Genomic DNA, 72,089 nt, shown 5'->3' with positions numbered 1-72,089 from the left:
GCTGATAAACATGAAAGTCACCAGGCGGAAATCAGCAAACTGCCGCATTTGATTCCCAAAGAGCTATACGCTGAAAATGTGATATGTCTTAGCATGGTGTGCCGTGTATCCTTTAAAAAAAGAAAAAAAGAAAACATAGGGTCCTCGGGCTGTACAAAGTGTACAACCCGAGGACAAAAACAAGTTTCGAAGACCAAAGACTCCATCTCCAGATTAACCGGACATGAAAGTCTTGTTATTAAGAAAGACAAAGTAATATAGCAAAAAACAGACATAGGAAATGTGAAACGCACCCAGCACATCAATTGATCCCTTTATTGTTCACTTTAGGCTCATAAAACTACAATAAATGTTAAAACTTACCAAATATGCATCTGCACAGCGCTGTCTCTTTAAATGCCCTTTTTGCTTTGTCTGGTCCTTGGTTTTTCCCCTGCCCAGTTGAGTACAGAGGCCAGCTCCTTTGTAATGGCATAAACCATTACACGGCGGACTCGCACCTCCAGTGTGGTCCAGCAGCACCAATCAACGCATAAGCGTCTCACCTATAGACACATTTTATGAGATGGAATTAGTGTGTCTCATGTCTTAAATGTGTATGCAAGTGCTTGTGTGTTTACTTCATGTAATTGATGATAGAAACATGTCATTTAGTTTTCCCTAAAGCCTGATTTTCAAGTCATACAAAGAATAAACCAAAGTATTGGCAGTACAATGTATTTCTATTCCTTTTGTTGGATATTCATTTGTTAGTTCTTGTAACTGCTAAAAGTGTTTACTAGTTTTTGCCTGTCACATATATTTGTTATACCATGTAAACTGTGAAATTCCAAGATTTTCAAACTTGCCTTGTAATAGTGGCCTCACAGAGTCTCTGGAATCTACAGAAAAAGAAAATCACAACAAGATGACATTCAGGAGTATAAATTGGGTTTTTTTTAGATAAGAGTACAATGACATTGTGATGCAGCTTTAAAAGCTTTTTAAAAGCATACCATCTATAGGGAAGACATCAGACTCTGCATGCTGGCGAGATCGCAAAGCTGTGTCGGTTTGTGCCGGAGTGGCGAAAGGTGCTGGAAGCTGGGTGGGGCATTATGATGGTTGCTATCAGTGGGCTGGGGGGCAGACTGTGGAGTGATGAGGGCTGTTTAGAAAAAGATAATTTTTTAAGTATTTAAGAATACAGAAAACTTGTCAAAAAAGTTTCCTCGTGTCAGACACAGATATGTACACAGACACTAGACAGTATTTTATTACCTGGTATTTTCACTCGAGGGTCCTGGGGAAACCGTTTTTTTGTAGGCTGCTCATCCTCTGAGTCCGTATATGTGTACAGGGGATTTGGTCTAAAGAAAAGAAATTAAAAACGGTCTTAAGTAATTGTAAATATGCTTTTGGCATATTGTTTCCTAAAGTTAGTTTGATTTCTAACAACACACACAGGAAACAGAGACGTGCAAGAAGGTGCAGTATACAATGAATTTTTGAAGTGCACAAGTGTACACTGCTTTGCATTTTTAAAAAGTTTACAAACTTCCACTTTTTGGACTATATTATGTGGTTATATTGCAGTATGCAAGCACCACAGATATGTACAAAAGACAAGATCATAAATTCTTAACAATCAAAGATATGTTTGTGAATAAAAGGGTTTTACTTGTGCTTTCTTTTAAGACTGGTCCGGGTTTCTTCTTCGGACTGAAGGTCAGGCGTATCACAGCGTTCACGTGGATATCTCTGAAGACTGCGTTCTGCTTCGTGAAATGTGCCTGAAATACAAACACAATGTACGCCAGCCATACATTACGTGTGGACAAAAGGTGCAAACGCATAGAAAAATCAGCGGTTTTAAAATACGCTGGTGCGTGTGGACGTAGCCTTATTCATTATTCAAGGCACAAACGGAAAGTCATGTACGCGTGCAACGTACAGTCACGTGGGCATGCTGCGTGAGCATTCAAACTGAGTCTAAAGTTTTCGTAATGCGAATTGAAGCGAGTGCTCTCCAATCATCAAAAGTAACAAAGTCATTGAACACGTTTATACAGTTAACTTTACGTTTATCAATCATATATCACAGATTTAGAATTTTTGTAGTACTAAGCAACTACAGAGCGAAAGTCTGGGTCAAGCCCCGAGGTGACGGCAAGAACAAAGGAAACCTCGAGCGTTAAAGCTAGCTTTGTAAGGGAATATAACGAAGAAATTATGAAACAAAAATGTTTTCTTTGTTGATATACTTTGTTAGCAGTGCAATTTATTTGTTGCGGATTGTAAGAAGTAGACACAATTTCGGGCTCCCACATTTTGTGGGAGTTAACGTAAATAACAGTAAAAACTTGTTAATGTACAACATTAACGAGTTTTTTACTGTTATTCAAATGCAAACATGGAAATAACGAGTAGGAAAAAAAATCATTCATTCTTACCTTATACTAATCGTGGTGCAGGCCAGTGCAGTGCATGACCTGATGCCTTCTCCGGTCAATTCCGCTGAGAGTAAATCAAATGTCCCGCTCTACTGTAGAAGAAAATGAATACCTGGGGATGTACCAATGTGAGAGGGTGCTGCGGAATAGTCCAAGTGATCGCTGCTTTAATTTCGGTCAACTATACATAAATTGCACGTGACACGATTTTTTTTAAAGCTGGTGAACTAGACCAAGTCATTGATAACAAATGAACAATAAATCTACTTTCTCTGGTACTTTATACCCGATCAGTTGCAATGCAATTTAATGCTCAACTACAAATCGATGGTTTTGATGGTGACCGGGCGAATGATCGTCAACTATAAATAGACGTTTTCTCGACGTTGTTGTTGTCACCTGGTCGACTATAAATAGATCAAATATCAATGACAAAAAAACAACGGTGAATCAACATCGTTACAACGTCTCTATAGTAAGACCGTCGGTTTACCACAGTATTTCAATGTTGTTACAACATTGGCATTTCAACCCCGACCATATACGACGGTTCGGATGAAAAATCAACATAGATTCAATGTCGTCTTGCTATCTGGGTTGTGAGTTCTCAGAATCGGCTCCTTGAACACAAGAATGACAACATCACAGAACATAGAGGCATGCTTTCTAGTACCAGTCATAAGGCGAACCGCAGCACTTTGGACAAGCTGAAGTCTATAAAGGAGAGCAGAGTGAAGACCAAAGTAGAAAGAATTACAGTAATCTAATGTAGAGGTCAAAAAAGCATGAATGAGCTTTTCAAAATCTTTATGAGGAACATAGTGCTTAGCCTTAAGGTGCAGTTGGTAAAAGCTAGATTTAATTACAGATTTAATTAAATTTAAATTGTTAAATTTAAAAGAGCTATGCAGCAAGTTACTAACCGTGTCAGAGAGAGAAGTGGCAAAGGAACCAAGGGTATCAGGTAATAGGCCCCGGGGGATATGGTTGCCAAACACCACAATTTCTGTTTTCTTATCATTCAGGACAAAGGAGTTGCCCAAAATCCATTCTTTGACTTCTCTCATGCACTCCAGGAAGCAAGTGCGATGATAGAGCAATGTCGTCATCATTTAATTGAAAATATATTTGTATGTCGTCGGCATAGAGGTGATAAGAAATGTTATATTTTTCAAAGATTAAGCCTAGAGGGAGCATGTATAATGAGAATAACATTGGGCCAAGCACAGAGCCTTGGGGCACACCACAGCATAAGGATGCAATTGAGGAAGAATAAGTACCCAAAGTAACAGAGTACGACCTGTTAAAGAAGTACGATTTGAACCAATTAAGGGCTTCACCACAAATGCCCACAGTGCACTCTAATCTTGTTAATAAAATATTATGGTCGACCATATCAAAGGCTGAGGACAAATACAAAAAGACTAATACAGCAGAATGCCCTGAATCAGTAATTAAGAGACGATCATCAAGGACTCTCAGCAAAACTGTTTCGGAGCTGTGGTGTGGTTTAAAACCAGATTGAAATTTATCACAGATGTCATGCGTATCCAGGTAAGCCTGGAGTTGCGAGAGAACTATCTTCTCTAAGATTTTGGAGAGGAATGGAAGTTTGGAGATCGGCCTTTAATTAAACAGGTCGTTATGGTCAAGACACCTTTTTTAAGAACAGGTTGCACTACAGCATGTTTAAAAACAGAGTGAACATAGCCAGAAGACAATGATGAATTAAATGGTAAATGGCCTGCATTTGTATAGCACTTTACTCAGTCCCTACCCAGATAGCAAGGAAACATTGTTTATTCAATATCAGGCGATGTCATTGAATCAACGTTGAGGTGTGACGTTGACCTAACGTCACTCTTGCACCCTTTATTGTTATTGAAACAATGTCAGGTTTTGATATTGAATCAATGTTGAAAGCTGACATTGATTCGACGTTATATTTTCTAACACTGTTGACATTGAAACAATGTCAGATTCTGATATTGAAACACTGTTGAACTATGATGTTGATTTTCCACCTCTTTCGCAGTTGCTTTTGTTGAAACAAAAGTTAAATCATGACTGAAATCTACCGTTCTTTATAGGTATTTTAACCAATGCTAAACTACTGCATGTTTCCATCAATACTTAAACCTATTTCTCTAATTCCTAATACCTAATTCTCTCCAGCAGGGAGAAGGTATGTAAACTCCTAGGCTGATAAACATGAAAGTCACCAGGGGAAAATCAGCAAACTGCCGCATTTGATTCCCAAAGAGCTATGAGGTGAAAATGTGATATGTCTTAGCATGGTGTGTCGTGTATCCTTTAAAAAAAAGACAACATAGGGTCCTCGGGCTGTACAAAGTGTACAACCCGAGGACAAAACAAGCCAAAGACCAAAGACTCCATCTCCAGATTAATCGGACATGAAAGTCTTGTTATTAAGAAAGACAAAGTAATATAGCAAAAACCGGACATAGGAAATGTGAAACGCACCCAGCACTTTAATTGATCCCTTTATTGTTCACTTTAGGCTCATAAAACTACAATAAACGGTAAAACTTACCAAATATGCATCTGCACAGTGCTGTCTCTTTAAATGCCCTGTCTGGTCCTTGGCTTTTTTCCCTGCCCAGTTGAGTACCGAGGCCAGCTCGTTTGGCATTGCGGTGGACTCGCACCTCCAGTGTGTTCCCTCCAATCAAGGCAAAGCGTCTCACCTATAGACACATTTAAAGAGATGGAATTAGCGTGTCTCATGTCTTAAATGTGTATGCAAGTGCTTGTTTGTTTGATCAACAGGCCGTTATGTATTTAAATCACATCTGACAGCTATTACACTACAATAGTTACAAAGTGTACATAACCTTTATATACTTACCATTGCCTTATTTGCCTCTTGTGATTGAAGAGCTGCCTCTGCATTGTTTAGCTCCTCAATGTTGTGCAAGGGCAAATCCAGAGGCAGTACCCCAGCATCTACAGATTCATTGCAGCAATTCAATTTAATTCAATTTTATTTATATAGCGCCAAATCACAACAAAAGTAGCCTCAAGGCGCTTTATATTGTACAATAGATCAAACAATAATAAATACAGAGAAAACCCCAACAATCATATCATATGACCCCCTATGAGCAAGCACTTTGGCGACAGTGGGAAGGAAAAACTCCCCTTTAACAGGAAGAAACCTCCGGCAGAACCAGGCTCAGGGAGGGGCGGGGCCATCTGCTGCGACCGGTTGGGGTGAAGAAGGAAAACAGGATGAAAGACATGCTGTGGACGAGAGACAGAGATTAATAACAGATATGATTCGATGCAGAGAGGTCTATTAACACATAGTGAGTGGCTGGAAAGGAAAAACTCAATGCATCATGGGAATCCCTAGCAGCCTACGTCTATTGCAGCATAACTAAGGGAGGATTCAGGGTCACCTGGTCCAGCCCTAACTATATGCTTTAGCAAAAAGGAAAGTTTGAAGCCTAATCTTGAAAGTAGAGATAGTGTCTGTCTCCCGAATCCAAACTGGAAGCTGGTTCCACAGAAGAGGGGCCTGAAAACTGAAGGCTCTGCCTCCCATTCTACTTTTAAATACTCTAGGAACAACAAGTAGGCCTGCAGTGTGAGAGCGAAGTGCTCTAATAGGGTGATATGGTACTACAAGGTCATTAAGATAAGATGGGGCCTGATTATTTAAGACCTTGTATGTGAGGAGCAGGATTTTGAATTCTGGATTTAACAGGAAGCCAATGAAGGGAAGCCAAAACAGGAGAAATCTGCTCTCTCTTTCTAGTCCCTGTCAGGACTCTTGCTGCAGCATTTTGGATTAGCTGAAGACTTTTCAGGGAGTTTTTAGGACATCCTGATAATAATGAATTACAGTAGTCCAGCCTGGAAGTAATGAATGCATGAACTAGTTTTTCAGCGTCCCTCTGAGACAGGATATTTCTAATTTTAGAGATGTTGCACAAATGGAAGAAAGCAGTCTTACATATTTGTTTAATATGTGCATTGAAGGACATGTCCTGGTCAGAAATGACTCCAAGGTTCCTCACAGCGTTACTGGAGGCCAAGGTAATGCCATCCAGAGTAAGAATCTGGTTAGATACCATATTTCTAAGATTTTCAGGGCCGAGTACAATAACCTCAGTTTGATCTGAATTAAGAAGCAGAAAGTTAGCGGCCATCCAGGTCTTTATGTCTTTAAGACATTCCTGCAGTTTAACTAATTGGTGTGTGTTACCTGGCTTCATGGATAGATAGAGCTGCGTATCATCTGCATAGCAGTGAAAATTTATGCTATGTCTTCTAATGATGCTGCCTAAGGAAGCATGTATAATGTAAACAGAATTGGTCCTAGCACTGAACCCTGTGGAACACCATAATTGACCTTAGTGGGTGAAGAGGACTCTCCATTTACTTGAACAAATTGGAGTCTATTAGATAGATATGATACAAACCACTGCAGTGCAGTACCTGTAATACCTACAGCATGTTCTAATCGCTCTAATAGGATATTATGATCAACAGTATCGAACGCAGCACTGAGGTCTAGCAGGACAAGCACACAGATGAGTCCACTGTCAGAGGCCATAAGAAGATCATTTGTAACCTTCACTAAAGCTGTTTCTGTGCTGTGATGAGCTCTGAAACCTGACTGAAACTCTTCAAATAAGCCATTCCTCTGCAGATGATCTGTTAGCTGTTTGACAACTACTCTTTCAAGGATGTTTGATATGAAAGGAAGGTTGGAGATTGGCCTATAATTAGCTAAGACAGCTGGGTCTAGAGATGCTTTTTAAGTAAAGGTTTAACTACAGCCAGCTTGAAGGCCTGTGGTACATAGCCGATTATTAGAGATAGGTTGATCATATTTAAGATTGAAGAATTAATTAATGGCAGGACTTCTTTGAGCAGTTTTGTAGGAATGGGGTCTAAAAGACACGTTGATGGTTTGGAGGAAGTAATTATTGAAGTTAACTCAGAAAGATCAATTGGAGAAAAGAGTCTAACTTAACATCGATGGTACTAAAAGTAGCTGTAGATAATATTACATCTGTGGGATGATTATTGGTAATTTTTCTCTAATGATAAAAATTTTATTTGTGAAGAAGTTCATGAAGTCATTACTAGTTAACGTTAAAGGGATTGTTGGCTCAGTAGAGCTCTGACTGTTTGTCAGCCTGGCTACAGTGCTGAAGAGAAACCTGGGGTTGTTCTTATTTTCTTCAATCAGTGACGAATAGTAAGATGTTCTGGCTTTATGGAGGGCTTTCTTATAAAGCAGCAAACTATTTCTCCAGGCTAAATGATGATCCTCTAAATTTGTGACACGCCATTTCCTCTCCAGCTTACGAGTTATCTGCTTTAGGCTACGTGTTTGAGAATTATACCACGGAGTCAGGTACTTCTGATTTGAGGCCTTAGTTTTCACAGGAGCTACAGTATCCAGAGTCGTGCGTAGTGAGGAGGTAAAATTATTAACAAGATAATCGACCTCTGTTGGAGTAGCGTTCAGATAGCTGCTCTGCTCTATGTTGGTACAGGGCATTGAAGATGATAACAGTGGGTGGATTATATTCTTCTACTCTCCACTGCTGTGTAATCAATTATTGTAAATGTAAATGTTATCAGGAAATGATCAGACAGCAGAGGGTTTTCAGGAAACACTGTTAAATGTTCAGTTTTTATGCCATATGTTAAAACAAGATCTAGAGTGTGATTAAAGTGGTGGGTGGGTTCTTTTACATTTTGAGAGAAGCCAATTGAGTCTAATAACAGATTAAATGCCATGTTGAGGCTGTCATTTTAGCATCTACATGGATGTTAAAATCACCCACAATAATTATTTTATCTGAGCTGAGCACTAAATCAGATAAAAGTCTGAGAAATCAGAGAGAAACTCTGTGTAAGGCCCAAGTGGACGATAGATGATAACAAGTAAGACTGGTTTCTGAGTTTTACAGCTGGGGTGGACGAGGCTAAGCATCAGGCTTTCAAATGAATTAAAAGTCTGTCTGGGTCTTTGGTTAATTAATAGGCTGGTGTGAAAAATTGCTGCCACACCGCCCCCTCGGCCTGTGCTTCGAGATTTCTGGTAGTTAGAATGACTCGGGGGTGTTGATTCATTTAAACTAACATACTCATCCTGCTGCAACCAGGTTTCTGTAAGGCAGAGTAAATCGATTTGTTGATCAATTATTAAGTCATGTACTAACAGAGACTTGGAGGAGAGAGACCTAATATTTAATAATCCACATTTCACTGTTTTACTCTTTGGTTCAGATGTGGATACTGTATTGTTCTTTCTTTGTGATGTTTTATGTTTAAGTTGTTTATTGCTGGTTTTTGTTTTGTTTTTGTCTGTTTGGGAGCTGACACAGTCTCAATGGAGATGGGTTTTGGGGGTAGCAGGAGGAGAGAAGCTGCAGAGAGGCGTGTAAGACTGCAACTCTGCTTCCAGCAGGGACGATGGTTGGCTCTGACCTCCTCACGGAGTTCGTTAACTGCTCTGGTCCGGTCTGACAGCAATCGTTAACATCTTTTGTGAGGTTGCATCTGTTTCAAAGGACAATTCCAGAAAGATTAATGGCTTAAGCAGTGAGGGGCGAAAAAACTAATATATCCATAAGTGATGGTGTAACATTCTGCATTCAAGTATAAGTTGTTGTAACTGCTAAAAGTGTTTACTAGTTTTTCCTGTCACATATATTTGATATTTGTATATGTAGCTTGCCATCACCAGTGTGTGAATGTGTGTGTAAATGGGTGGATGACTGAATGTGTAAAGCGCTTTGGGGTCCTTAGAGACCAGTAAAAGTGCTATACAAATATAGGCCATTTACCATTTATACCATGTAAACTGTGAAATTCCAAGATTTTCAAATTTGCCTTGTAATAGTGGCCTCACAGAGTCTCTGGAATCTACAGAAAAAAATCACAACAAGATGACATTCAGGAGTATAAACTGGTGTTTTGAAGATAAGTGCACAATGACATTGTGTGATGGCCAAACCATTACCACACTCTAAAGTCAGTAACTCTTGTATTTTCATTTGAACATAGTAACACACTTTAGTTTCCAATAACTTTATTGATTGGTTTGGATACATTTGTTCTATTTGTAAGCGCGCACATTTAGTTTACTTATGTATTCACACCACTTCATTTTTGACTAACCTTTGTCTTTTTTATTTCTTACCTGCTATCATCCCTGGGAGTTGCTGGACAAAAGATGGTAGCCAGGGTTTGAAACCATTAAGTACAAAGAGGGCTAATTGGACCACACCACCACTTCCTACTGAAGGGGAGAATGTGTGTTTTCTTTACTTCAGAAACAAAGTATTTGTATTTAATTAAATATTTGGGTTTAGGGTTTAATGGTTTTGATTTTCTTCTTTAGTGTTTAGTTAATTAACAAACTAGAATATACTGCATTGTTCTGTGATTTATGATTGTGTTTGTTTGTTACCCCTCATGTGTCACAATGGTCTGATCAGCCATTATATATACCCCTGTGTGTCATTTCATGTTTAGGTCAGTTATCTTTGTTTGGACAGTCATTTGGTTTGTTAAGTTTGCAGTCTTTGCCTGAGTTTGATTTTGTTTCTTTGACCTCTTTTATGAGCTCAACATTTATTGCTTTTGTAAATATAGTTTTGGGGTTAAATAAATGGCAACCCTGTTTTTCAAATAATTCCTGTGACTCCTCCTGTTTTTCAACTCGGTCCATCACACATTGTGATTCAGCTTTAAAACAATTTTAAAAGTATACCATCTATAGGGAAGGCCTCGACATCAGACTCTGCATACTGGGGAGATCGCAAAGCTGTGTCGGTTTGTGTGTTGTGCCGGAGTGGTGAAAGGTGCCGTAAGCTGGGCGGGGCATTATGATGCCTGCTGTCAGTGGGCTGGGGGGCAGACTGCGGAGTGGTGAGGGCTGTTTAGAAAAAGATAAGTATTTAAGAATACAGACAACTTGTCAAAAAAGTTTCCTTGTGTCAGACACAGATATGTACCTGTTAAAAAGTCCTCCGTCCAGGGCATGCGTTACCTGCATGGGAGGAGCATGATTCCCCAGGGCCAGCAGCCAATCAGAGTGCTCACCGTTCTCTCCTTGCTGTGGCAATTAAAAGTGTAGTCGGAGAGTAACGCTGCTGCAGGCAAGTTGTGGACTTGAGTTGAATCGGACTAAGGCGGGCAAGAGTGTGTTCATAGAACCAGTAAGTCACGTTGGGAATGTATGTTATTTCTGTTACTGTTAATGTACCAATGTAGACATCTGTTACTATTGCTGTAGGAATAAGTAAGTAGTAGCCTGGCTCCACAGGATATTCCTCGTTTCTAAGTTGTTTCAGTTATTGTGGGGAGTTAATGTTCCCAAAGATTTTACCTGATGGAGTTACTAAGTTAGCATACTGAATCAGTTCTTGTTTATAAAGCCGCATACACATGGCGGCCTTTGACTGAGTGATTGTGTCCACTAGAGGGTGGTGTTGACCCACAAATGAAAGAATTGGCCTAAATTGATTATGATTCTGTGTTTATGCCAGCCTGTTATGTTATTACTCTAAGCTCTGTTTCTGGTATCGGGATCTGCCCTTTTGTAATCTGGTATGTTGTTCTCTGTAATACGGAGGTATGAGAAATGATAGACAAGCAAGAGAGATGTTTATGTTATTTCTTATTTGTATTAATTACAGAACCACATCCTTACTTGCCAGCGAGAGTGTGTGTTCGATGTGGGCTCGTGGCAAATAAAGTTCTTCCACTCTGACATCATTTCTGTCTCTGACCGGACGTTATTACCAGGGAACAGTACCGAATCACGTCTCGGAGATAGTGGTCCAGGGCGTCCGCTATAACAAGTGGTCCTTCGAGCCGGATCTGATCCCTGTAATAAAAGCATGGAAGAACAGCGCCCCAGGAGACATCAGGCTCGTCCTGCCCATCTTCGAGAATATGACTTAAGTGACTATCTCCCCCGGAGTAGATCATCACTTCCCAGATCAGCTCACACTCCCCCGCCACGTCTGAGAGACGAGGAGGAGCCCGGCGGGGCTCATGGATCTCCTCGATCTGAATCTCCTGTCACTCAGGATAGTTTCCAGTCTGGTTGGGACATCAGAGATCGATGGGAAGAGGACACCGAGATGTTGCAGCAGGAGAATAAAAGATTGAGAAGCGAGCAGGAAGCTTTGCTGGAGGCGTTGGACCAGTTGCGACTGCAGAATGCAGAGCTGGCCAAAAAAAGTGACCAGAGAATGGGCCAGCTCCCCCCCCAGGCTACAACTGAGACAGAGCAGTTACGTGAGCAACTCAACCATCTCAGCAGTGTTATTACTCAGTTGCAGAGTGCATATGACCCACGACCTCCTCAACAGTTAGAGCAGGAGGACCAGTCTGATAAGCTGGATCGGCCAGGCATTCCAGGCCATCACAGTGGATCGGAGTCTGATGGTGGCAAGAAACTGCATGCAGCTTCAACCCGAGGAGTTAAGGGACACATCCTCCCAGGACTTAATATGACAATGCCATACGAGGGGGCTCTGCGGGAACCTGTTAGGCAGCCAGATTCAGGTTGGCAGCACCCTTTAGAACATACAGTAACACGCCGGCATTCTCCTGAAAGGTACGCTGTTCACTCCAGACACCTTACCCGTCCTTCGGAGAGGATGGCAGCAGCAGTATCGGACACCCAGCACTCTCGACAAAGAAGTTGTGATTACTCACCTGAGGGTTTCACCTTGTCAGAGAGAAAACAGCATGTAGCATCGTTGGGTCACCCTCGCAGTTTGGACAGGGATTATTACTGTTGCCCAGAGCAGCCAGCGGGAGGTGGGGATGGCCCCCATCATGATTACGGGTCGCATTACCAGCCCCCTCCAAGACCCGCGCATTCAGAGTACTATTCATACCCTAGATCCCGGCAGCCGAGCCCGGTGGGGGGTCAGGAGAGCTACTATAGGGGGCCAGCACCTACAATCCCAGATTTCGTACACCCAAACCCACGAGAGTTTGCAAGGCTGAGGATCGCATTGGAAAATATCCTCCCAGCAGACGCAACAGAACGGTTCAAGTTCCAGATACTGGTAGATCATCTTAAGCTAGAGGAGGCCCTGCTTATTGCTGACTCCTATAGCCATTCCAGGCACCCTTACACCAGCACAATGGATGCCCTAAACAAGGAATATGGACAGCCGCATCAACTGGCACTCCAGCGTATCGCAGAGTTAATGGACGGGGCACCTGTTATGTCAGGAGATACCAAGACCTTCAGGACGTTTTCACTAAAGGTACGCTCCCTGGTCAGCATGCTTGCACAATTAGGAAGGAAAGGAATTGTCGAGCTGGAATGTGGGTCCCACGTGTCAAGGTTGCTTGAAAAACTGCCGCATGATTTGAGGTCCAGCTTCCGTCGGTATATTCATCCTCAAGACATTCCCATTCCTACACTGACTGACTTCTCAGATTGGCTTGAATATGAGCTGCAGGTGCAAGTCGACACGGCACGGTTCAGCTCGAAGAGAGCAGCGTTTCCAAGAGGAGAGGAAAGGAGGAAGTTCACCGGTAAGACAACCACCATACTGTTGAACACGGAGCCCCAAGAATCTGGTGCCCCTCCAGCAGCAGCAACAGCCAAACATAAGGGGAAGAAGTATTGTCCTTATTGCAACAGTGCTGATCACTCTTTAAACAACTGCTCCAATTTCAGACAGCTACACAAAGCACAGAGACAGCACTGGATCAAGAGTAACAACCGGTGCTGGCGCTGTGGGAGGACCCACCATGCTGCAGAATGCGATCTAAAGATGCGCTGTAAGACATGCAACCAACGACATCTCCTTGTCCTCCACGACCTCAATGACAGGTCCGCCAACAATGTGCGAGCCTTACAGGCCTCTTCTGCAACAACAGACTCAGGTGCTACACGAGTGGGAGAGGAAGTGTTGTACATTGACAAACCACTAGGAGGATGTAAAGTCCTACTGAAAATCAGCAAGGTTTTACTGAGGAATGGCGATCGAGTCCTAGAAACTTATGCTGTCTTGGACGACGGGTCTGAGCGGACCATCCTTCTCAGCACCGCTGCGCAGCAGTTAGGGTTAAAGGGGCAGCCCGAAGAATTGCCGCTGAGAACCGTGAGACAAGATCTCCATGTCCTCCAAGGGGAGGCTGTCTCCTTCAGCATTTCTCCTGCTTCCCAGCCGAGACAGACTTTCAAAATCAACCACGCTTTCACAGCCAAGACACTTCCCAGATAGCAAGACGACATTGAATCTATGTTGATTTTTCATCCGAACCGTCGTATATGGTCGGGGTTGAAATGCCAATGTTGTAACAACATTGAAATACTGTGGTAAACCGACGGTCTTACTATAGAGACGTTGTAACGATGTTGATTCACCGTTGTTTTTTTGTCATTGATATTTGATCTATTTATAGTCGACCAGGTGACAACAACAACGTCGAGAAAACGTTCTATTTATAGTTGACGATCATTCGGCTCCGGTCACCATCAAAACCATCGATTTGTAGTTGAGCATTAAATTGCATTGCAACTGATCAGGTATAAAGTACCAGAGAAAGTAGATTTATTGTTCATTTGTTATCAATGACTTGGTCTAGTTCACCAGCTTTAAAAATCATGTCTACGTGCAATTTATGTATAGTTGACCGGAAATTAAAGCAGCGATCACTTGGACTATTCCGCAGCACCCTCTCACATTGGTACATCCCCAGGTATTCATTGTCTTCTACAGTAGAGCGGGACATTTGATTTACTCTCAGCGGAATTGACCGGAGAAGGCATCAGTTCATGCACTGCACATTAGTATAAGGTAAGAATGAATGATTTTTTTTTCCTACTCGTTATTTCCATGTTTGCATTTGAATAACAGTAAAAAAACGGTTTTTTTTTTTACTGTTATTTACGTTGCTCCCACAAAATGTGGGAGCCCGAAATTGTGTCTACTTCTTGCAATCCGGCAACAAATAAATTGCACTGCGAACAAAGTATATCAACAAAGAACACATTTTTGTTTCATAATTTCTTCGTTATATTCCCTTACAAAGCTAGCTTTAACGCTTCGAGGTTTCCTTTGTTCTTGCCGTCGCCTCGGGGCTTGACCCAGACTTTCGCTCTGTAGTTGCTTAGTACTACAAAAAATTCTAAATCTGTGATATATGATTGATAAACGTAAAGTTAACTGTATAAACGTGTTCAATGACTTTGTTACTTTTGATGATTGGAGAGCACTCGCTTCAATTCGCACACGAAAACTTTAGACTCAGTCTGAATGCTCACGCAGCATGCCCACGTGACTGTGCGTTGCACGCGCATACGACTTTCCGTTTGTGCCTTGAATAATGAATAAGGCTACGTCCACACGTACCAGCGTATTTTTGAAACCGCTGATTTTTCTATGCGTTTGCACCTTTTTATTCACAAACATATCTTTGATTGTTAAGAATTTATGATCTTGTCTTTTATACATATCTGTGGTGCTTGCATACTGCAATATCACCACATAATAGTCCAAAAAGTGGAAGTTTGTAAACTTTTTAAAAATGCAAAGCCGTGTACACTTGTGCACTTCAAAAATTCATTGTATACTGTATCTTCTTGCACGTCTCTGTTTCCTGTGTGTGTTGTTAGAAATCAAACTAACTTTAGGAAACAATATGCCAAAAGCATATTTACAATTACTTAAGACCGTTTTTAATTTCTTTTCTTTAGACCAAATGCCCTGTACACATATACGGAGTCAGAGGATGAGCAGCCTACAAAAAAAAGCGGTTTCCCCAGGCCCCTCGGTGAAAATACCAGGTAATAAAATACTGTCTAGTGTCTGTGTACATATCTGTGTCTGACACGAGGAAACTTTTTGACAAGTTGTCTGTATTCTTAAATACTTAAAAATTATCTTTTCTAAACAGCCCTCATCACTCCGCAGTCTGCCCCCAGCCCACTGATAGCAACTATCATAATGCCCCACCCAGCTTCCGGCACCTTTCGCCACTCCGGCACAAACCGACACAGCTTTGCGATCTCGCCAGCATGCAGTCTGATGTCTTCCCTATAGATGGTATGCTTTTAAAAAGCATCACAATGTCATTGTACTCTTATCTATCTAAAAAAACCCCAATTTATACTCCTGAATGTCATCTTGTTGTGATTTTTTTTTTTTTTCTGTAGATTCCAGAGACTCTGTGAGGCCACTATTACAAGGCAAGTTTGAAAATCTTGGAATTTCACAGTTTACATGGTATAACAAATATATGTGACAGGCAAAAACTAGTAAACACTTTTAGCAGTTACAAGAACTAACAAATGAATATCCAACAAAAGGGAATAGAAATACATTGTACTGCCAATACTTTGGTTTATTCTTTGTATGACTTGAAAATCAGGCTTTAGGAAAACTAAATGACATGTTTCTATCATCAATTACATGAAGTAAACACACAAGCACTTGCATACACATTTAAGACATGAGACACGCTAATTCCATCTCATAAAATGTGTCTATAGGTGAGACGCTTTGTGTTGATTGGTGCTGCTGGACCACACTGGAGGTGCGAGTCCGCCGTGTAATGGTTTATGCCATTACAAAGGAGCTGGCCTCTGTACTCAACTGGGCAGGGAAAAAAAAAACCAAGGACCAGACAAAGCAAAAAGGGCATTTAAAGAGACAGCGCTGTGCAGATGCATATTTGGTAAGTTTTAACATTTATTGTAGTTTTATGAGCCTAAAGTGAACAATAAAGGGATCAATTGATGTGCTGGGTGCGTTTCACATTTCCTATGTCTGTTTTTGCTATATTACTTTGTCTTTCTTAATAACAAGACTTTCATGTCCGGTTAATCTGGAGATGGAGTCTTTGGTCTTCGACTTGTTTTGTCCTCGGGTTGTACACTTTGTACAGCCCGAGGACCCCATGTTTTCTTTTTCTTTTTTTAAAGGATACACGGCACACCATGCTAAGACATATCACATTTTCAGCTTATAGCTCTTTGGGAATCAAATGCGGCAGTTTGCTGATTTCCGCCTGGTGACTTTCATGTTTATCAGCCTAGGAGTTTACATACTTTCTCCCTGCTGAAGACAATTAACAAGAGCTTATTCATGTGCTCTAATTCCCTTTTTTTTGTCTTTGTTTTTTGTGTGTGTGTCTATTTTTGTCCCTAGATGGCCTGGCGCAGCAGGTAGAAGGGCGAACTCTATGTCTGAGTTGGTCTTTGCTCAAGCAGTCCAGAAATGGCTCAGATATGCTCCATATCGTGCGGGTGGCGCGCAGGGCGCACATCATCCATCCCCATCCCGGAGTAAATAATAAAAGTGACGTGAAACATAGAAATGTAAATAGGAAACTTTGTCTTTTAATAAAGTATTTTGCAAATGATACATGTCTATTGACCTTTTGGTTTTTTGTTTTTTTCAATAAAAAGCAACTGTGCGAAAGAGGTGGAAAATCAATACCATAGCTCAACAGTGTTTCAATATCAGAATCTGACATTGTTTCAATGTCAACAGTGTTAGAAAATATAACGTCGAATCAATGTCAGGTTTCAACATTGATTCAACATCAAAACCTGACGTTGTTTCAACGTTAAAATTGGGTGCAAGAGTGACGTTGGGTCAACGTCACACTTCAACGTTGCTTCAATGACGTCGCCTGATATTGACTCAACATTGTTTTAATGTTTCCTTGCTATCTGGGTTGGGCTAGCAGAGCACACTCACCCAGTGGATGCCCTTAAGCGGAAATATCATCATCTCAGAGGTCTGGCGCTGCAAGAAATTGACAACGCCAAACCAGTGTTGCTAATAGGATCAGACCACCCGCATCTGGTCACCCCAGTGGAGCCAGTCCGACTCGGCCCCCCAGGTGGGCCTGCAGCTGTCAGGACACGCTTGGGCTGGACTTTACAAGGGCCAACTCAAGGTGTAGTGCAGCAATTGAGAGAGCAACAGTGCTATTTCACCACCTGTCAGTCCCCAGGTGTGGATTTGCTTCGAGATGTTGAAAGACTATGGCAAATGGATGTGCTACCCTGGCGCAGTGCCAAAGTCGCCATTAGGTCACGACAAGACCAAGACGCCATCAAACTTCTCGAGACTAAAACGGAGAGAGTAGAGATCGGGGGAGTTCAACGGTATGCAACACCACTCCTACGATCTCCTGATATGCCTACCCTGTCTGCGCCCAAGGAGGCAGTGCTCCCTCTGCTCCGCAGCACAGAGCGAAGGTTGTTAAAGTCACCAGAGAAGGTCCTTTGCTACACAACTGAGATTCAGAGACTGCAGCGGGAAGGTTTCGTTGTCAAGCTTGAGCCTGGAGCTGACAACACTCCTGCTAGCTGGTATATTCCACATCACATGGTGCAGCATAATGGCAAGAATCGAGTTGTGTTCAATTGCTCATTCCAGTTCCAGGGGCAGAGCCTCAATGACCACCTTCTCCCTGGACCTACTTTGGGGCCAACCCTCCTGGCAGTGCTTTTGAGGTTTCGACAACATCCCATCGCCTTCAGCAGCGACATCCGTGGGATGTTCCATCAAGTCCTACTATTAAAAGAAGACCAGCCACTCCTCCGATTCCTCTGGCGAGACTGCAAACGTGACGACCCCCCTTCTGTCTACGAGTGGAGAGTACTCCCGTTCGGCACCACATGTAGCCCATGCTGCGCCATCTTTGCCCTACAAAAGCACGTGCTGGATCACAGCAACCCCGAGGAAGACGTCCGTGAGACTGTGATGCAGTCATTCTATGTCGACAACTGCCTCCGGAGCTCGGCGACAGAGGTAGAAGCTAAAGTGCTTGTGGACAAACTACAGAAGCTTCTGGCTGATGGAGGTTTTGAGTTAAGACAATGGGCCAGTAACCAGCCCTCAATCATCAGCCACCTCCCGCCAGAGCTTCGATCAGACAGCGCTGAGCTCTGGATCACACATGGCAAACCTGATCAGAAAGAAGCTGCACTGGGGCTCCATTGGCACTGCTCATCAGACAGGCTGTACTACAAGCTCCGCACTGTTGACCATCCTCAAGTGACCCTGCGCACAGTCTACAAGGTGTTAGCGAGTCAGTACGACCCACTGGGCTACATTGTGCCATACACCACAAGAGCTAAGATTATCGTTCAGCAGATGTGGGCTTCACGGACTGACTGGGATGACCCCAACCTTCCTAAGGACCTTCTCCAGGCCTGGGATGAGTGGGAGCAGGAACTGCCCCAGCTGCAAACCATCTCTCTAGCTCGTTGCTACACCAGCTCCAGCATTGATTCGAGCACCTGCCAACGTGATATCCACATATTCTGTGATGCCTCTGAACAGGCCTATGGATCAGTGGGTTACTTGAGGAGTGTGGATGCAAGTGGCACTGTGGAAGTTGCCTTCCTGACAGCACGTTCCAGAGTAGCACCCCGGAAGCAACAGACCATACCCCGCTTTGAATTATGTGCAGCATTAACAGGGGCACAGCTGGCACAGGTGCTCACTACTGAACTAACGGTCTCGCTTCGCCATGTCACCCTATGGACCGACTCTACCACAGTACTAACATGGCTACAGTCAGACACGTGTCGATTCAAAGTTTTCGTCGGGACACGCGTAGCAGAGATACAGGAGCTGACAGACCGGGCAGCCTGGAGATATGTTGACTCAGCCAACAACCCCGCTGATGACATTACACGGGGAAGGCATCTGTCAGACTTAAGTGAGTTGAGCCGATGGTGCCGAGGTCCTCCATTCCTCCATGAGCCTCCAGATCGGTGGCCCGAGAAACCACGCCTCCTACCTGTGAATGATGAGGAACTACGGAGGCCATTCACCTGTCTACACATCATCACACCATGCAGCCCACCCTTACCCGAAGCCGATCAATTTCAGACATTTAAGGACCTCCTTAAGGCTACAGCGCAAGTTCTCCGTGGGCCAGCAGATGCCCCTCCGACCGCGGAGGACTATCACAGAGCAGAAACCATGCTGCTGCAACAAGTGCAGCGAGAGTGTTTCCCCTCTGAGTTGGTCCACTTACAAGAGGGCAAGCAACTCCCAAGATCCAGCCGTCTGCTCACTCTGGCTCCTGAGTTGGATTCAAATAAAGGACTCATTTGTGTAGGGGGACGTCTTCGCCACAGTCCTTACCACCCCCAGGGTGTCTACCCTGAATCGGAGATATTGAGTAAACGGAGATGGCGCCACAGCCAAGTCTTAGCCGAACACTTCTGGAAGCATTTCATTAAATATTATCTTCCAAGCCTGCAGACCAGCCAGAAGTGGCAGTTCGAGAGTCCAGACATTCTTGTGGGTGAAGCCGTTATGATTGCAGATCCCCAGCTTCCTCGCTCACTGTGGCCTACAGGACGGATCACAGAGACCTACCCAGGACCAGATGGTCGGGTCAGAACTGTGAAGGTGGAAGTGAGAGGGCGTGCATACACCCGCCCTCTCACACGGCTTGTTCGTCTTCCTGCGATACCAGACTAATGAATGATCATTGCCCGATGGCCACCGGAGCTCAACAGATTTCCACAGGAAATCTGGGGGCGGCTGTTAAAAAGTCCTCCGTCCAGGGCATGCGTTACCTGCATGGGAGGAGCATGATTCCCCCAGGGGCCAGCAGCCAATCAGAGTGCTCACCCGTTCTCTCCTTGCTGTGGCAATTAAAAGTGTAGTCGGAGAGTAACGCTGCTGCAGGCAAGTTGTGGACTTGAGTTGAATCGGACTAAATGGCAAGAGTGTGTTCATAGAACCAGTAAGTCACGTTGGGAATGTATGTTATTTCTGTTACTGTTAATGTACCAATGTAGACATCTGTTACTATTGCTGTAGGAATAAGTAAGTAGTAGCCTGGCTCCACAGGATATTCCTCGTTTCTAAGTTGTTTCAGTTATTGTGGGGAGTTAATGTTCCCAAAGATTTTACCTGATGGAGTTACTAAGTTAGCATACGAATCAGTTCTTGTTTATAAAGCCGCATACACATGGCGGCCTTTGACTGAGTGATTGTGTCCACTAGAGGGTGGTGTTGACCCACAAATGAAAGAATTGGCCTAAATTGATTATGATTCTGTGTTTATGCCAGCCTGTTATGTTATTACTCTAAGCTCTGTTTCTGGTATCGGGATCTGCCCTTTTGTAATCTGGTATGTTGTTCTCTGTAATACGGAGGTATGAGAAATGATAGACAAGCAAGAGAGATGTTTATGTTATTTCTTATTTGTATTAATTACAGAACCACATCCTTACTTGCCAGCGAGAGTGTGTGTTCGATGTGGGCTCGTGGCAAATAAAGTTCTTCCACTCTGACATCATTTCTGTCTCTGACCGGACGTTATTACCAGGGAACAGTACCGAATCACGTCTCGGAGATAGTGGTCCAGGGCGTCCGCTATAACAGTACCCTTTTTGCCTCCTACCTCAAAGCACACTGTGCGCTGTCGATCTTACGTGCTGCACAATAATGTTTAATATTTAGTATTTACTGTTATATTCCCATATATCATCGTCATGTTGTTTATTCTATTGCTCTCTTTTTCTTCTGCTTGTTTTCTTTTTTCTTTCTCAACAGGTGATCCAGGTGATTGATATATGTACTTTTTGTCTGCTTATTTTGTTGTTTTTGTTTTTTGCCCTTCATCCCCGTCGCTCTTCTCCGCTGTTTTTTCCCCTCTTTCTTTCTCCCTTTTCTTTTCCTCATTCAAGTCTGTCCCGTATCTAGCAAGTGAAAATAAAAAAAAATAAAATAAACAATAAAAGGTGAATCAAATACACCAATATGGCAAGGCAGGGATGGTCCATTTGGTAAAGTAAATCCGTTTAGACAATAATTCTGATGGCAAAAGAGCCAAACGGGACAGGCAAAAAAAAGAAAAAGGCCAAAAAAAAAAAAAAAGACACAGATATGTACACAGACACTAGACGTTATTTTATTACCTGGTATTTTCACTCGAGGGGCCTGGGGAAACCAATTTTTAGTAGGCTGCTCATCCTCTGAGTCAGTATAGGGCTTTGGAGTCAAAGGAGTTTATGAAGAAAAGCGTCTGGACTTCTTTAAGTTGCATCCGAGCTTCTTCAGTTCTAAGGTCAAATGGCGGAGAGTCCCACATTTAAACCCCTTTGGAGTTCTTCACAGCACTGAAACTGCACTTTGAAAAGTTCTTAATGATCTTTTATCAGCCACTGATCAGGAGACTCAGCTGTGCTTTTGGACCTGACCGCTGCCTTTGACACTGTTGACCACAGCATCTTGATCTCACCATTGGAGCATGGCGGCATCAAGGGCGTTCTATTAGGCTGGTTCAGGTCTTTTATTAAATCGCATTATTACATTTGGGGCTTATATTTGACGGCAATGTGACCTTTGAAAAACAGCTGAGCTCAGTTGTTCAGCGGTCTTTCTTCAAACTGAGGCTTTTATCTAAGGTGAGATCATTTATATCTTTTAAAAACCTTGAACGGGCGATCCACGTTTTCATGACATCCCAGCTGGATTATTGTAACTCCTTATATGTTGGAGTTGGTGGGACCTGCCTGGCAAGACTGCAGCTGGTCCAGAAAGCTGCAGGTCGTCTTCTGACACAAGCTCAAAGACATTTATCGTCCCAACAACCATGTATATGCTGGTCCCTCGCTGTAACACAGTTCACCTTTGGCGGCCTCGCTGTTTCGTTGATCTTTTTGTGCAATTTTGCATGTTTTGTTTTTTACAGCGTTGTGTTCTGCGTCCTGATTGGCTGTAGACCATTGTCAGCCAATCTGGTGCCGTGTCTCCTGTACAGTACAGAATGTGTTCAGATTTACAGCAGTGTGACTCTGCAGTGCTGCACTGTATGTTTGTACGTTTTGTACCCAACACAAAACAATGTCAATGAGAAGTTTTGCAGCTGTGGTAGCAGCCAAAGGCAGAGGAAGATGCTGACCATCATAGTTTCAACAAGGAGGCAAAAAGGTTGTAACTGTCCACAACAAGAAGATCGTAAGGATGGAGTCAGCTTTGCTTTGTGGATCAGTGACTGCAGGAAAAAGAACATCGTGCTGGACACCAACATTATCTGCATAAAAACTAAAAAGCTTTATGAAACTTTACCTGACAGCGAGGAGCCCAGGTCATGGACGAGTGCTCCTCACACAGAACCAGCTCATTTAATGCCAGCAAAGGCTGATTTGGCACATTTCAGAAACACTTTGCTTTCATTCTTTAATGATGAACTTATTTTTCTACCAAGGTTTGAACTTTATTTAAACAAGAGAGAAAAGTGTGAAAATGTTCATGCCTGTCTGAGAAAAGTGTATAAAGTGTGCAGTGAGGGTTTAACTGCCTTAAAACTTCTATAATAATTGTAAAACATAAAGCTGCTACTTCATTCTGAGAGTTATTTTTAGAACGTAACTCAATAAACGAGCGACCGCAGTAATGTATTGTGTATATTTTGAAAACTCTCAACAGGATCTTCAGATTTATTTTGAAAGGTTTATCTGGAAAACACACAAACACATAAGCAGGAAACAAAGAGCGTGATATGAAACGATTTAGTTTTCATCTGGTCATCATATTTACATCGTTTCTATGAACAGCCCAGCTCCTGCTGTCAGTCTCTGTAAATCTGCTCTTAAAACACATTTGTATTCACTGGCTTTTAATACAGTATGAGACTTATTTGATATGTGATGTGTGCTATTAATATTATCAGTTATTATAATAGTTATTTTGGATTCTTGTACAGCACTGTGGTCAACGCTGCTGTTGTAATTAATGTGCTATAAACACAAACAATCTGCAGTTAAAGATCCAAAACTAAAGATGTGATCGCTGCCTTTAGAAAAGTGCTGATACACAAGATATCAGCTCATTAAGGTGGAATGTGTCCGTGTTAGAAATATGTTGGAAGAAGTTTGAAGCTGAAACTGTGAAGTTGAGAGTGAAAGAGCTCCAGCGTCTGTCACAAGAAACTTTCTTATTTCCACACTGATGAAAGCATCAAGCTTTGATTTCCTGCTGCTTTTATTGAGTCACACTGTGAAACTGAGCCACAGCTGAACCACCATCCCTGTACAGCAGGCACTTGCAGCGCTTTTATCTCTAGTGTAGAGCCTTCACCACAGTCCCACTGTCGGCCTCCTGGACTGGGAGTTTTTTGTTTTGCTTTTTCAGATTTTTTCATTTCACGCAGTAAACCTTTAAAATCTTTCATGTTCAGAATAGGAAACTGAAACTGTGCAGAGGGTTCAATGGAAGCATAAACAAAAAAGCTGAAGTTTGAAGCAGAAACTGTCAAGCTGTGAGTGAAAGAGCTCCAGCATCTGTCACATTACAGGAAACTTTGGGCGTTTATCAATATGCATACTTGTGCGTACTTGCGTTCTCGTGTACTCGTGATACGTCATCAGTCGGAGACCAAGTACTGTTCCAATTCGAAGTACGCATCACGCCGAGAACGCGAAAAAGTCCCGGATGTGTTCTCGATCCGCCCGTTTTATCGAGCATGCATCGGTGTAGACTTGGTACAGCTAAATATCCCAGAATGCATTTCGTCCAAAACTCAACAGCGGACTCCCGGCACATCGTTTTCACCCCCCCCCGCTCGCGGTCTTCTCACTACTCAGGTTAAAGAAACCCCAGCAGCTGTCTATAGTATTGAGTGTCCAGTAGAATAGAAATAAAAGCGTTCTAACATCTCACCTGCTTGTTTTTATTAAGGTATGTACACGTATGTACATGTACACTATTTTTATTAATAGAGGTTTCACTACTGAGGTTAAAACTGATATATAAGTCACTTAGATCACTTCTAAATGTTAATGTTTGGTTTATTTCAGTGTTTTATTTGTTCCTGAGTAAACCGGTTTGGCTGTGATTAAAGTTAAGCTTCATAACATGTTACTCACAGTTAAATTAGGAGGGGACGGCGGTAAAAACTCCGGACCTGTGACATCATCACATACGCTGGTGTTCCAATTGTACAAATCGCGAGTCCGTGCGTTCTCGGCGGGTACGTACTCACCAAGTACGCGAGTACGTACTCGCGTACTTGGGCATAGATAAATGGCCAGTGTCATTTCCACACTGACGAGAGCATCATGCTTTTAATTCATGCTGCTTTTATTGAGTCACACTGTGAAACTCTACTGAGCCACAGCTGAACCAGCATCCCTCTACAGCAGACACTTACAGCGCTTGGCTGCTTCCATTGAACCCTCTGCACAGAGCTTCAGTTTCCTCTTCTGGTCCCAAAGTGCAGAACAACAAGGTTTGGAACAGCTTCGTCCCAGCAGCATCAGCCACAGAAATGCAGAGAGAATCCTTTGCTTGTGTTGTATGTTTGCATATCTGCTGTCTGTGTTGCTTTGTGAGGATGGATCATCTACTGCAGCTCCAGATAAACAAGCTGGACCTGAACCTGGTAGCTTCACTTAGAAGACAATTGTGACGGGAACGTGTGAGAAGTTTTGTGCAGACAAGTGTTGATTTACAGTCTGGGACGAGCTCTCCACAGTCTTTGTGGAGATCCACATTCTGCATACTGCCTGTGAGAAGCTGCAGTTTCTCCTCCAAATCCACTGAGCTGCTGCTCGTGGTGGTATTAGCTTCATGTGTGTCTGTAAGCATGAAGCCTCGGTGACACTCTGCCGTGGACACGGTCATGGACAGCTGGACGCCTGATGGACAAGTCGTCCTTCCTGTTAAACTTCTCTGAGCATGAGAATACCATGAGAAGCTCAGTGGACATTGTTCAGTGTTTAAACTCTCGCTTTCACTTCAGCTTCACCAACAACAGCACAAGCAGAGCAGCCCACTGCCTGCATGGCTGGGACAGCGCCCCCTGGTGACTGTAAACCAGTACAGCATGTATACGGCTGCCTGTATGCTGAATGTAGCACCACCGCAGAGACGTGCTGCAGCTCTGTTTAGTTACCCAGCTGACAGCAGAGGCTGTAGTTTACTGTTACCAACATGGGAAACTGAAGCTTCATCAGCTGCAGCTACAGAGCTGGAGAACAAAGGAGACTGAGAGGCCAGAATGATGTGGGAAGAAACATCAAGAGCCTGTTTGAAAGGAGACACGTGTGGATGCTGTGCCAGTCTGTGGTCTGTCAGCTGAGTCACACTGCAAGAAGCTGCAGAATCTCAGAGGAGGAGATTTGGAAGTGTTTGTGGGACAAACTGGACTCAAAGAAAGAAGATGTTTGTGAAGTCTTTGGTGGAGGTGAGCAGTGGGAAGCAGAACACATGCAGATGAATCAGGAGGTCAGCATCAGTGTCTCCTTGTGGTGGACGGTAAAAGAATCAGAGCCAACGCTCCCGTCCACCCTCAGCATGAAGCAGTGCTGTTTCTGAAACAGGAGGACAAGTCCAGAGAAGACAGAGGAAGTAAAGATGAGGGTGGGACAGGACAGCAGGACTTCCTTCAGACCTGCAGCTCCATCACACTGCTGTAGGTCCTCTTCATCACACATGTACCTGCAGCCTGTCTTCAAGTCCAGGAGTCACCTCCACAGTGTAGAAGCCTCCTGTGCAGACCATGGAGTCCAGCCTCTGTCAGGAAGTCTGCACTAAAGACTGAAAGACTTCAATCTGTCTCTGCTCCACCCGAGAAAGACCAGCACCGTACTTGCTGTGCATTCAAGGAGGGAACATCAGCACTGCATCGTGGGAACAACATCGCAGGAACAAAGACAGCATGGCCGATGAAGGACGTGGACAAAGGAAAGGTGAGTGAGAAGACCCTGGTGGTGTGGACGGACCTGCAGGGGCTCCAAGACTGAGGAACAGAGACGTCCATGTACCAGCTGAGGATGCTGCAGTGATCCAGGGAGCTCGGTCCAATCTGAGGCCGTGGGAACTACGTGGCCCACAGTTTCTTCACAGACTTCAGCCACGTGAACATCTGGAGATCCAACAGTGCACGAGCTGTGAGCCATCAGCTGTTTCTCTCATCAGCTGCTGTAATGAGAGCTGCTGGAATCATCTCGAGCAGCAGGAAATCACGGCTGTTGTTTCTAACCAAAGATATGGGACTGAGCTCTGCTGAGCTCCTTCTACTTTCATCCAGATATAAACTGCTAGAGTCAGCTAATTATTGCTTTGCCTCCATCACACGAGCTCTTTATCCTGTTCCTCACTCTCATTGGTTCTTTGTCTGCTTGTTTTTACAACAGTAGTCATTCTGATTGGTGAAAGAAGACAATCAGCTGTCACTAAATGTAGCTTCCCCCACTAACGCTACGTCCAGATGAACAGATTCAACTTTTGGAGACTTGTTCTTTGTATTTTTGCTTTGCTCCTGTCAAACTGCTTTAATAAAATTTGCTGCAGTCTAAAATGTGGACGTTCCCTTTTTAACCCTTTGTGAAACAATAAAGGTTTAAATCTGAGTATTGTGAGATTATTACATTATATTATGCCACATTATACCCCTAATTAATGATTGTGAAATTATTTTGCAGTTTTAGTTTGCATTATTTTCCTGAATTAGAAGAAGGTGATAACTATTACATTTGTTAAACTGAGTTGTATTACATTAGACTGCTGATTCAGTGTGAATGAATGATATTGTTTATGATGCACTATACTGCTGAGTTATAAGAAATACTGTTTTCGGAGAGTCAGGACCTTACTTTTTCTGATAGTAGAGGAGACGGAGCACATTCCACAGGAGGTTCACCCCACCACCTTGTTGGGAGCAGAAAAACAAGGAGCCGAGGTCATAACTTAGGCGCCGTATGAGAGAAAGAATGTGAATGTTTAGGCTTTTACGACTAGGTGGGGGCCACTAGAGGCTATAAGAGCTTGAGTGACCCTCCACCAGTTTGAGATTTGCTGTGACCCTCGGCAGGCAGGTCTCCCCATCCGGATGGTTTATGCTCATAAAGTGTTGAATTGTATGGAAATAAAGTATTGTTGATTGAGCATTTATACACCGAGTATTGTCCTTCCTTCAGCCCAAAGATCGAAAGAATTGGGAGAATTTAACAATTTGGTGCCGTGACCCGGATCTTTGGTGTGCTGAGGAGGGGCAGATTTGGCCTGTGGTGAGAGCGTGAGGCGAGGCGAGCAGAGGACCGGTCCAAATATAAAAAGGTAAGCACAGCCTGTTGTATTATAAATACCAAATGTGCATATTGGGCTTTCCAAATTAATCTATTCGCTAAGTTACACGCATTTTCACATTAAATTGTCGGTGTCTGGTTTTCAGCACGAGATACTAACATCATAAGTTGAGGCTGAATTCCAGTGTGACATAGGAACTGGCTCTAGCAAGAAACTAAAAACATTCTACATTGAGACTAGAGTTGCAGCCCACATTAAATTTCACATTTAATTTTGTGTTTGACTGGCTTCTGTTGCAAGAAACTGGGAAAATTTCTAAGACACGGCCAAAGTTCTGTTAGGGTCCCTGGGTCGTCGACCCAGTGTTTTATGTTTTTGGTTCTTTGATTTTGTTATTTCATTATATTCTAGCTTTGCTTTATGGGTTTTAGGATTATTCTTAGTTTAGGTTCTCTCGGTGGGGTTTTGTTAGAGTTTTAGTGTTCTGGTTTATGTCTCTGTGTATCCTTAGTTGCTGTCTCCCCTGTCTGCTGTATCCCCACGTCCAGTCAGTGTCTGTGTCTGCCCTGGTCCCACGTCTCTGTTCCCTTTGTTATAGTGCCTGCCTGTGAGTCTGTGTTATGTTTCCTGTTTTATTTTGAAGGTCCATGTCTGATGTTAATGTATCTGGTTTTGCTTCCCCTTGTCTCGTTAGTCCTGATTTGCCCCAGCTGTGGTTCCCTCCTGTTACCTATTCCCTGATTGCTCCCTCTGTGTATTTAAGCCCTGTGTTTCTCTGTGTCCGTGTCGCGATCTACCCATCCAGCAATAAAGCTGAGTTTTGGAAGTACACTTTTGTACTTATGGAGGTGGGAAGTGTCCGGAGCATCGCAACAAAAGGTGAAACAAAAACACACACAAGCAGAGAAATGTGAGAGAAAGGCTCCTTTTAAGGTAACGCCTTGTTTGAGAAAAAAAGTTATAATTAACCCGCCTACAAATGCACACACACGCAATGAAAAAGCAGCTTACATTCATGAATATTTGAAGATTTTTCAGCAAGGTTGAAACAGGGAAACTTGACATACACCTGTTGCTAAATGGTGAAGTTTATCCATTACTAATAAATACACTCTCTGGGTTGCAGGACAACAACTTAACTTCAAAGAAAAAGAAAATTAAGAGACTGGTATGACCAACCAGTGAGGAAACAACAAATTTAGAGGTTAAGAGTCAAATTGTGAGATGCTTTCTGCTGATTGAACAACACAAGTGATTACTGACGGAAAGAAAATTTGCATTTGTGAGTTTAAATATGATCTTAAGAAATTCAACATGTACCTGTGTTGTCCTGTAGGCTGTGAGTTGATTATATCGTGAGAAAAAAAAAAAAGGGGGAGAGGGCTGTCACAGGGCCTGGCCAGGTGTTTCTCCCTCGCTGAATAACACAGCCGAAACAACATCATTTTCCTGTTCGCCTGTTTTTGTTTTGTTTTGTTTTTCTCTTTATGCTTAATTACAGGCTGCTTTGCCGGCCCTGGAAGCCAAGGCTGACCTGGACTCCTGCTCTCCCCTCTACCATCTTTGACGTGACCCTGACCAAATGCTGCAGCAGCTAGACCCAAAACAACCACCTGAAAATGTCAACGATGCTGCAGGAAAGGGATCTTATGCAGCAGAGACGGAGAGCGCTAAACCTAAGGCCTGTTTCACTACATGGGGGAAAATTACCCACCAGCTTCAGCTGACAGAGTTGTGACGAGACGCCCATTAAGCCCGAATGAAAAGTGAGGCCGAGCAACATAATGCTGACCTTGATAACTCTGCATTAACACTGTGCATGAAAGTGACGGACCAACACGCATGATCGGGCAGCAGAGAAAAGGGCGTGACCGAGACAGAAGGAGCAACTGAGGTCAATAGGCACCTCAGAACGGACAAAACACAGAAGAAGATGCAGGTTTCACCTGCATGGACACTGGAGAAAAGGATTGCCCCAACTGGGGCCAGAACCAGGACGGACTGAACTTTGAACAGCAGCAATGGTCACAAACAGACTGAAAAGGAGGAGGGCAGGACCCCAGGGCACGCTTCAGGCCGTGGTTTACCCAGGACACCAGAACAGGAAAGTGATGAACGAACACACACACACACACACACACACACACACACACACACACACAAATATACACACACTGACTCGGAATTAAGTGAAATACACACCTGAACACCTGTGCAATCGTTGATTGAGTGAGAAATGACACACACACCTAAATCGAAATGCTGATTCACTGAGAAGTGATCCACACACATATACATGCACATGCTTGTGCAATGAAGAGTGATACACACACACACTGATGCAATGAAGAATGCTTTGCTAACAAATGCTTCTGCTGATACGCAACATGCTGCACACAAACATCCAAATACATAATTTTTATAAGAAGCCCATTGATTACTACCACTGCTCCTCATCAGGCTGTGTGAAGCACAGCAAACAATTCGGTCGAGGCCTTGAGCCATAAACAGACACCGCTCACAGACATTGTTTTCAAAACCAGATTGTTTTAGACCTTGTTCCTTAAATCTACATAAATGCCCTCTGGGTAACATAAAACACATTCTAAGTGAAAATGATGAACTAACGGTCTAAGTTCTATGTCGGAGAACTTACACCTAAAATTCTATGTCCGCATTTTCTGTGATTGGGATTTAATTCTAGGAGGAACAAAAGGTGTTACGGCACCTGAGGTTCTCATTCCCACACAATATTGTCCCCTCCCTCCCCTATCCCCCTCCGCGTTCATGTGTGCGCGTGAACGGACTTGTGAGTTCAGAGGTCATATGTGTTTACATGTGTTTAATAGCGTTTTGTTTAATGAAACCATTATGTGTTCTAATTAAACTCTTTTTTAAAGGATTGTATAGGTCTCAGAGTTCTGTTATTTAGACATAGATTATTTAATTTAACTATTTAAGGGTATTTTGCTTTTTCTTTAGTGCTCTGAAACACACAGAGGCTAATAGTTTTAAACAGAATACCATAAACAGCAGGTATTCCTTTAGAAATAAACTCTGATACTTCAGATTCTTAACTCTGCAACTGTTAGACAGAGGGGGGGGGGGGGTTACAGTTATGACACCTCCTAGTGGTCTGGTCTAACCTTTATACATATAAAGACTCTTTCATCATTTGGAACATCAACAGAGTGATCTAAGGAACACAGACACCTCTAAGGAGTGCAGGATGACGTCGGCATCAACCATGACGAACAGTCAGAACATCGTCCAAGCCACAGAAGCTCTAGGTACGTGTACAGGTGTACGTACCCGATGCCCTCATCGTAAAAAGCAACGCTGTAAAAACGTTGTAGATGGGTCTAAATTTAAGTTAGAATAGCAAGGCAGTAATAGGTATGTGTATACCGTTAAATATAACAGCGGAGCAGTTATACTCGTGTAGATTGTGGTGAGGGAGTGTTTGGGGGGAGTCACAAGTCATGTTTGCGCTGTCTTGGAGAATGTAGACATCCCAGAGATGCTGTATGTTTCTCAGTGGAACAGTCCAACAAGCCCTGAGCTTTACAGAGTGAGGCTGATCGTTTTAACCGTAGCCCCGATGACTTTATTTTTCTCAGGGTATGTGATGACAGGGAAAGTCTTGTTGGTGCCAGAGGGGTTGAAAACTGGAGGTTAAATCCTTACCCTCTGAGCATAGAAGAGCCGCACTACATGGTTTAAGGATATGGTTTTTATACAGTGGCATAAATATATGTGTGTGTGTGTGTGTGTGTGTGTGTGTGTGTGTGTGTGTGTGTGTATCTATGCAACAAAATATAAAATCTTTTTATTGTGTTAGGTAATAAATGTATCATCTTAAATGTTTATTTTGCTGATTATATTGTTTTAGGTATAAAAGAAGGCCAGCTTTGAGACAAGGTCACAGGCTGACAGGAAAATACAGGTTTTCAGTCTGTTGCCTTGGCAACAGACCTTAGAAAGGGGAAGTTATTGCAAGCTGCACAGGAAGTTTTAGTGCACAGCCATATTAAGAAACCAGACACAGAAAACAGGAACTGAGTACAAGTAGTTTGTTTGTAATGAAACTGTGGGTGACGTGTGTAACGTCAAGATGGAATATATAAATATAACTAGGCTTCCTGTTTGGTTTTTAGACCTGGGGTTCTGTGTGTGTTCAGGTCTCCATATCCGGATATGTAAAATAAAGATCATTTTTAAAGTTATAAGACCACTTTGAGCCCTGTGTCTTTTTCGCCGTAAAGAATCTAAAGAACCGGATTTAATACTTGGTGCCGTGACCCAGATTCTTGTGCGGCTGAGGGGACTAATTTGGACCTTAAGGTACGATCTGATATGAGGTGGACAACAGACCGGTCTAAAAGAGGATAGGTAAGCGCAAGCCTGTTGAAAATTGTGCACATTGGATGAATTCTAAATTAGTTGTCCACTGAATTGATGATTGATACCATTAAAGTGGCTCAGTAGTGGAAATTAAATTTAATTCCCATTTTCAGAGTGAGACATGCAAGCGTGGGACCTCTCAGACTCGCCAGACTCCCCACCGCCTGCACTGCTAATCCAGACCCCATCAACTCCACCCCCTTCTCCACAGATGCTGCAGGATCCTACAGGATCAGGTCTGTGTGAGGAAACCATTATCGACATCAAGCTTGCAACCCATCACCTGGTGATGTTGGCATTAAACGCTTTTCTACAGGAAACATGCTACGGATGTCGAACAGCTCATCCCAGTCAGGTGCAACACAGCTGTTTGCTCGAACTGCCCGAGTATTACTCTGACACCTACTACGACGATGTGATGCTGAGGCTCAAGACAGACCGATTCATCCCTGCCATATACGCTTGTACGCCGCATACACAAACGATGGGACTAAAACTCAATTCAGCAGGATTGCAGAACACACCATGACTGAACTGAGATCATCACAACATATAGTATGTGCAATTAACGACAACATTGCACAGCTGCTAGAAGCAAGTCGTTATGCCTGTCGTGTTTAACCAGCCATGCTTCGCATGATTGGTAACTACTGGGCTGGGAGACACCTGGTTTAATGTATGTTGTTCAGTATTCATTGTCTGTGTGAATGAAATAAAAAGACATGTTAACACCAACATCTTAGTCATTTGCGGTTGACTTTGCTTATACAACAGAGAAAAGCAACAATACAGCGTGTTTCTCTGCACCAAGACATCGCTGGGCCTTTCACACGGTAAGCATGTCTGTTATACCCAGTGCATAAATGTCTGTATGTCAGGGCTGATTATTCAAACCCTGTTTAAAATGTGACACATATGTTGTCCGAAAACAAATCCTCTAAATTTGCAAAGTTACTGATTTTAAAAATATATTTTCGAATTTTTAGTTGCATGACAAACATACGATAGACTCTTGAGCGTATTTATTTATATAGCTACATTCACAATGGTCCAACCATGCTAAATAAAAGATGCCCAAGCACCAAAGCACTCTAATGCAAGCCTCTGTTTGATAAGTGCATAAAGTGTACTTCTACGGCTGAAAACAGTTTGTATCCGCACTCTGAGGGTCTGCTGAATTGTTTTTAATATGGCACTTTTTGACGAACTGCAGATGATGAATTCCTCTTTATTGGAGAAAGTGTCCTTAAGCTATTGTTGCTCATACTTACTGAGTCCCCTAGCTACTTCTTTACTATGTCAGTAAACTTTTGAAAAGGAAGCTGTTGTAGATTTAGCATTAACTTCTCACATCATTATGACACAAGAGAAAAGGGCAATAGCGTTAGCTACTAATGCTTATTCACCTCAAATTAGCTTCAGCTGGTCACATTGTTATAAGGAAAGAGAAAACGATATTAGCATTAGCTGGTAATAATTATTCACCCCTAATTAGAATTAGCCGCTAATGGCAGCCTACTTAGCATTAACTCCTCACATCGGTTTAATGCAAATGATGCTAACTCACATTAAATTAGCATTAGCTAATAACAGCAGTATATTTAGCAGTAGCTGCTCACATTGCTATAAAGCAAAGGAAAACGATATGAGCATTAGGTTGTAATGCGCATTTGCCTTAAATTAGACCTAGGTGCTAATGGCGGCCTACTTAGCATTAGCACCTCAGATTGTTGTAATGATAGGGAAAAGAGTGTTAGCATTAGCCGTTCACATTGTTTTAAAGTTAAGGGAAATAGTTAGCATTAACTACTCACATTGTTAAAAAGTAAGTGTTAGCATTAGTGCATAATGCTAATTCACATCAAATTAGCATTAGTTAATAAGAGAAACAAATAAATTCTGCTTTTAAAACCAGCTGTAAGGTTTATATTGTTGATTGTCATTTATGCTTAGAAATATTTACTCATATATGCTGAGAGTTTTATAATCGATTGCATAATGATAGAGGTTTGATCCTTAGTAGTCTGTAAGACTCTGTGTGCCTTGCAGAGTGCTCTGGCATGCACACACACCTTGGGGTCATGAGAGAGGTCGTGCCTTCTCTTACTGATTTAAGGTTTAGGAGGACACCTACTCTGTGTCTGGTTAAGTATAAGAGCCCTTTGTTAGGAGGACCGCTGGACTCTTAGCACCAGCTTTGGGGTCACAGGGTCACATCTGGAACACACACACACACACACACACACATACCTACACTATGCACAGACTGGTACTCTTTGTTCATACCTGTGTAAGACGCCATATGTTAATGAACTTATGGATATTCATGTAACCTCAATAAAGAGCAGTGTTACGAGGGAGCAGACGAGAGCGACTGAGGTCAAGTGAAGGATCGGCGCTGTCACAGTTCTCTCCCTCATGTTTTTAAATGTGCTGATAAATAAATGTAGATTTCTTTGAATAAAACAGTGGAGCCGAGCTTTGAGCTCAGTGTGTAACAGTGTGTGTGTGAGAGCCATGTAATGTCCATGTGTGCATGCTGACTGCTCTGACCCCTCCTCCTTTCAGGGTGGAGCCTGCTGGAGTCCGATGGTTGAGACCAGGTCTGAGGAAGTGTAAGTGTGTTTTTAATGGGATTCATGGAAACAAACTAGCACACATTCAACCATCTTCATCATGTCAGGAGTCATCATCAAAGTGTCAATCAATGAACAGATGATGGATCAATAACTGCAGCTGGATTGTGTTTGTTCTCTCCATCAGATTCCTGTCAACTCACAATCGACACAAACACAGTGAACACAAAGCTCCAACTGTCTGACAACAACAGGAAGGTGACACGTGTGGAGGAGGTTCAGTCATATCCTGATCATCCAGACAGATTTGATGTTTATAATTCTCAGCTGCCTCTCCGTGAATCGCTACCTTATCGTGGTGGAGGGGTTTGTGTGTCACAGGGATCCCAGGGGCTATGTTGTCTGGGGGCTTTTGCCCCCTGGTAGGGTCTCCCATGGCAAATTGGTCCTGGGTGAGGACCAGACAAAGAGCGATTCAGAAGACCCGTATGAAAAGAACATCGAGGGAACAGTTTACCCTGCCGGGATAGGGTTACCGGGCCTCGCCCTGGAGCCAGGCCCGGGAGGGTGCCCGAGGCGGCGTCTGGTGGCCGGGCCTTAGTCCATGGGGCCCGGCGGGCACAGCCCGAAGAGGACACATGGGCCCATCCTCCCGCAGGCCCACCACCCGCAGGAGGCGCCATAGGGGTCGGGTGCAATGTGTGTCGGGCGGCGGCCAGGAGTGGAGGCCCTGGCGGACCGATCCCGGCTGCCAAGACTGGCAATAGGGACATGGAATGTCACCTCTCTGGTGGGGAAGGAGCCTGAGTTAGTGCGTGAGGTTGAGAAGTACCGCTAGATATAGTCGGGCTCACCTCACGCATGGCTTGGGCTCTGGAACTAGTCTCCTGGAGAGGGGCTGGACTCTGTCTCAGTCTGGAGTTGCCCCTGGTGAGAGGCGGCGGGCTGGGGTGGGTATTCTAATATCCCCGGCTTGCTGCCGGTGCGTTGGGGTTTTTCCCGGTGGATGAGAGGGTTTGTTCCCTGCGCCTCAGGGTCGGGGAACGGGTCCTGACTGTCATCTGCGCTTATGCGCGAGTGGCAGTTCAGAGTACCCAGCCTTCTTAGAGTCCCTGGGGGTGCTGGAAGGTGCCCCACCTGGAGACCCTGTTGTCCTACTGGGAGACTTCAATGCTCACGTGGGTAACGACAGCGAGACCTGGAGGGGCGTGATTGGGAGGAACGGCCTCCTGATCTGAACCCGAGTGGTGTTTTGTTATTGGACTTCTGTGCAAATCACAGTTTGGCCATAACGAACACCTTGTTCGAACATAAGAGTGTCCATAAGTGCACGTGGCACCAGGATGCTCTAGGCCGCAGGTCGATGATCGATTTTGTAATCGTATCACCAGACCTGCGACCATATGTTCTGGAAACTCGGGTAAAGAGAGGGGCTGAGCTGTCAACTGATCACCACCTGGTGGTGAGTTGGATCAGGTGGCGGGGAGGACGCTGGACAGACCCGTGCACCTAAACGCGTGGTGAGGGTGTGCTGGGAACGTCTAGCAGAGGCCCCAGTCCGCGAGATCTTCAACGCACACCTCCGGCAGAGCTTCAACAACATTCCGAGGGAGACTGGGGACATTGAGTCCGAATGGACCATGTTCAGCGTCTCCATTGCCGGTTGCTGCATTGAGCTGCGGCCGCAAGGTGGTTGGTGCCTGCCGTGGTGGTAATCCCGAACCAAATGGTGGACACCAGAGGTGAAGGGAGCCACCAGGCTGAAGAAGGAGTCCTATCGGGCTTGGTTAGCCTGTGGGACTCCGGAGGCAGCTGACAGGTATCGACAGGCCAAGCGGAATGTGGCTGAAGCAAAAACTCGGGTGTGGGAGGAGTTTGGAGAGGCCATGGAAAAAGACTTTCGGACTGCCTCAAGAGATTCTGGCAAACTGTCAGGCGTCTCAGGAGGGGAAAGCGGTGCTCTACCTGCACTGTGTATAGTGCTGGCGGTGCGCTGCTGACGCCGACTGAGAAAATTGTCAGACGGTGGAAGGAATACTGAGAGACCTCCTTAATCCCACTGACACGTCTTCCGAGGAGGAAGCAGAGTCTGGGGATGAGGGAATGACCCGCCAATTTCTGGGGTTGAGGTCACTGAGGCAGTTAAACAACTCCTCGGTGGCAGAGCCCTGGTGTTGATGAGGTCCGCCCGAGTTCCTGAAGGCTCTGGACGTTGTAGGGCTGTCCTGGTTGACACGCCTCTACAATGTTGCGTGGAGATCAGGGCAGTACCCTGGACTGGCAGACCGGGTGGTGGTCCCCATCTTTAAGAAGGGAGACCGGAGGGTGTGTTCCAACTACAGGGGATCACACTCCTCAGCCTCCCGGGAAAGTCTATGCCAGGGTGCTGGAAAGGAGAGTTCGTCCGTTAGTCGAACCTCGGATACAGGAGGAACAATGCGGTTTTCGTCCTGGTCGCGGAACACTGGACCAGCTCTTTATCCTCTCGAGGATACTTGAGGGTGCATGGGAGTTTGCCCAACCAGTCTACATGTGTTTTGTGGACTTGGAGAAGGCATTCGACCGTGTCCCTCGGGGTGTCCTGTGGGAGGTGTTGCGGGAGTATGGGGTGTCTGGCCCACTGCTACGGGCCATTCGATCCCTATACAACCGTTGTAAGAGTTTGGTTCGCATTGCCGCAATAAGTCGGACTCGCTTCGGTGGGTGATGGGCTCCACCAGGGCTGCCCTTTATCACCGATTCTGTTCATAATTTTTATGGACAGGATTTCTAGGCGCAGCCAAGTGGCGGAGGGCTTTCACTTGGTGGCCTCAGAATCTCATCTCTGCTTTTTGCGGATGATGTGGTTCTGATGGCTTCATCGGTGGGGGCCTCCAGCTCGCACTGGAATGGTTCGCAGCCGAGTGTGAAGCAGCGGGAATGAGGATCAGCACCTCCAAATCTGAGGCCATGGTTCTCAGCCGGAAAAGGGTGGAGTGCCCACTCCGGGTCGGGGATCAGTTCCTGCCCCAAGTGGAGGAGTTTAAGTATCTCGGGGTCTTGTTCGCGAGTGATGGGAGAAGGGAGCCGGAGATCGACAGACGGATTGGTGCTGCGGCTGCAGTGATGCGGGCCGCTACACCGGTCCGTCGTGGTGAAGAGGGAGCTGAGTGTAAAAGCAAAGCTCTCAATTTGCCGGTCGATCTACGTCCCGACCCTCACCTATGGCCACGAGCTGTGGGTAGTGACCGAAAGAACGAGATCGCGGATACAAGCGGCAGAAATGAGCTTCCTCCGAAGGGTGGCTGGCCTCTCCCTTAGAGATAGGGTGAGAAGTTCGGCCATCCGGGAGGGGCTCAGAGTAGAGCCGCTGCTCCTCCACATCGAAAGGAGCCAGTTGAGGTGGTTCGGGCATCTGACAAGGATGCCCCCTGGGCACCTCCTGGGTGAGGTGTTCCGGGCATGTCCCACCGGGAGGAGGCCCCGGGGCAGACCCAGGACGCGCTGGAGAGATTATATCTCTCGGCTGGCCTGGGAACGCCTTGGTGTTCCCCCGGATGAGCTGGAGGAGGTGGCTGGGGAGAGGGAGGTCTGGGCTTCTCTGCTTAGGCTGCTGCCCCCGCGACCCGACCTCAGATAAAGCGGATGAGGATGGATGGATGGATGGATGGATGTAATTCTCAGCTGCTGTGTAGAAATGGTCTGACTGGTCGCTGTTACTGGGAGGTCGAGTGGAGAGGAGACATTTATATATCAGTGAGTTACAGAAGCATCAGAAGGAAAGGAGACAGTGGCTGTGGGTTTGGACACAATGATCAGTCCTGGAGTCTGAGCTGCTCTGTGATTGGTTACTATGTCAGGCACAATAAGATAAAAACACCCATCTCCTCCTCCTCCTCCTCCTCCTCCTCCTCTGTCTCTAACAGAGCAGCAGTGTATGTGGACTGTCCTGCTGGCACTCTGTCCTTCTACAGAGTCTCCTCTGACACTCTGATCCACCTCCACACCTTCAACACCACATTCACTCAAACTCTTTATCCTGGGTTTGGTTTTAGCTATACTGGTTCCTCAGTGTCCCTGTGCTGAGTGTAAAGAGTGTCTCCTGTTAGAGAAACACTCTGACTGTTGAACAGATAGTTCAGTCTGTACATGTCTGTCTCTTTCACTCACAAACACGTTTTCACATTCATGGATTCAATCAGTTGATGTTTGAAACTCTTCTAAATGATTCCTTGTAAACTTCTTCCTCTTCAGTCCTTTAAAGATGGAAGCTCCCATTATTCCAGGATCCACGTTGTTTTTCTGTCTTTTTTCCACTCAAAGCTTCACAGTGAATATCAGTATGTTGTGTTTAAATATCTTGTTTATTTTCTTTATTCGCTTCAATTATTATCAGCAAAATAGTTTCATGTTAAATCATCTAGTAATGTAACCCCGCCTCCTTCGCCGCATACTTAGTATTACCCAACCAGCTTTCTCTACCAAACCTTCACTGTTTGCTGTGTGTTTGTTAGCGCAGTCGCTGGTGCCAGAGGCTGCCAGTGACTTCAGTCTGAGGGTTTGAAGTTTCCATGTCTGTGTGACGTGTGGTGTGAAGGCTGCTGGTTAAACTGGGACTCACTGTTTAAAGCACTGAGTGCTCATAGAGAGATGCTCCATGAGTCCCAGTACAGACTACAAACATGGTGGAAACTTAGCTTTGATATCCACACACTCTGCACGTCTGTGAGTAACTGTGATGAAGATGTGCAGAGATCTGTGTACAAACAGGAGAAAGACTGTAAAGACTCTGTGCTTCTAACAGCCTCTGTTAACATATGTGAGGCTGTTTGTTGTTGTTGCCATGGAGCTTTTCACTGTTTGGGTCAGCAGGTCATGTGATCAGGTTTGTTCTGTGAAAGCTGGACGATGGTTCAGTGTCAGGGTTTGTTTGCATTCATCAATAAATATCTAAATAAATCAAAGACTCCATGTTTGTTCTTTCATCATGTGACCTCTGCTCATCCATCTCTGTGTGTATCAGGATACATTTAGTTCATAATACACAGAAAAATCAGAGTTATTACCTGTAATAAATGTGAAAGTAAAGATTCCTGCAGTGATAACCAGGCAGGACTGAAACACATCCAAGCTGTCACCACGGTAACAGCACCGCCCATCCACAGGTGAGGGAGGAGCAAAAGAGGACTTTCACCATTTTATACTAAAACACTCAACTAATGTTTCTAATATGAAACAAATAAGCCCACATTAATGTGAGCATTTATTAAATAATAATAATAATGATTTCCTCCTGATCTCATTTCCATAGCAGAGAAAACTGTGGTGTATATTGAGGTGGAGGTGTGGTCTATGGCTCAGGTGTAGAGTGAGGGTGGGGTGCACCACAGCAGCATGCTGGGACTGCTGAGGGTGGAGGAGGGAGTGATGATGACATCAGAGCTGCAGCAAAGCAGTCAGCAGCACAGAGACCAGTGAACACACAGTCTGTTCATCTTTGCATAGATACAATATATAGCACAATATTGAATGACAGAGACGCTGTGTGAGCTTCCACAGATACACTGACGTCAGTATCCAGAGTCCTCCTGCTGCTCCCCCTCAGAGCCCCGTGATCAGCACCAACACATTCAGTTAGATGACAGAGTCCAGCTGCAGCTAGAATCAGCTCTGTCAACAACAGCACAGCGTCACTGTTTCACACTCAGTGAAAGGAGGAAACAGCAGAAGAACACCATGTGTGCTACGTTTCCCAGGACACACTACAAACTGCACAAATACAGAGCAGCACGTGGAAGGACCTGGAGCTGCATTTAAAGAGAAAAGACAGCGTGATGTCCTGTATGGACAGGTGGAAGGAACCAAGTCCTCAGCTGAAACACTCGTGTTTGTCCACAGACAGGAAACACAGCAGGAAACAAAGAAGCTCATGGATAACACACTTCCTGTCAGTCACAATGAGGCTGGAGCCAAACACAGAAAGGTGTTTTTGTCCAGATGAGCCCAGAGAAGAAACACGAGTGTTCACAGACATCAGAAGCTCAGAGAGGTGAAACATGAGGTTGGAGTCCTCGTCAGCATCCAGAAGAGCTGCTGTGAAACCCTGAGTACTCATGACAGACTCTGATGGCACAAACACGTCATGATTCAAACAGAAAGACAAACATGGAGCTCCTGATCCTCCTGCATGAGAACAAGCTGACATGAGCGCTGTGTCTGAGAGTGTCTCCCTGTCACAGTGACAAGAACACAGCTGCTGCTCACAGTCATTAAACTGACCTGAGGTCAGCTGCTAGGACGTCTCTGTGCTCCTTACATATGAACCATGTGACCTCACATCAGTGCTGTGGATGACTGTAGTCATAGAAGAGTAGAGCTGTAGCAGGTGGTGTGAGGAGGAGGAGGAGGTGGTGTATTCTAGTTAACGCAGTACTGAAACACTCCAGCAGAGGGCGCTGTTAAGTCCTTATTGTAACACAGTTACTGTGTGCAGTTATACTTCATACATAATCTGCACTTATTTCCATCAGACATGCTGTCAGTAAATGATTGGTTTCTATTGATTCTACTTCCTGTTGACTAGTTTGATGACAGTGAAACAATCACAGCTGATTGTGTGATGATGTCACTGTTACATTCAGTGTGTGTGACATCATGTTAGTGCAGCTGATAACAGCCTGGTTCTGTTAGAAACACATGAACGTGTCCATAGATCAGTGTGTGTTTAACATGAGAGCTTCAGCCCTGCTGATGTGTTCAATAAAGACATGCAGGAAAACTGATGAGACTCTGAAATAACTCTTTATATTTATAATGTAACTCTGCATCAAAAAGAACAACAAAGGATCCCAGACAGGTTTATGTCAACAAAGACGATTCTGATGTTTCTGTGTTTCTAACAGTTTGACATTATTAGTAAACAGACTGCAGTGAACAGGATTTATAAAGAGCTTATATATAAAGATATGACAGCTGTTTGTTGATCACTCTGTGTTTGGACCTGATCAGTCCAGCTGTTTACTTGAAATATGTTCATTTACCTGTGACGTTATATTTATGTTCTTGTCTCTGTTGAAAACACATTTTAATGTCCTCAGATTTTTCTCCCAGATGAATAAATATAAAATGACACAAACTGACTGCAGCTACTTTTTGTCCTTTCTGTCAGAAACCTTCATGTGACTCATGAGAGACACGTTTCAGCTGTTTGTGACAGATCAGAGGCCAACAAGTCATTTCTAACACTTTCCATCATTGTTTAGCACAAACACATGTTGACACAGCAGCGGGGCCGCAGTGAGAGTCAGAGCCAGGAGATAAAAACTCCTGTTTGACCACAGCCTCAGTTTGTTCCTGCAAACACTTCCTGTTGTTGACTGGGTGGAGTCAGGAAGCCAGCGAGGCCCTGCAGGACTGAGACTGCAGACTGGGACGTGCTCTGTGATGGAGATCAACAGCATCACTGACTGTTTCTGTGAGGACACCATCATCCCAGCAGGGCTGTTTCCCAACAACAAGCCTGGACCATCAGAGACCTGAAGCTGCTGCTGAATGAAAGAAGAGGATCTTCAGGTCTGGAACAAGGACGAGCTGAGAGTGTTAATAACGTTACTAATGTTCAGCTACACTTTACTAGGTCACATCTGTGACACACGTCACTTAAATAAAGAAGGAAATATTGGCTCTGTTTTATCTGCTGGGCCCAAAAGTGACTCCCGTATTTAAACTGCTATGAATAACTTGTTGGTCTATAATATGTGAAACATGTGTCAAATGTCTCCATCATGAAAGATATCAGGTCATCTTGAGCCACAAAAACATTCCTATCATGAGGTAGAAGCTGGAATCAGTTTGTTGCAGAGGGACGTTTATATATCCCATATTTATCCAGTTAAAGTCACATTGAAATTCAAAAATGTCTTTTCAAGAGTCGTCTGTCCAAGAGGAGCAGAAACAAATATAACAACAGTTATTTAAGCTGTTTTAAAGGCCACAAAGGAGCAGATTGGTTATAATGCAGCTGCTTCAGAGGAATAAAGATGAAACACTGGTTTTATTTCATGTGTAACACCTTTCAATCATGTGTTGACTAAAGTCTATTGACCAGTATAAGTAAAGACATCACACACACACACATGGAAACACTGAAACCTGTTTTTTGGTGCAGCAGCGGTCCCAGCTGCTCGCCTTTATCTAGACTGGGTCGGCTGCTTATCTCAATATAATCAATGTTTAAAGTTCTCAGTGTTTCTGTGTTGCTTCAGATAGGATCTCCCAGCATCATCACTGTGCTGTCCAATCATTGTGTGCTAGGTTACCCTTATAGTGCGATGTGTGTTTGCACAAAGAGAAGCATGTGTGTCAAATATAAAGAAGCACAGAACAGAAAAAGCTGCCAGTTTCTTCTATTTAGAGTCAAGTTAGTGTTTTGTGTCTTTGTTTGAGGCCTAATGTCAAGCAGAGGTGTGTGTAACTGGACTGCTCTGTTATATGTGTGAAATGTGTGCTTCAGCATCATCTTCATCACTGCTGATTCCTTTGTGTCATCATGTGTTGAGAAGAGAGAACAGTTATAACGGAGGAGCAACAGGAAGCCCTGAAATCTGCATCCAACAAGGAAGTGTTGGCTCACCAGTGATCCCAGCAGAGCCACTGGTTTGGCTCCAGTTGTTCTAGATTCAATGATGTTGTTCCTACAGATACATGTTAGCATCTTTATTGTAGTAAAGTCTTGTAATGTGAAGCTAGAAACAAGGCAGGAAACAGCTCCATGATCTGATCTTAATGATGTTGTTTTTATTTCTGTCTTTCAGAACTGGATTGAAACTATCAAAGGTCTAAAACAGCCTCAACCCTCCCAAAGACAAACTTTACACACGTCATCTTTCAGCTACAATCTTTGTTGCAGGGATCTTCTGCCAAACAAGGCTGAGAGAAGATTTCTTCCAGCTGTCATGTTGATGCTGTTTCAATCTTTGGGCAAACACACTCATATATTAGGGCTGATATCAGGGCTGCACAAGTTCTTTGTGATCATGAATAATAGAAGTGTGCCTGTTGAAGATCATGTTTCTACATGATTATATGTCCTGTTATTGTTCTGTATTATATTCAGCTTTCAGCATCCTTTCCCAGCCCTGTTACACCATCCATACAAAGCCAATCTGACTGTGAGCCAATGTGTTTGATAGTTTGTGTTGGATCAATAGATTTGACAGACTTGGTTCTCATCCAGAGGGAAACAGTCCAAATTCAGATCTAATGAAATGATGGAGGCTGTTTCCTACCACGGTGCTAATGTGTGACTAACAAGGCTCATGGTCTCCAGCAGACAAGCGCCTGGAATGAGGTGAGCTGAGTGTTGCTTTGGTGGGTCTGTGCCCACGTCATGCATCAGGATTCATATTGGCAATAGTTCATATCTCTGTTCTTTAGCCTTCATCACAAAGCTGTGAAGGAAAACAAACATCTAACAGGATTTGATGGATGCAAAGTCCACTGAGCTCTTTGTCATTTACAAACTTGTCCAACCAACAAGAGCACAGATGAAAAACACAGTGACACTTAAAGGATTTTGCCATATATGAGCATAGATTACTTTCATATAGATTTGCAATGCAGGCTTTTGGTGAGCCGCTGGCTTCTGTCTAATAATCATCTCAGCATTTTACAATAGAATAGCTCTTTATTAGCTCTTCATTTATTGTTATTGGACATGAAACAAGGAAGCTGTGTTTCTCATTGGATGTTAGTTTCATGTTCATCAGGATCATTTTCTAAAGAGCTGATATTTAGACCATTTACTGCACTGGCTGCACATCCTGTCTACATTTCTCTGTATGTGCTGTGTTTGTCTTTCATATTTCTCCATATTGACACAAACAGTGAACAGCAGTAGATCTACTCTTCATCTGTTTTAGGCCCAGTGAAAGATCTGAAGCAGAAATGGTGTCATTAGGAGAAGAAGAACGGCGAGGAGGCAGCAGCTCTTAAAGATGAAACACAGCAACTTAGCCCTGAGCTCAGAGAGCTTCACATGAAAAAAAAGCTCCTCAAGCAGATCATGTCAGAGGTTTGTCATCAACAGGAGGAACTGTTCATATCATAGAATGAAGGATGCTTGTCAGCTGGATGAAGAAGGTTATTTAATGGCAAACGTTCACATTGAAGTCAAATTGTTGTGGTGTTGAACAGATTCATGGACTGATTGTCTCCAGAATGTTAGAAGAGCTTCAATGAATCATTAGAAACAACTTACAGCTGCACAGTTGTGTCAAACACATCTTTGTGTCATTGTGTCATTTTTGTGTTTCTACATGTGACACACGTCTAAAACATGCACACAATTTGAACACAAACAGGGATCATTTGTTCCCACAGCCAGATGCTGAGAGCCATTTCCTTGTAGTCCTGTGTCTATATATATGTACCATTAGATGTTATTGGAATGATTGTCAGCTTTGATAGTTTCATGTATGTTTAGCTGGACGGCTGTTTGATCCTCCACATGTTTAAAGGTGTCCAGTCCTGAGACACTGGGGGTGGAAACAGCTGTGATGTCATTGGACTGTCACAAAGACAGAAGTGCATTATCTCACACGTTTGAAAATGAGGCTAAATAAGGTGAAAAACATGTCAGTGTCATATGACAAATATGACATATAAATATAAATATGACAGGAAATGGTTTGGATAATTAACAGTTGGAAAATAATCCTAAAGAGTTGAAGCTGGAGATGTTGGAGGGCAGCAGGAGCAGTCAGGGAGATGGTCACCCTGGCTGACTGCAGTGATGACCCCTGTGAGGGACTAAAGAAAAAAACACCCCCTACTGTTCTGACTGTGCATCACATGGACGGGGTTTGACTATATCATGTTTAAGATGATTGTACTTAGACACACTGATGCACATGTTGTTTCTACTTTGAACTTACATACAAGTGTTTCCTTCAATGCTTTATGTGACTGTGAACAGTGTGTTTGTGTATGTGTCACACTGTGGACAGCAGAGATACTTCCAGCCCTTGTGTCGGAGCTCCACCTTGTGGCAGGTTTAAGAACTGCTGTTCTTGTAAAGATAAATTAGACTGATGCACCTCCGTAACAGACTGTAGAGGGTTTCTGGGGCAGTGACATGAACACTTTGTCTTTATTTATACTGTCATATTTCCTGTTACATAAACCACAGCATGCTGAATATGAATAAACTGCATTTATGCAACTCAGTCTCTGCTTCTGACTGAGGAAAACCACAAATCATGTGTGTGACGCCTCCATGAAACAGACTCCTGACAGCCTCTGGGGAGCGAGCTCACATTAGCCCTGTTTTATTCTCTTACATTGGCTCCTGGTTAATTTTAGATTTGCTTTAAAATTCTCACACTTAAGCTGTGTGAATGTTTTCAGTCGCGTTATTCAGCTCCTGCTCAAACTGTACGATTGAATCTCAGGGTTTAGAAGTTCATAGGTCACAATGCAAGTTCTCACACTATACGGCCCGATGCTCTGATGCGACCTGAGTGCTCACACTGTGCGTCCATAATGAAATGAAAAACAATGACCAGGCAGCTGTGACTGAGCAGCAACGTCCATCCAACTGTTTTCAAGGTTATTGTGGTCGTGATAATTTTGTAAGGCCACATTGAAAAGGCTCAGATGAGCCAAAGTTCTACAAGTTGTGCTTTCATCTCTCTCTCTCTCTTTCTCTCTCTCCCTACATATATATATATATATATATACACATATATATATATATATATATATATATATAGCTAATGTGTATATGTATATATACATATATATGTAGTTCCTGTAATATATAGTTTCTGATTCTGCTGGAGAAACCCACCCGAGGATAAATAAAGTTTCACCTAATATAATCTAAAGTCTAAATAAATCTAATAATAAATCTGAAGTCCAGCCTGTGTCTGCTGCAGAGCGCTGAGCTGTTAGTAACATGAACTCTTTAACTGCTTGATGTTGTTGGATAGAAACTGCAAACACGTCGTTCCCTCAATCCCAGTGAAACTGTCTCTTTAAAACAAGCCTTTGGTTTGGAAACAGTTGAAAATCCACTTCAGCAAACAGGAAATGAAACATGTCAAAACATTTGATGCTAACATGAACTAAAGCAGAAACTGACTGAAATCCAACAAACAAAGTAACCAACTCAGAATAGAAACAAAGTGTTGCTTTGTACAGAAACAGCAGTAAATTAAAATCATTAAATCAGGCGTGTGTCGTCCTGCAGAGGTCATGTGTGTGTAAATGTTGTTGTGTGGTTGAGAATAAATCCTCCATCATGTTTAATGTCAGCTCTGTTTCACACACATGTTCATATGTGAAGCGGCGTGTGTTGGAGTGTTTCCACACACACAGCAGTCAGAGTGGAAAGAGTGGATGTTGTAGGAGGTGTTTGTGTAGTGAAGAGTGTCTGTAGGCGTCTCCTTTGTGCTTCAAACACAGGCTGCATTTGAACCTCGTGTCTTCTATCAGTAACCTCTTCATTGAATCTTCATTCAGCACATGCTGTAACCCTGCTGATTTCTGCAGCTCATTCAAAGGAGAGCAGCCTGTGAAACATCAGCTTTGAGTTAGAAATATTTAGGGTCAGATTTACTGACGTCTGCAGCAGGACAAAGACTTCTTTAGATGGTAAAAAGCTTCTGGATTTACTGACGCGGCTCTTTCTCAATATTCAGTTACACTAGTCAGTACTTCACAAGTTCACACAAAAAATGGTCACATGTGTAAGCAGTTTGTGCTTCACCCGACTGTAACAGGCCCAAATAAACTCCTCAGCTCTGCGTTGTGTTGTATTTTTAAAGAACACAAGAATCTGTGCAGATTTATTTCCTGAGTGGAAATATAACAGTGTGGGGTCAGTACAAATGGCTTCACCACTCTGCATAGCACACTCTGGTATAGCTTCAGCAGACTGACAGTCATTTCTGCAGCCAGCCTCGACTAACCGGCCACACCAACAGAGGGCGCTGTTTCCCCCATTGCACTGACATTTGTGGCAATAATAGCACAGAAACCCTGTTACACATGTATGCCTGAATAAAAACAAACAGATGTTAGAAGGCTTTTATCTTTATTTGAGTAGACAATCAAACTGACAATAGACAGCAGGGGTTTGGAAGAGAAGTGAACAAATATTGAACATATAATCTGATCATTTTTAGATTGTTCAATATGACATTTGTTGTTTGTCACTTTCATGCATGAATGTATATGAACACATTTACATGAGCACAAACTGATTTCAAGTCCAAATCAAAAAGTTTGTGAGTGATTTTGTTCATGTATCAGCTGTTTAGTCATTTCATGAGTAAATGGTTGCTGTCATTAGATTTGACTTTAGTTTGTGATTTGAAGACAATCAAAGAATATTTCACACAAATTGTTCCAATGTTGTCGTGTACAAAGCACAGATCATTTTAACATGTTTGAATTTTCACATTTTAGCTTGTAATTGTATAGAAATATAAAGACATCCATTTAATAAGTTACAGTGAAAAGAAGTGCCTGTAAATGGTCATTTAAAGAGAACTTTACATTTTTCTATGAACAGAAAATATGTGTTAATGAGACAGAACTGTAAATAAATGCACAAGTGTTTGTGATTTCTATTGACTAGAAACTTGATAACTGATGTGCGATCATGTTTAAATGGTTTGAGTCTGATAGAGCAGAGGCAACAGTTTGTAATGCACTAGCAGTGGCGGTCCTAGCCTGTTTGGCGCCCTGGGCGAACACTCCCTCTGGCGCCCCCCACACACACACACACACACACACACACAAAGCATGTTAAGGATTAACATAATAACTAAGAGTTCATAATTAACATAAAACTGTTGTCCACACACACATATGAAGAGAGAGAGAGAGTATGCATAGTATGCAAACGGCTACCAAACAGCCATCATAATTCGTCATACAATGAGAACAGGACAAATCAACAATTGACAATGACTAATTAATATTAAAATCTGTAACATAATGTATTGTTTGGAGTTTAGTCTGTTACTGTTACTATTTTTACCATTTCTTCTTGGAGCAACTGTAACCCACATTATTTCCTTAGGGATTAATAAAGTATTCTGATTCTGATTGTTTCAGGATGACCTGCCATTATCCAATGATACATCTGCTTACCTGTATCTTTTGCTCGTTTCTTCTCTTCTTTTCTCTTTTTTCTAAACTGAGCACCTGATGGCTTTGAACTTTTCTTGTCCATCTTCCATTGGTTTTAATTTTGCACTCCAGTATGAACACCCATCCCTCAACCAGAGGATCACCACAACATAACCTAATAGACCTACACCTTAGTTCACAGATTAACTTTGTCTAGGGTGTATTTCTGGGATTTCACACAACCCAGGATTCAAATCATGAATACATAATGGGCGTGGATTTACAACATTATGAATGAAATGTGCTCTCTTTGGAAGCAGCAGGTCTCCCTCCCTTTCCACGGGTTATGTGTGAGACTTTAAATCATCAAACTGTAAATTATAAATTTTAAATTGTTATTGATCCCTTTACCCCGACTCCTAAAGTGTATATTTATTTTCTTACTCTACTATATTTATTGTTCGTTTATTTGCACTGCTGTAACTGGAGCCTCGTGCGTCTCGTCTCTATATACTGGACTGTATGTAGCGGAGATGACAATAAAGTTTACTTTGACTTCAGCAGCGAGCAGGCGCACCGAGGGCTCTCGCTCAGTTTTCGTGTATAAATTTCGAAAAAAACATCGGTGCAAATTATAAGTCTGTATCATAATGTCCGGTGTTTTCGTGTTTGTTGTTTTGTTTTTATTTTGTTTTATTTTGCGAGTTGGTTATTAGATGCTGCTCCAGCCAGCCAGAGAATCCCCGCCGCCCCCTCTCCTCCTGTGCATAAGCAGCAGGCGCACCTCGCAAACGGAGGGCGCCCTTACTCCCAGCAAATGGGCGATAGAAAACCGATCGGTGCCTATGACATTCCCAATATCGCTGGCTGCCGTCGGGGCAGCATGAGTACGAGCATTTTTTTTTTTGCCGATGCCCGTGATGCCGCCCCATCACGATGCCGCCCGGGCAACCGCCCGTGTCGCCCGTATCTAAAACCGCTACTGTCGGTGCCCATGCCATTCCCAATATGCGCTGGCATGATGTCGGGGCAGCATGAGTATGAGCATTTTTTTTTTTTTTTTGCCGATGCCCGTGATGCCGCCCCCCACCACGATACCGCCCCGGGCAACCGCCCGTGTCGCCCGTATCTAAAACCACTACTGTGCACTAGTTTGAAACAGAGTCACACGTTTCATCTAGTTTGGAGCTCCATGTATGAAAACAAAGAAAACCCCTCATCTTCCTCTCTCTATCTGCGGCTGTTTACATGAACGTAAAGAACCAGTTAACTTTCTCTCCCAGCTCAAGACACACAGCTGATGTTAGCCAGGAAAACATTACACACTGACTTTAATACAAACACACACAGTTTGTTGTGTGAAGAAATCAACCATGAGCTGAACAAACAGTAAAGTTCCTAAAGACAATCTGTTAAAGGAGGAAACAAAGCAAACTTACAGTTTCTTCACACCAACAACAAGCTCCACTCCACACCTGTGGGCTTTTTAAATACCATTCTGTCTTGACTTGTGTTATTCTGCCTTTAAACGCTCTTTGCAGTGTTTCTTTCTCCACCCATCACCAAAAAACTCCAATGAGAAATCAAATCAAACAAATGTGTGCAGAATTAAAATGGTCCAATACCACATTTGTCATTTCCCAAACTGCACACCCTCAATTCGTCCCCTCAACAGTAGGATTCAACAAAATAAGACGTCCTTCAGACTTTAAAGTGCTGTCATTGAAATATCATAAACAGTTTGATTACACCATAACTATTCTGCGCTGATTATGTCACAGCTAACTGTTCATGACACTTTCATTAAATGGATAAAGTGGCCTCAGTAAAGGGCAGAAATGTTCATCATCCTAAATATCTGAAACAAGTTGCATCATTTTGATGACTTCATTTCATAAACTGTCACTGTTTTTAAATCTGAATTCTTTCCAGCAGAGTTTCTTCAGTGGTTTGGATTTGAGCTTTGAGTGGATCCCTGAGTTCACAGCAGGAGAAGATGCCACAGATGATTTCATTGAATAAGTTAGACTGAGGCGCATCATCAGAGCAGTCCAGACTCCAGGACTGATCCCTGAATCCAAACACTCAGTCATTACTGAATCCTTTCCTTCTGATTCTGCTGGAACTCACTGATATAGTGACAACTTCACAGGTAAGTGGAAGAAGATGGAGGGACGGTTTTAGTAGGCTGGACAGCAGGAAACATGATTTTATGATGCTGGACTAACCTGTAAGAGCTGTTTGCACTGATAAAGAATAATACTCAGGCTTTTACCTTCACTGTTTCACTAAAGCTTAAAGAGTCAACATCCACAAATTACACTTTAATTAAAGCAGTTTAGCAAAATCAAATAATAATAATCAGATGACTTAAACTTTACTGATGTAACTAAGCTACTCTGAGCTAATGCTGAGTTTGTTCTTATCTTTGGTGAGGAGAGGTTGGAGGAAGGATGAGCACAGCCAGGCCTAAAGATGCTCTTATCCCCGAGTTCTGTGTTGGTGATAATCCCCCAACAGGAGAGCAGCTGGGCATCCAGTGGAAGTGTGATAGCATCCAAATAGTTCTGAATGAACCATCTAACATGGCAACAATGAGCAGATGAAGCCAGAAATCACACAATCAGCTGTGACAGGTTCACAGGTTGGACTGAGGTTCCCCCTCTAGTGTCTCTGCTGGAGTAGTCAACATGAACCTCTTAGATCCAACCTGCTGACCTGCTCCTCTCACTGAACACTCATTTGTCTTTGATTAACAATAAAAATGCTTTATTATTAGGAAACAGAGAAAAGTAAAGTAATCACATAAAGCTGGATATTAAGACCTTTGACCCTCTGAGCTGTGATGTAGAGGCAGCCAGAGGGGACTTCTAGATCTTTCTACCCCAGGTCACATGGCACTCGTACATGTGATTGTGCTATAAAATGATTGTAGATCAATTTATTGACTAGTAATGATGAATAAAGCGGAGCTGTGTCTCTCTGTATTCACACAAACACTTGAGAAAGTCTGATGTGAGGATTCACTGTTCTGAACCTCGGCTGACTCGACTCAGACTGAAGCTTGATTTAGACTTCTGTCAGTAATCTGAATAACTTACACCGTAACCTTCCACGTGACCTGACGTGCACCTCCTGACAAACGTAACTACGCGTTGGGTGGACACACGGTGACTTGAATGACGTGGAAGGTTGCAGTGCCGGGTTCAGATTTCCTGCAGAAGTTTAATCAAGCTTCACTCAGGGCTCTGCCTAAACCTGACCACTCAGAATTCATGCTCAGTGGTGACATCAGCAGTGATGTCCTCCATCACGCTGGGTCATCTCCATGAAGACGGCTGGTTTGTTTTTCCTGCTGCAGCAGATGAACAGCAGCAGACCAGTGGAGATGCAGTACGGACAGAAGACCACTAGATATCACAAGAGTCTGAGCACAGACTCTCAGGGAGGAGGAGGAGAAGGAGGATGAAAAGCACCTGCAACAGGATCAAACACTTTGTGACTTTTCACATAACTGGGACTCACTGCTGACCTCTGACCTGTGTGCTGGTGCAGAGGGTTATGGGTAAGGATCAGCAGAATAGCTTAATGACTGCATGCAGCTGAACATCCCAGTATTTCTGACGTCCTGTGTTGGACAGACTGAACATTTCTCTGACCTCTGACCTTCAGCTGGACATCTGTCTGGCTCAGATCTTGTCCGTGGCTGCAGACGGAGCAGGTGTAGGTGCCGCTGTCACTGGCTGTCGAGCTCCTGAGAGTGAGGCTGAGGTCTCCAGTCTGCAGAGCATGGGCTCTCACTGATGTTCGGTTGGTGTAACGCCGGTTCTGGTTTCTAAGGTCATCACCGCTCCACAGTGGACGGTTGGGGGATTCGAGTCACTGCGGTTCCACAGTGCTGCTGCTGAGGCAGAGGAAACATTAGCTGGTACCTGACAAGGCAGCAGGACAGACTCCTCCCCTTCATACACCTCCACCACCACCGGATGTGAGTGGGCGTTAAGGCGTCTGGGAAGGATCTCAAAACTGGATTATAGATGGCAGACAGTTGGTGTCGTAAACCACCGCCTCTGTTCAAAGATGGTCGCTCACAGTGGACATAGATGGCCTCTTTCACTCCTCTTTCAAACCATCTGTCCTCTCTGTCCAAAATGTGAACGTTGGCATCCTCGAAAGAGTGACCTTTGACCTTTAGATGCAGATGAACTGCTGAGTCTTGTCCCGTGGAGGTGGCTCTTCTATGTTGTGCGCTTGTGAAGTGGCTGTTTGGTCTCTCCAATGTAGAGGTCTGGGCATTCCTCGCTGCACTGTACAGCATACACCACGTTGTTAAGTTTGTGTTTTGGAGTTTTGTCTTTGTTGTTTGAGTCACTGAATCAGGAACTTGTGGATCCTGTGATGATCCAGAGCCTGGCTTGTCTCAGGAGTCTCTCAGTGACCTGAGCAGCAGCTACAGCTCTGCTGGCCTCTGTGTTCACCCTGCAGGAGACGTGGAGACCCGCGCTCACCTTCTGCAGCACTTAGACACAGTTGCAGTGAGGGAAGGTGAGTCATCCTTTAGCAGGACATCATTCAGGCTTTATTAGCATCACTGTGACTGTTATTGTTAGGTTTAATGTATGCGTTGTAGGTCGCCATTTAAAAAGCTAGAATGCTTCTGTTTGCTAGCTTCTAGTTCTTGTTCTTATACATGTAATACATTTATTACCAACATTAGAGTTTATCCGCTGGTCATTCGACATGACAAATGACTTCTAAAGTCTTAATCCAGCTCCAGCTCAGGATGCTGTAGATTCCCGTCAGTAACACTTTTGGTCTGCTAGTAAAACGTAGTTCTATTAATCTGCGCTCGATTACTCTTGAACCGGAACCGGATGTAAGTCCCAAAAAACTGAATTTTGGAACAGAAATTGAATTCTAAAACTGAAACTAAATTGTTGTTAAAATCCTTTTAAAAGGATAAAATACAGTTTCAAAGCAAATGAATTCATTTTCAAAATATAAAATTCAATTTCAATTTAGTGACGATCATTTTCAAACCAATACATACATACAGTCTCAGGTGCTGTCTGATAGGTATGGAGCTGCAGTCAGCAACAGTAATGGCCTTAATTTGTTTCAAAACCTTTCAAAAAGGTTCTTAATCACATAACATGTCATATAAACTGAAAGTTACAGTGTTTCCTGATTTCCAGTTTAGTTTTTAGCTTTAGTTAGAATATTCCTCCTATGCCAGGCAGCCTTAGGCTGAGATTCACCCTGTCACATGTTTTTCGGGTTTTTTGCACGAATGCATGGTTCCATCTCTCAGACTCATGCAGTCCCAAATCATCACACCCTGCTTCACTGTCAGGATTCTGCATGTGACACTCTTGGACAGGTTCAATTCTATTATGCTATTATGCTGGAACTTTTCTAAGACAATCAAATTTGGACTCCAGTTTGTTCCAATTATTCATCAGAGTTCTTTAGGAACGTTTCAGTCTGCATTTTTGTCCTAAAGAGCAAACAAGGTTTTTATTTCCTGAACACTGTCCTTCACTCTGAGGGACTTTCATTTTCACTGACAGCCCCTGGACGGTCTGGAACAGTGTCCCTGCTGTGTGTGGATTCATGTTAGAATATCACCATGACTCTGATTTCTGATGCAGCTGCTTTTATTTGGTCAGATTTTCCATCATCTCACAGTCTGACGTTTTAATTTTTCTCTTAATTATTTTTCATGTGACTCATTAATGCAGACAAAGCCCTGAATTTCAGTATGAGTGTCTAGTGTTTATTTTGCACTGTGCTCATGATATCAGGCTAACACAGGAGTACCCAGTTTAGTTTCATTTTGTGTTTCTACTTTTCTTTTCAATATAGGCCGTGTTAAGCATTTGTTCTTGAATGTTCATGAGAAAAAAAGCCTCAAGCTGTGAACTCAGTGATGATGAAATTACTGTAATGTTGTGAAGGATTTGACATGTAGCTGATATCAGTACAGAAGTGTACTCACTTCAGTTGGCCCAGAGCCTCAGGCCAGAGATAAAGATCACAGATGCAGGAACAAACTGCAAGTCTCAGTGGGCGGAGTCAGAACTCCCCATTGTTCATTCCTCTTAACTCGTTCCTCTGAGCACGTTCAAACTTCTATCCACTTTGTTTTTCTTTAAGGTGGAGGTTTGAATCCAGGAGTTCATTCTGAGCTGTTGTCATCATGCTGATCAGATTCCCAGTGAACCTGTTTAACCTGTGAGGGTTTCATGGTCTGTTTTCTAAAGAGTTAATTTGTTCTACTCAAATGAGGAAGTGGGAGGAGACGATGTGGTCAGTGCTTCAGTAGAAACTAAAAAGAAGAGCCTGTTTCTTTGATTTACACCACTCAGTGTTGGTCAAGTCTTCATACAGAAGGTACAGTTGCATTTTTTTCAGTTTCATTTTTGCTTTTTTGTATATTGAACTCTGATAATGATAAATGAGGATTATAGTAACTTTATACTGTGCTAATATTAGCTCTCCTTGTATACTGCAGCCATGGCTGCAGCATCGGCTCTGGTGTCTGAGGACAGTCTTCTTTGTCCGGTCTGTCTGAGTGTGTTCACTAAACCGGTGTCGATTCCCTGTGGACACAACTTTTGTTTGGACTGTATCACAGACTACTGGAGCACTCTGTCTGTACTGCAATGTCCACTGTGCAAAGAGATGTTTTACACCAGGCCGTTGCTTCGGGTTAACCCTGTCATTGATGAAATGGCAGAAAAGGTTAAAAAATCTGTTCAAGAAATGTTGTTGAGTTCAGCTGAAGAAGCAGGAAATGAGGATGTGCTCTGTGATTACTGCACAGGGTCCAAGGTCAGCGCCCAGAAGTCCTGTTTAATGTGTTTAGTGTCCTACTGTCAAAAACATCTGGAGCCTCATCAGAGGATTTCAGCTTTGAAGAAACACAAGCTGATCGATCCAGTTAAGGACCTGGAGAACAGAGTATGTCAGGATCACGGTAAGCCTTTGGAGCTAATCTGCAGACTGGATCAAATGTTTCTGTGTCAGTCCTGTAAATGTGGTGACCATAAAACACATGAAACAGTGGCTCTGGAGGACGAGGATGAAAGGAGGAAAACCCAGCTGAGATCAGAAAATACCAGCATGGATCAGATGATCCAGGAACGTGAGCAGAAAATCCAGGAAGTTCAACAGTCACTGAAGACCAGCAGAAGTAAAGCTGAGGAGGCGTTATTGTACAGCAGGAAGGTGATGACCGCTTTGGTGGAGCACATAAAGACAGAGTTCACCAGACTGTCTGAGGCGATCGAGACGGAGCAGAAAATAAATGAGACGGAGGCAGAAAGCTTTATTAATGAACTGGAGGGAGAGATTACACACATTAAAAAGAAGAAGCTACACTTTCATGAAGCTTCGCTCATCAGAGACCCCTTCAGGTTCCTGGAGAACGTCCTCCCTCTTACCTACAATAAACCCCAGCTGAAGGACTGGTCTGCTGTGACTGTAACCAGTGACCAGTTTATGATTCAGGAGACCATGGCCGAGCTGGAGACAAAAGTCAGAGAAGAAGTCAGCACACTGTGTAATATCAACTTCAGAGGTGGGAAACAACAGAGGTATGATCTGAATGTTTTGATGACTTGATCCAGATACGGGTTCTCCTCGAAACACAGTGAGGTCACGCAATCAAAATCAGTCAGTTCCTCCATCTCGAAACCCCTTTTTGTATATGAACTTTTGTTTATTTCATAAAAATAAAGAATAATTTATCTCATATCTGAAAAATCAGTAGTAAACTTTATAAGTATTATAAATGGGGAGGCTGTAGCTCAGGAGGTAAAGCAGGTCATCTACTGATCAGAAGGTTAGTGGTTCAATCCCTGGCTCCTCTAGTCTGCATGTCTAGTATCCTTGGGCAAGATACAAACCTCAAATTGCACTCCGATGCATCCATCAGAGTAAGATGTGTAGGAAGCACTAAGACAGTGCTTGTGAGAATGGCTGTGATTGGGTGAATGTGGCATGTTGTATAGAGCACTTTGAGTACTCCGGGAGAGTAGAAAAGTGCTTTATAAGAATCAGTCCTTTCACCATAAAGAGGTATTATATAATAAAGGGACTGTAGAGAATTTCTACAACGCTTTTCTATTTGACCACTCTAAATGCTTTATACAACGTTCCTCTTTCACCCATTTATACAAGCTTTGCTGTTTTTGCTACCTAAGGGCTCACTGTGATTGTACCATCGGAGAGCAACCTGCGGTTCAGTATCTTGCCCGAGGATACTTTTGAAGTCCAAATCCTTCTCAGAATTATAATCCAACACATCAATTAAAATCATGATAAGGAGGAGCAACAGAGTCAAATCCAAGTCCAACATGGACGATTTCCGTGCTGCTGCTGAAATTTCCAACAGTGCACTTCTGGAATCCTTTGAACTGCCCTTCTTGCGGGGACACTGGAGACTGACCCAGAACGCCTCAGACATCCCAATTTACTTTTTAACTTTCAACTCGCCCCACCTCTCTCTCTCTTATATCTAGTCAAACAATCAGGTGTTTAAATAAGATTTACTGACCTTCAGCCCCACCTTATTATCCTCTCCATCTCTAAGGCAAAGGTTATTCAGCTCACATTTCATTAGCACATTAACATGAGTCCTTTTAATCCAAATACTTTTCTCTCTAAAACTCAATACGTTCAATACAGGCCCCTTTTTTTACTAAATCATACACTTTAAATGTTGCACATTCAGAGATCTCCTGTGTGTTGTCTCATTCACACACACACACGCTCAAAGTCACTCTCAAATATCTCACGGCCATTTTTACACAGGCTTTCAGCTTGCCTGAGTTAGACCTGCTGTAATTGCTGCCATTGCCCAACTTTCTGTGAATGGTACTCATGGACAATAATCAATGGTCATGACAATCATGAACTGACCTCCCAGCCCATTGTTCCTTCAGTGGGCTGGTTTCAGTCATTATGCAAATGTACTGTTTATAAGATTTGGGAAACCTGCAGTCAGCTGAGACTGAAGAAGTCACTTGGATGAGTGACGAATCGCTTTCTCCCGCTGAAAGCGTCCCAGATGAACAGAATCAATCTATGGGTAATGAATCCATATTTGAATATCAGTTTCTTTTTGAGAGTAGAAGATGACTGATCTCTAACTCAGTTCCTGTGACCTTGTGTGACCTAAAATTGATTATTTATTTATTGATTCCTAACAGACGGAGAGGAGTTTTGATTTATTTTTTTATCTGTTTGAATAAAATATGAAAACATGGTTGACCTTAAAATAAACAATTTTATTATTGAAGCTTCCCTGTGATATACCTGTTCTTTTTATATTCCTTCTCACATGAATTATATACATTATTATTATTATTATTAAACTTAGTAAGACGTCTGGCTTCAGCTGATTTCTGTATTTTGATCACATAAATGTTGAGTTTTTGTCACCATACATGTTTGTGTCTTCAGTTTTATCTGAATTAAACATCATAGTGTTTGTAAAAGTAAAGTCTGAGCTGTACAGCAGCTGCATCAGTACAGATAACATGATAATCACAGACAGCAGTACTCATAAAGACTTCTGCATTCACTCTGCCCTCTGATTGAAACTCTGCTTTTGGTGCAGGACGAGTAACGTCTCAAAATACAAGGACATCATCTCCAGAAGTGATCTGATCAGTTCAGGACCTCCTGCTGTCTACCAGCTGAGAGCAAAGAAACAGAAGTTTGGAACAAGAATGACTGTTGGAGAAAAAAAACAAGACAAGATAAACAGAACCATCTTACTTATGGGAGAAACAGGAGCAGGAAAATCTACACTGATCAACGCTCTGCTCAACTACACTATGGGAGTGAAGTGGGAGGATGGAGTCTGGTTTACGATTGTAGAGGAGAAGAAGAAAAGTCAGACATCAGATGTGATCGTGTACGAGATCTTTGGTTTTGAAGATAAAACTCTGCCCTACTCTCTGACCATCATCGATACTCCGGGATATGGAGACACCAGAGGGATCGAACATGGTGGCATCTTCAGTCACAGATTATTGAACTTGCTGGATGGAGTCCATGAAGTTCATGCTGTGGGTCTGGTGATGAAGGCAACAGAGAATCGACTGAGTGATCGACTGATGTACGTCTTTGATTCAGTGATGTCTCTGTTTGGAAAAGATGTGGAGCAAAACATCATAGCTCTGATCACACACTCAGATGGAAGCAAACCTAAAAATGCTTTTAAAGCTCTTGAAGATGCAAAAATTAAATGTGCCAAAAATAAGAAGAATCAGTCTGTTTACTTCTTGTTTAATAACTGCCAGCTTGAAGACGAGGCAGAAAAATACCTGAAACTAAATTTTGAAAGCTCAGAGAGAGGAGTGAGAGGGTTCACAGCTTTCCTGAAAGAAAGTACACCTCTGCAGCCAGAAGTGACACCTGAAGTGTTAAAGGAAAGAATCAGACTGACAGCCTGCATCCAAAACCTACAAGAAAGAATCAGATTCACTGAAGTTAAACAAAGAGAGATGAAACAGACTCGGGAAGCTCTGCAGAAGAATGAAGTGGTCACTCCATGTGTTGTTTTTAAACATAAAGAACCTATCAGAGCAGAGACGTGTGGGGTGGGGGTTAAAGCAGCCGTCAGCTGTACAGTCTGTGAGGAGAACTGTCTCTTTTCTGGATGCACGGTGTCCTTAAATCACTGTGAGGTCTTTAGAGATGGTCTCTGTACGTCATGTACCAACAAGTGTCCTGCATCAGAGCATGTGAAAGAAAAGTGGAGATATGTGACCAGGATAAGGAGAGGTCAGAAGAACAAAACACGAACAAAAAAGAAGGACGTTCATTTTCTTGAAAAGGAAATGAACAAACTGACAGCAGAGAAGTCCCAGTTCCTGGATGAGTCCTACCAGCATGTAGTCAGACTGGAGGAAATCGCTCTGAAAGCTGATTCAGTGTCCACTATTGTCCACTTGGACTTCCTGATTGAGAAGATGAAGGAGAAAGGAGACACAGAGAAGGTCCAGAAACTGGAGGAGATGAGAAGAAGAGAGGATGAAGGAATTAGAGGAGCTCTGAGGTATGTCAAACTGACAGCACTCACAGAACAGTGACTGTAGTTTATAATTACTAAGTATAAACTAGGTAGATGTTTAACTATCAGAGAAAAGTGTACAGATCAATATCACTGCTGAAACACATCAGTGATAGTTTATCCTGGGTTTATTTCACTCTTAGTGTTCAAACAGTTTCTCTGCTCAGCGTGACACAGTCATAATAAACTACATTTCTGTAATCGATGAAGAGGAGGAGAAAAAAAACTGATTCTGATGGCTGGATTTGAATGTTAGCTATGGAAATGTGTCTTTTATCATAAAGAAACTGAAATCAATCAGTGTTTTGTGTGAGAACATGAAAACAAATACAATATAGAGAAATTGACATCTGGTTTAAAGGATGGAGAATTACACAAAACGTCTTATACTGAGGTAAAACTACAATGATGTGCAAAAAATCTTTAGTCCAGCATCTCATCCCCAAACTTTGATGGGCACTTCAAACTTTTCCAGCTGGGAACCATGGCCTCAGACTTGGAGGTGCTGATTCTTATCCCAGCCCCTTCACTAAAGACAGAGGGTTACAGCTGGAGGTTATTGTTCAGTCATGGACTATTTTAGTTAATGGAAAGATATTTAAAATAATTTTATATAGAGTCCAATTATAAACATAAAACATAAATGTAAAATATAAATACCGTATTTTTTGGACCATAAGGCACACTGGATTATAAGGTGCATTAAGCAAAACAAAACGGTCAGATAAGTCAAACTTACCTCAACTCATTCTTCTTGCTTCCTCCACTTCTGTACCATTGATCCATTAATGTTGAATTCTCTGGCAGCTGCTCTATTCCCATGTTGTTGCAGTATATTAATGACCTCATATTGTGGATGGATTATCTCAGTTGTTCTCCTGACTGACGTTTGGTCCGTTTACAGCATCCCCTTAACCTTTATCGAGTGGAAAAAAGTTAGCGTTCATCCTCCAGCGCCACTGTGCTAATGTTATGCTAACATAGCTGTGTCGCTAGCGATCACGTAGCACATAAATTTATGTACCAGCTAGCCTAACTTCAGTAACCCAACAAATGTCACAGAAAGTGTTTAGTTTTCTGTCTTCATTTATGCTGGAAGTGATAGTGTTACACCCCTGAAAACAGGGAGTGATTTTGACTTGCTTCTCTCATGCAGTCATTTATTGCAATCAAAATGTACATAAATGTTTCACATTCTGTACTGTGAAGCGAGATCGATCAACTGTAGACCAGACAACAAACGACGGAGGCCCAGAAAAGTGCAATCAAACGATGAGTTTATTGACAACGGAGAACAACCGTCAGCATATGGCTTATTTGCTCTGACAAAAATACACTGAGTTCTGGTTTTATAGCATAGAGGATCACACCCCCACATACACGTCAATACAGGTCAAAAATACATTATGTCCAGTCATTGTTTACAGACAAGGGTACATCTTGTACATCTCTAATAACTATGAACAGACATATAACTTCTCTTTTTGATAACACCTTCCTTTTAAGGTAATAACTTCAAGCTTCAGGGCCTCTAAGGGCTAATAATGGACCCTCGTCCTCAATCACTAAGTAAACTGAATTGGCGCAGGTCTCAAATAAGAAGCAGAAGACACTTGGGCCTTCGCTCAGGCCTGCTGCTAGATTTATATGTATTGTAAGCATACATGCAATTAACCTGCTATGTTCTCATCTTCCCTCAACATGTATCACCTGGACACTCTCACCAGTGAAGCTTAAAACCCTCTTGGATAGAACATCAACTCTAAACAAGCACAGTTATGCAATGTGTATAGAATGAACTCAACCTGTGAATAGAATCAATGTGATGACAAACATATTCAATGCAATATGAACCCTGTAAACAATATTACTGATAAAATAATACTGTAGAACATGTTATTAATGCATTTATCATAAGACAGAGTATATGGCAGCAATAAAAGAATCTCTATATCCCAACAACTGCTTAATGGCACATGGTAGAAGGAAAAGCTAAATAATAATTTAACACAGTAAGGGGAATTGTTGAAAAGAATATGTCAATGGGCCAATAGGTTCGACTATAGGAGCACAGGGGTGTGTTTAAATGAGACACAGACAAGAATGTAACTCAAAAGAACCAGCCAACTTTAGTGAAATAAACCATAAGGTTGACAAGCACAGGTTAAAGACACTTTACAGTGGTAGAAAGGAAACTTACAAAAATTAAAAGAAGAGTAAAACAGATAAACTACTAAGCAATGACTTGGCCAAGTGTTACTTTTGGTTTTCAATGTTGGGTTTCAATGTTCGGGTTTCAATGCTTGGGTGCACCCTAGTAACCTGACTCCTTAACTTTTATAGAAACAGATTACACAAATCCAATGTACATTCAAATGAAAATCTCACACTCTTTTCACATGTGGAGAATGTTCTACACAACAGCTCATTATTTAAAGTCCCAAATAAAAAATGTCCAAGGGGTAAAGTCCAAAAAATTCCCAGGGTGTGAAAGAAAATAGGGGTGAGAGAATGTCAGTCAGTGGTCTTATGTATAACCAGCTGTGTGTGAAAGTGTGAGTGATACAGTCCTACCACACGGCAAGGTGCAGCAGATCATCAAGTGGAAAAGAAACGAATCTCAGTCTCTCTAAGTCCAGGTGGGAAGGCTCGCCATCTATTTCACCGGAGGAATCCACCTCAGGAACAATTCAGCATACAAAAAAACCTGACCTGTCAACAGACAGGGTCAGAAGAGCAATTCAAATGTTAATTATGCTGTTCTAGCTATAATTCACGACTTAGGATTTTGTTGAAATCACATTCAACATGAATTTGCAATTAAAACACTCAAATTTGCAAAAATAAAACATCTCTCTTACACAAACTATGCATTACACCAAGTAACGTCAGTGCATATGCGACAATTATTAATCAAACAATTGAGATTAATTCAGTTTCTCAACGATAAAATGTGAAACAGACGTGAACTAACTGAGACGTACAACATGTGCTCACTGATCTCAGTGCATCACGGCCGAAGACAATGGTATGGTGTCTCTCGGTCGGAACATGCGGGGCTCTAAATAACAGGACATGTTTTTCTCTTTAATAACTGTAATACGACGTGAAGGGGAAAAAAAAACATAAGTTGCGCTTCAAGTGTTACCTTACTTCTGGAAGCAGATTGAGATGAACTTTCAGGCAGTTGATAACAACTAGAGCTAATGAAGGCTAAGAGTTTAGCTCCACGCGGTACTTTCTAAAGTCGCCAGAAAACTGCAGCATTCGCCTGTTTACTCACTTTGGCTACTTTTAACATGAAAGGTAGCTGATAACCAGCGAACTTATGTGCAGCACAGTTGGTTGCAACTTATATCTAATATTTTTCCAGCTCAAAAGCTTCAGTCTCTCTTTTCTCCTGCCAGCACGGGACTACCTCCACACATAGCAGTGAACACAGAGCACGTGGGTGGGACATACAGCGACAGGCTGCTCTTCCATTGGTCAAAGCATACTGGACCCTGTGCATTTCGACTGGTTGGGCAGGCTGTCCATCTCTCCTCATATCTATCACTCCTTAAAGTGGTACCCTCATTTTATGTGGGTTACAATAAACCAAAATAATAAAGTGCTTACTATGCATATACCTGAACAGGTTTCCTGACAAAATTCAATTCAATTCAATTTTATTTATATAGCGCCAAATCAGAACAACAGTCACCTCAAGGCGCTTTTATATTGTAAGGTAGACCCTACAATAATACATATAGAAAACCCAACAATCATATGACCCTTTGGCGACACTTTGGCGACAGTGGGAAGGAAAAACTCCTTTAACAGGAAGAAACCCCGGCAGAACCAGGCTCAGGGAGGGGTGGGGCTAACTGCTGTCACCGGTTGGGGTGAGAGAAGCAAAACAGGATGAAAGACATGCTGTGGAAGAGAGACAGAGATTAATAACAAGTACGATTCAATGCAGTATCAAACGCAGCACTAAGGTCTAGCAGGACAAGCACAGAGATGAGTCCACTGTCAGAGGCCATAAGAAGATCATTTGTAACCTTCACTAAAGCTGTTTCTGTGCTGTGATGAGCTCTGAAACCTGACTGAAACTCTTCAAATAAGCCATTCCTCTGCAGATGATCTGTTAGCTGTTTGACAACTACTCTTTCAAGGATGTTTGATATGAAAGGAAGGTTGGAGATTGGCCTACAATTAGCTAAGACTGCTGGGTCTAGAGATGGCTTTGTAAACAAGGTGTAACTACAGCCACCTTGAAGGCCTGTGGTACATAGCCGATTATTAGAGATAGGTTGATCATATTTAAGATCGAAGAATTAATTAATGGCAGGACTTCTTTGAGCAGTTTTGTAGGAATGGGGTCTAAAAGACACGTTGATGGTTTGGAGGAATTAATTATTGATATTAACTCAGAAAGATCAATTGGAGAAAAAGACTAAGTGAATATCAATGTTATTAAAAGTAGCTGTAGATAATATTACATCTGTGGGATGATTATTGGTAATTTTTTCTCTAATGATAAGAATTTTATTTGTGAAGAAGTTTATGAAGTCATTACTAGTTAACGTTAAAGGGATTGTTGGCTCAAAAGAGCTCTGATTTTTTGTCAGCCTGGCTACAGTGCTGAAGAGAAACCTGGGGTTGTTCTTATTTTCTTCAATCAGTGACAAATAGTAAGATGTTCTGGCTTTGCGGAGGGCTTTCTTATAAAGCAGCAAACTATTTCTCCAGGCTAAATGATGATCCTCTAAATTTGTGACACGCCATTTCCTCTCCAGCTTACGAGTAATCTGCTTTAGGCTACGTGTTTGAGAATTATACCACGGAGTCAGGTACTTCGGATCTGAGACCTTAGTTTTCACAGGAGCTACAGTATCCAGAGTCGTACGTAGTGAGGAGGTAAAATTATTAACAAGATAATCGACCTCTGTTGGAGTAGCGTTCAGATAGCTGCTCTGCTCTATGTTGGTACAGGGCATTGAAGATGATAACAGTGGGTGGATTATATTCTTAAACTTAGTTACAGCACTTTCAGAAAGACATCTACTGTGATAAAGTCTACTCTCCACTGCTGTGTAATCAGTTATTGTAAATGTAAATGTTATCAGGAAATGATCAGACAGCAGAGGGTTTTCAGGAAACACTGTTAAATGTCCAGTTTCTATGCCATATGTTAAAACAAGATCTAGAGTGTGATTAAAGTGGTGGGTGGGTTCTTTTACATTTTGAGAGAAGCCAATTGAGTCTAATAACAGATTAAATGCAATGTTGAGGCTGTCATTTTTAGCATCTTCATGGATGTTAAAATCACCCACAATAATTATTTTATCTGAGCTGAGCACTAAATCAGATAAAAAGTCTGAGAAATCAGACAGAAACTCTGTTTAAGGACCAGGTGGACGAAAATGCAGTGTGGATGTTTTAAAGCTGAAGCTGTCTCCTAAAACTAGCTGAAAAAGCTGAAAAGTTGCAGAAATTGTAAAAACTTTGCAGAAGCAAAGGAACTTTGCTAAAATGTAGTAACTTAACAGAACTGCAATATCTTAGAGGAAACATAATACTTGGCAGAAATACAATAGCATAGCAGAACTTAGCAGAAATATTGTAACTTACCAGAAACACGATAACTTCTCAAAAATACAAGAATTTTGGAGAAATAGTATAAGATAACAGAAAGAATATATTTAGCCAAACATTCTTAAACATTACTGAAATACTATGATTTAGAGAAACAGTACAACATAGCAGAAATGCTGTAATTTGACAGAAATACTATATTTGGCAGAAATACTATATTTAGCACAAATCTTATAAAATAGCAGAAATAGTATGATTTAGCACAATAGTAATAACTTAAATAGAAAAATTGGAAAAGCAAAATGGACAGCTGAAAAAATGCTGAACATGCTAAGGGTCCCTCAAATGTAATTGTTAAATGAAAAAAATCAGCAAAAAAAGGAGAACAGCCACACAATCACAAATATGGACACATATGGAAACACATGCACAGAGAGACACACACACAAGATCCAATTCAGTCAACCAGTCTAAATATATTGAATTTGAATGTTACAATGAGATGATCCCATAAAAGGCTTTCTCTCTCTCTCTCTCTCTCTCTCTCTCTCTCTCTCTCTCTCTCTCACACACACACACACACACACACACACACACACACACACACACACAGCAACATCAGCAAGTGAACAGGGGCTGTTAACAGCATGTTTCTTGGTCAGTCAAACAGCTGTGAGCTTCTCAATTTGAATCCACCAATCAGAGAGGCTGTGTACTTTTTCCCGCCAAAACTGGTGCAGTAAGTGCAGGCTTTTACAGCACAGAGAGAGACAGGATTTTGCAGTGTATTTCTCATAGTGAGGACTCCCTCAAACAAACAGCCATAAATTCCTAACCATAGGGGCTAAAATGGTCATTCTTAGACCGTTTTGTTCGGAAGACATGGGAGAATCTTGAAATGTTGACCATTTAAAATAAAAATATGAAATATTATAGATATATGACATAGATGATTGGTTATCTAAGAAGCCACGAGGGCCCCAATATGCAAATTTAAATGTGTCAGGCCTCAGATCTGACTGGCTGGCTGGGGAGCCATGAAGGCAACAATATGCAAATTTGAATGTGCAAGCCCTCAGATATGATTGGTTGTCTTAGAAGCCATGAATGCCCCAATATGCAAATTTGAATGTGCAAGCCCTCAAATATGATTGGTTGTCTTAGAAGCCATATAAAAAGCAGTAAAACTGTACTATGATTTGGTAGAAAAACTATAATTAATCAAAAATACTATATTTGGCAGAAATACTATTTTTTAGCAGAAACACTACATTTAGCACAAATCTTATGAAATAGCAGAAATAGTATGATTTAGCACAAATGCTGTATATAGCACAAATCCTATAAAATAGCAGAAATAGTATGATTTAGCAGAAATGCTGTATTTAGCACAAATACTGAAAAGCAGCAGAAATGCCATGACTTAGCACAATAGTAATAACTTAAATAGAAAAATTGGAAAAGCAAAATGAACAGCTGAAAATATCCTGAACATGCTAACGGTCACTCAAATGTAATTGTTAAATGAAAAAGAATCAGCAAAAAAAGTATAACAGTCACACAATCACAAATATGGACACATATGGAAACACACAAGCACAGAGAGACACACAGGATCAAATTCAGTCAACCAGTCTAAATATATTCAATTAAAATCATACAATAAGATGCTCCCATAAAAACTCTCTCTCGCCCTCTCTTTCTCTCTCTCTCTGTCACTCACACACACACACACACACACACACACACACACACACACACACACACACACACACAGGGAGAGAAAATCAAGTTTCTAGGTCAGTCAAACAGCTGTGAGCTTCTCAATTTGAATCCACCAATCAGAGAGGCTGTGTGCTTTTTCCCGCCAAAACTGGTGCACCAAGTGCAGGCTTTTACAGCACAGAGAGAGACAGGATTTTTGCAGTGTATTTCTCATAGTGAGGACTCCTCAAACAAACAGCCATAAATTCCTAACCAGAGGGGCTAAAACGGTCATTCTTAGACCGTTTTATTCAGAAGACATGGGAGAATCTTGAAATGTTGACCATTTAAAATAAAAATATGAAATATTATAGACATATGACATAGATGATTGGTTATCTAAGAAGCCACGAGGGCCCCAATATGCAAATTTGAATGTGTCAGGCCTCAGATATGATTGGCTGGCTGGGAAATGGTAAATGGTAAATGGCCTGTATTTATATAGCGCCTTCTAGTCCCTAAAGACCCCAAAGCGCTTTACATATCCAGTCATCCACCCATTCACACACACATTCACACACTGGTGATAGCAAGCTACGTTGTAGCCACAGCCACCCTGGGGCGCACTGACAGAGGCGAGGCTGCCGGACACTGGCGCCACCGGGCCCTCTGACCACCACCAGTAGGCAACGGGTGAAGTGTCTTGCCCAAGGACACAACGACCGAGACTGTCCGAGCCGGGGCTCGAACCGGGTAACCTTCCGATTACAAGGCGAACTCCCAACTCTTGAGCCACGATCGCCCCAGGGAAGCCATGAGGGCCCCAATATGCAAATTTGAATGTGTCAGGCCTCAGATATGATTGGTTGTTTTAGAAGCCATGAATGCCCCAATATGCAAATTTGAATGTGTCAGGCCTCAGATATGATTGGTTGTCCTAGAAGCCATGAATGCACTAATATGCAAATTTGAATGTGTCAGGCCTCAGATATGATTGGCTGGTTGGGAAGTCGTGCATGCCCTGATATGTAAATTTGAATATTACACTCCTCACAGAGGATTAACTCCCTGGGGAGCTGGCAGAAATATATAGAAATACTATGATTACCCAGAAATACTGCATTTAGTAGAAATACTATGTTTTAGCACAAATACTATAAAATGGCAGGAATACTACATTTAAGCAGAAATACTATATTAAGTACAAATCCTATAAAAAGTAGAAATACTGTACTATGATTTGGTAGAAAAACTATAATTAATCAGAAATACTATATTTGGCAGAAATACTGTAATCAGCACATATACTGTAACATGACAGAAATTCCTCCACTTAGTAGTAATACTATAACATAACACAAATGTTATGATTTGGCACAAAAACCCATGATTTGGCAAAAATACTATGATTTAGCACAAATACTATGATTGAGCAGAAGTACTAAGATGTAGTAAAAGTACTTTGATTTAACAGAAATAGAATTATGGAGGAGTAATACTTTAAAATGGGAGAAATATTGATACACACACACATTCACAGAGCCTAAAGGGAACAGTATTTGTGCCATGGAGTGTTAACAAGAACATAGCAGAAATTTGTAATTTGACAGAAATACTATATTTGGCAGAAATACTATATTTAGCACAAATCTTATAAAATAGCAGAAATACTATGATTTAGCACAATAGTAATAACTTAAACAGAAAAATTGGAAAAGCAAAATGGACAGCTGAAAAAATGCTGTACATGCTAAGGATCCTTCAAATGTACTTGTTAAATGAAAAAAAATCAGCAAAAAAAAAAAAAATATAACAGCCACACAATCACAAATATGGACACATATGGAAACACACATGCAAAGAGAGAGACACACACAAGATCCAATTCAGTCAACCAGTCTAAATATATTGAATTTGAATGTTACAATGAGATGATCCCATAAAAGGCTTCTCTCTCTCTCTCTCTCTCTCTCTCTCTCTCTGTCACACACACACACACACACACACACACACACACACACACACACACACACACACACACACACACAAGATCCAATTCAGTCAACCAGTCTAAATATATTGAATTTGAATGTTACAATGAGATGATCCCATAAAAAGGCTTTCTCTCTCTCTCTCTCTCTCTCTCTCTCTCTCTCTCTGTCACACACACACACACACACACACACAGGGGCGGATCTAGAAGGGTGGCATGGGGTGGCAACTGCCACCCTAAAATGATCCCTTGCCACCCCAAGTGCCACCCCAGTTTTGCATATGACAGTGTTGTTTATTAAAATAAGATAGCATTAACAGTTTGAGCGTAGTTACAGTCAACAGTGAATATAAATGCTAAAACTGAATATACTGCATAGTGTTCCCCCCCTCCACCATTAACAAATGGTTCAGCCCATAGCAGGACCGGCTTTTTTCTTGTTATCAGTAGCAAGTGATGTTTATGATTGTGCCAGAGCACATTTTGAACAACACCATGGGAATTTTGGATTTTACACAGGTGGTTGGATGTTACACTCTGGAAATGGAAGGAAGGTGAGTGTTATTAACCCTCTGTGGTCCACGGACACGCTGCACCTCCAAATCACATGACTGATGTAAGCTGACATAGCAACAAGCTGCAGCCATGCCGAGTCTCTATTTCAGCCCACATTGAAAGTTCAGACTTCAAAGTTTTTAAATTTTAATTACAGGCCAGTAAATCCATAGTTATGATAATATATATAATCCATGCTTTTTTCTAAATACTGTCGTCACGTTTTTTATGTGTGTGTGTGTATTTTAAGCGTTTTCTAAGGACTGCGCAAAAACAGTAAAGAAAGGAAAAGAAGCCACCTCTTTCCTATCGGTGGAAAAATGTACCATGTCAACCAATTTTTAAAAAAGTCAACACGTGGGATTTGGTTGTTTAGGGAGAGGGAGAGTTTTAGAGTGACGGTAACGGCAGCGAGACAGAGCGAGCGAGTGAGAGAGAGAGAGAGAGAGAGAGAGCGGCGAGCGAGAGAGAGTTTTAGATGTGGGAGATTTGTGACGTTTAGTGTGGAGTGTACAGTTAGTGTGTTATGTTGTCTTGTGTAGCTGTTCTGTTGTGTAGTCGTTTTGTTTTGTGTGTCAATGAGGGAACTAATGAATGTCACTAAGGCACATTTGCAACGTAAACACTGTCACTAAGTAGAAAACCAGCGGAGTGATACACCTGCTGTTGTCAGGCCTGCAGGTTTATCCCTGTGCTGTTCTGTCTTTTGGTGGACAAACTTTTTTTTTACTGGCACACATCATTTGTGGGGCATCTTATTGCGACACCTGACTGTTCTCTCATTTTAGTTTTAGTAATATTTTAAATGGTTGTACAAAATAAAAGAAACAGCAGGTGTATTGGCTGCATTTTTAGATAAATAGTTGGATATGTTTACAAAATTTACAATTTATATTTGCATTTCAAGTTCTAAAAATTTATTCAACATGCCTGTGGGGTTTTTTTACAGTAAAAAAAATACTACTAGGATTTTAAGTTCTTTGTGTGATTTCAGATCAGTAATACTAATGCAGTATGTCAGTGAAAAAAAACAACTAAATTCAGTTGAGCTGAAAAGAATGATACCAAACAAGGCAAGAGGAAAAAAAATAAAATGAAACAATTTGAGGGTGAAATACAAACGTAAACTCAAAAGGAGTCAAACATGGTCGGTTGTATTTCAGACCTCAGTGGGTTAATCCAACAAATCATGAAAAATTAGGTTTAAATTTTTGTTCATGACAGTGCAGATTTCTGACATTTTGTGTAATTTAAGCTGTAACAACGTGATTGTTTTCTAACAAAAAACAGTGTGAAACTTAAGTTAGACTTGTGTTTGTAAATGAACCGCCCCATGTTGTGTAGCTTTCTGGATTTTTATACTTATTGGGCTACATGTTTATTTATTATACAGGCTATACAGTACATAACATCATAACTGTTTTATGTAACTAAAGTGTGTAATTATGTGGGCTACAGACAATAATTAAGTTATAGACTATATTTATATGAAAAACGTGTATACTTACTGCATTTGAATCATTATAACCATATGTAACCACCTGCATATGTGTTTGGGAAAAAAAGGCTTTGATTTTGCCACCCTATTTGATTTCTTTGCCATCCTCATGCCACCCTAAAAAAATTTCTCTAGATCCGCCCCTGACACACACACACACACAAACACACAGACACAGGGAGAGAGAAGTAAGTTTCTAGCTCAGTCAAGCAGCCTGGGAGCTGCTGAATTTGAATCCACCAATCAGAGAGCCTGTGCACTTTTTCCCGCCAAAACAGGTGCACGCAGCACAGAGAGACACAGGATTTTTGCAGTCTATTTCTCATAATGACGACTCCCCTCAAACAAATGACCATAATTTCCTAACCGTAGGGGCTAGAACGGTCATTCTCACACCGTTTTGTTCAGAAGAGATGGGGGAATCTTAAAGTGTTGACAATTTATCATTAAAATATGAATTATTAAAGATATTTGACTTCTAATGCACCATAACTGAGTAGAGCAAAGCAAAAACTGCCTTGACTTGCCCTCAAACAACGCTTTCTAACTCTAAATCTATTTGGAGTATCAATATCATTCTTTCACCGTAAGAGACAGCAGGCTTTGGTGAACAATCATGGAAATTTTCAGGTCTCTGTGGAAATCCATTAAAACATATGACAAGAGAAAAAGTGGTTCATTTCCAGAATTTGAAATCTGAAGAAATCTGAGCGAAGGACGAATTTCCTACCCTCAAACAAGTCTAACTCATTTCAGAACGGTAATAGGTGAGAAAGAAATTCTTGAATTGTGAGCGTCAGGAGTGTCTGAAGATATACTGGGACAAGCCTTATGTCTTAACTTTGCTTCGTTAAGGAGATATGACGATTCGAATATGCCTCTCATTACAGAAATCAAGCGGTGATTTTGAACAAGCTCTCCATTGACTTTCTATGGAGAGTTTTCCGACTTTGTGTTGGTCTGAGGAGATTTGCCAAAATTCTATAAATCCCACAACAATGATAGTGACATTTTCGGAAAGCCAGCAAAAATACCTACGTTTTGATGTATAATTTGTGGAAGTTGAGTGAAAATTGAGCAAGTAGCAAGAAGTT

At 42.4% G+C, this 72,089-nt stretch overlaps 1 long non-coding RNA gene across 1 annotated transcript; it reads left to right on the top strand.

The window, feature by feature from the left end:
- Nucleotides 1-30,681: 30,681 nt before the first annotated feature.
- Nucleotides 30,682-32,242, top strand: LOC120438014. Its single transcript, XR_005611588.1, has 3 exons — nucleotides 30,682-30,771; nucleotides 31,747-31,873; nucleotides 31,999-32,242. It is a non-coding gene; the product is annotated as an uncharacterized LOC120438014 (long non-coding RNA).
- The last annotated feature ends 39,847 nt before the right edge of the window (nucleotides 32,243-72,089 follow it).

The sequence above is a fragment of the Oreochromis aureus genome, linkage group 3 (genome assembly GCF_013358895.1).
Source record: "Oreochromis aureus strain Israel breed Guangdong linkage group 3, ZZ_aureus, whole genome shotgun sequence".
In the NCBI taxonomy this organism is placed as follows: domain Eukaryota; kingdom Metazoa; phylum Chordata; class Actinopteri; order Cichliformes; family Cichlidae; genus Oreochromis; species Oreochromis aureus.
The sequence above is the reverse complement of the archived record's forward strand: the minus strand, read 5'-3'. Positions and strand labels throughout refer to the sequence as shown.